General features: G+C 41.1%; 2 protein-coding genes and 1 long non-coding RNA gene across 9 annotated transcripts; 1 reads left to right on the top strand and 2 right to left on the bottom strand.

Annotated features, from left to right (window-relative positions):
* Positions 1 to 2,539: 2,539 nt before the first annotated feature.
* LOC121233727 lies at positions 2,540 to 15,192 on the bottom strand. 7 transcript variants are annotated; one of them, XR_005933774.1, is made up of 6 exons: positions 15,087 to 15,192; positions 8,947 to 10,976; positions 6,509 to 6,818; positions 5,517 to 5,813; positions 5,205 to 5,408; positions 2,540 to 4,326 (listed from the first exon to the last, which is right to left on the bottom strand). It is a non-coding gene; the product is annotated as an uncharacterized LOC121233727 (long non-coding RNA). The 7 variants fall into 7 exon arrangements; XR_005933772.1 differs by lacking the exon at positions 8,947 to 10,976 and having other exon boundaries at positions 5,275 to 5,408; XR_005933771.1 differs by lacking the exon at positions 8,947 to 10,976.
* Positions 15,193 to 15,302: 110 nt separating this feature from the next.
* SERINC1 (serine incorporator 1) lies at positions 15,303 to 33,342 on the top strand. Its single transcript, XM_030031752.2, has 10 exons — positions 15,303 to 15,403; positions 21,213 to 21,374; positions 22,700 to 22,893; positions 26,715 to 26,794; positions 26,990 to 27,127; positions 28,097 to 28,266; positions 28,391 to 28,481; positions 29,618 to 29,759; positions 29,870 to 30,100; positions 31,712 to 33,342. Exons 1-10 carry the CDS (start codon positions 15,365 to 15,367, stop codon positions 31,848 to 31,850), a joined length of 1,386 nt encoding a protein of 461 aa, XP_029887612.1. The 5' UTR covers positions 15,303 to 15,364; the 3' UTR covers positions 31,851 to 33,342.
* Positions 33,343 to 34,389: 1,047 nt separating this feature from the next.
* On the bottom strand, positions 34,390 to 51,657 carry HSF2 (heat shock transcription factor 2). Its single transcript, XM_030000779.2, has 13 exons — positions 51,406 to 51,657; positions 47,787 to 47,895; positions 47,441 to 47,568; positions 46,511 to 46,635; positions 42,746 to 42,821; positions 41,506 to 41,567; positions 41,308 to 41,392; positions 40,282 to 40,430; positions 38,727 to 38,996; positions 38,081 to 38,186; positions 36,431 to 36,484; positions 35,727 to 35,811; positions 34,390 to 35,353 (listed from the first exon to the last, which is right to left on the bottom strand). The coding sequence occupies exons 1-13, from the start codon at positions 51,571 to 51,573 to the stop codon at positions 35,064 to 35,066; spliced, it is 1,707 nt and encodes a 568-aa protein (XP_029856639.1). The 5' UTR covers positions 51,574 to 51,657; the 3' UTR covers positions 34,390 to 35,063.
* Positions 51,658 to 71,746: the final 20,089 nt, after the last annotated feature.

Below are 71,746 nucleotides of genomic sequence, written 5' to 3' on the forward strand. Positions count from 1 at the left end.
ACATGACTGTCTATTAATGTGGCATTAGTTGTCATTTTAATTTGGTATCTGAGTAATCTGGGCTAAAAAGTTCCAAATAAAGAAGACACTTAATGCAAGTAATTTGGAATAAAAAAATCAGATAATAGAATGGACTTGAATCTGCGTTCCCATTTCAGAGGTAGAGATCATTATGTCAGGGATGATGTAAGCTGCAATAAACTTGCACTGTGTCTTTCTGGGGGGTACTCATTTCATGGCTGGCTCAGAGAAGTCTCCAGGGAGAGAGCACATGGATACTGAAAAGCAGTAAAAAACTGTTCTGAAGACGGGTGAAAGGACATTTTGTCTTTAAAAAAAAAAAAAAAGCCGAGAGAAGATATTTCATGAAAGAACCTCTCAGAATGAATCAGCTTTTTGGAGTGCGTCAAGTTAGCTTTACAAAACAGACTGTTTCTATGTATTCAGCATTCAGAAACCTTCAGTGAATCAGTGAATTAATTTCTTTTGGGAAGTTTCTCAAAAGTGCCTCGCCAACATTACTGGAGAATTAATCTTTATAATTCAGCTGTCAAGCAGTGTGACTGATCACCTATAGTCTTATTCTTGCTCCCTCATTAAATGGTCTCCGCTTTAAAAAGACTTTTTCCCTTAAAAAAAATCCTCACCTAGTCACAAAGTTAATCTCAAATTTAAGCAGCCTTGGAGATCAAAGTTCTTAACTTTGTGTTTATTAGTCTCAGCCATAATTATAATTATCTGAAAATACTAGGAAAGCAAGAGTTTTGTTCCTTAGAAAGCCTGAGGGGAGAACATAACTAAAGGCATAGATGATGGATTTGAAGATACAGGCTGACCCTCTTAAATAACCTTGTACAAGACTCTCCGGGCTTCTGTAAAATGGGAATATTAATAATTCAGAAAATCATTAAGAGAATGATCACTGTGGATTTGGAGGTCCAAAACATTATACCAGGTAATGAGACTGTAGGGAAGGAGATTAAGGATGGACATATCTGAGATTTGATCAATTCTGAGGCAGGCAGTTTGAGCAAGAATCTAGCTGACAGAAAGACCGTCAGTGAAGGGTTGGGAAGAGAGATGAGCTTTTAGGAAGCAGAACTGAAATATTTCTCCCCCGATGGTAATTAAAATGTGGAATGTTCAACCAAAACTACCAAAACAGTTGCAACAAAAAATCATATTCAAATAAAAGTTGGATGTAGTCAGATGGTACCAGTTAGAAACTGTATCTTCATCCAGAACCAATGAATCGGTGTATCTCCAATTTATTCATATGTTGTTAGGATGCCACAGCAGCACCTCTGTTTGCAGACTTTCCATGATTGTGAGAACAGCTGTAATGATTCACACAAGAGTTCAATGGCTACGGAAATGGTGCATGTGGTGTTTCCATCATTCAGACCTACTATGAGGCTCCTGCCACAACCATTTAGTAAAGAGCTTGGTTATTGTAGAATGCAAAATTTTCAAATCATCACTATGTAGAAGACACACATAGCCTGAGTTTTTTTCCACTTTCATAATCCCTGAAATATATGTTTCCTCTAGTTGTTCACTAGAAAACATTATTTCCTCTTCAGAGTTCCACACATACCATGGGACAGTTCACAATATGCACAGATGGTTGGTCTTCTAAATTAATAAACCAAATGATTTGGGGGGCTGTCACTGGAAAGTTCATTTGCTATGTTGTTTAGAGTTTATGCAATGTTTACTCACTTGAATGTGCTTCTAAACTCAATACAGCTGCTCCTGTAAGTAAGTCTTCACCTGGAAGACAGACAAAGTGGTCCTTGCTGTATGGCAAGTGCTAAATATTGACTTACATTGTTTCTGTTTTGGTTTCATGCAACACAACAGAATGTGAATTTCCTCTACTACACTACAGATGTGAAATATATAAATATATAGGAATAATGTGTTTGCCATATGGGTTTTTTTAGTTTAGTTAATTTAGGTCAATTTGACTTGATCATGAGAGAATATTTGGAACCAGAAAGTGAAAAAGAACAAAACCTACAAATACTGCAAAAGCCTGGTACTGTAATGTTGAAATATGGTTTTGGCTGTAAGCTAATACTAGCACATCATTCATAGAATCATGGAACATCCCAGCTTGGAAAGGACTTCAAAAGATTTGTCTGGTCCAACCTTTCATTGGAAAGGGAATTCATCAATATCAACCAGTTACGTGATGAATCCTTTTCTAATTTTCCATGAATGTTGATTTAGTGAGTGCCATGGATTATAAATGTTAATGCTGGCAATATTAAGTACATAAAGCATACAAAAGCAGAGATTTCAACTATTGCATCTTATGCTGTTGTCTTTTCAGCTTTCATAAGATAAACAGTATGACATCCTTAGTCTATACCTTTACTTTCACTGAAAATTTTCTAATTTTGCTGAAAAATTGTAAATGATACAAAAAATGTAAGTTTTGGGGTATTTGGGGGTGGTGTTGGTGTTTGATTGTTTGTTTGGGTTTGTTTGTTTGTTTTTTTAATAGAAGCCTAAAGGCAAAGAAAGACTGGTAGAAAGAAAAAAATACTTTTAATTGAAACACTGAAACATAGGGAAAAAACATTTTCCAAACTTTTCAGTTAATGGCATATCTAGTCTTGACACGAGAACACCAGAGTGATCTATAAAATGGTTCCCAGCCTCCTAAGCTTGACTATCTGTGGCCCTCTCTTTAGAAAGATGTGCATAAACAGTTGTATAAACATGAGTTTCAGCAAGAATCAGCATTTATACTGCTTGGATTTGAAAATATCTGCTACTAAATGGAATGCTAGGGATGTTACCTGGGGTCCAGAATGGCATCTGTCACTAGCTAAGCTGATAAGGATAAAACCATAACACTGTAAATTCAATTTATAAGCATGGTATAAAAATATTCATCATGGGCTTAACGTATTTCTTTTGCACTAATGTCTATGTTTTATATACAAAGATATGCTGCATATTTATAGGCCCAAACCACGTCACACATGCTGGGACACCAGAATGTGCCTGCTTGGATATGCAAGTCCAGATTCACCCCAACTGATCGTGCTCTTGCAGGCTGCTCTCCGCTTTCAATCTCCATCGTCTGGGTTAGGATATACACGCAGGTAGGAGCTCGTCCGCCTCCTGAAACATGTCTCCAGTCCTGAGGCTTGGAGTCCTGTCACCAAGATGCCAGAGTCCAAAGCCCTCTCCCTCCAGACTCTGTGCTTAAATCAATGAGAAAAATAGCAGCGGGTTAACTATCGTCCACTCGCTGACTACGCAGGAGAGCTTGGGCAACCAGATGTTTATCTAGGGCACATCATTTAAGAAAGCGTTAAGAAAGCTTTAGAGTGGCCTTCAGTTTGGCATGTTGCAAGAGATAGATGAGGGCATTTCTGGGCCTCTAATTTACCCAGTATGAGGGACTCTGGATAGTGATTTTTAATCCACCCCCAGCACCACTTGGACCAGCACCACTTGAACCTTGTCTTTCACCATCCACATCGCCCTGAAACCGCCACTGACCTCCTTAAGACCAGTTGTATCATCTGCCTCACTTGACACACTGCTGTCACAGAGTTTACCACCCCAGAAAGAAGTCAAATTACATTTTATTCTTTTTCTTGGAGCATTGAAATTGAAATCTGCCTCTGTTGTTGAGTAGCCTGGAGCTGGCTCTTCTTACCTGGATATCAGGTGGGTAGACAAGAACAACATTTTTGTCCCCAAGCTCTGATTCACTGCTCAGAGCTGGCAGAAAATCTCATTGCCTTTTTTACGAGACCTTGCATGCCTACCTGAAATAAGTTTACTACATGGAGATAGGCAAACGCTATTCACAACTTGATCAGCTTTCACCAAATTCCTTTGCCCAGAAACAAAGCTGGTCTGGGGTCACTCCAGAAATGGTGGGAAGCTGCTGAAAACCGTAGTGCCAATCCCCACCAGGAGACAGCACAACCCAGGACTGACTGTCCTAGCTTTAGCCCTAGAGTCAAAATAAGAGTTAATCTAGTTCAGCATTGAAAGTTTCGTGTCATGGTAGTGTCAAACAGTCCGGGTGCTTGGGACAAGCTGCGGTAAGATGTAAGACGAGAGTGCAATGAGGAGCCGGCAGAAGCTGTCCTGACCGTGCTGCTGACTGCTGCAGGTTCTGGAGAGCCAGAGGAGCTGGAGTCACCACAGGCTAGAGCCCTGACAGCCCCGAGAAGGAGGGAGGTCAGGTAGTATTTCCTTTAGATGAACACTTTTCCTCTACGGTTGCCACACACTGCCTATGGCACATGTTGTCATTGAAGACAGATGTTTTCTAGGATAGAAGTTAAGCTGCTGTGAAAGTCAAGAGACAAGATAAGAAAAGTATTTTTCAGTCTGGATCTGAAAAGATATCCATATAAAATAACTTACTTATACAAAATGTAGAGAACGTATCACGCAAATTTGCCATAATAATATGCTGGGAAAGCCTGGAAAACCTAAGAAAGCAAGCCCAGAGCACGCAATATTTATGTAACAGATCATCAGTGACTTATAAAATCGATGTTTGTAATTCACTTATATGAGACAGATGAAATAGCAAAAATCCAGTTGCACTTGTTTGAAAAAAGTACAAAATCTTGTGCAGAAGAGAAATAAAATTACAGTGATTCTTCTTCCTGCCTTAGGTTACAATAAACTGATCTGCAACTGGGATCAGGAAGAAAATCAGGAAACTATTAGTAATGAATAAGATGTACTGCCACATTCGTGATAGTGCACTAGACAGACCCCTCCTAAACTCTTGCATGGTTAAATAACCCCCCTCTCTTGTTTTCAGACATGAGAATTTTTATATACAGGAAATGGATCCTAGAGAGGATATGTTGGATTCACAACAGACTATGTAAACTTTTCCTGACACCATGATCATTGTATGATAATTGACCAGTGTCCCTCCTTGTCATAAAGGCTTCAAGAAGAAAAAGAATCATTTGTCACAGTTACAGAAACAAATACAGGTAAAACGACAGTCTAAAGACAAAACTTGTTACAAACAGTTAAAAAAATGGGACAGTGAAGTGTTAGCACCTCGAAACAAAAGCCTCCTTGGTTCAAAGCCTTGTCGATTGGCCAGAATATTATCCAGTAGACCTCAGTCAAGAAATACTTTATTTGTATTGAAGTAAATACCTCAAATACAGTTACTTTTAACACCTGCTAGTACTTACATCTTTCCTGATAATGTCTTGTGGGTCAATGTTTAACCATCAAAGGTGGTCATAGGTCATGATGTAGTACCTGAGATGCCATCATCCTTGTGTGAGCTTGCGGCTCAGGTGAGTAGGAACAGGGCACACCATCGAGACCCAGGCTTCACAGAGCAGCCAGGTTATCTGCCAGTTTCACCCACACATCAGCCGGGCTTTTGTTGTCTGCAAACCAAAAAATGGTTGTGGTCTGATCCCTCAACAGCACTTAAACACCTTGGAATTAGATGTGACTTGATAGAAAGTCTCTATTAAATAAATAAGGAAAATTACCGAGATTCCTGTGTTTTTCATTATGACAAACTTCCACAATGCAGAGCAGTGAACCAGATGCATGCAACAAAACCTTGCTGTGCTTGGGTAAATTCATATGCATAAGGAGGAAATAAGTGCTGAACGTATTCCAAAGCAGTCATAGAAATACCAGTGCTTCTGAATACTTCCTCTAGCCTGTGGCTTTTCCATCATTATTATAAAGCAACTGCTCCAATACCATTACTCTAGTGCAGAATACCATGAATGATGAAGCTCAGATTTAGCAGGGAAAAAAACACTGTTCTTCAAACCAACCTGTCAAGCCAGAGAAGAAAAATGGCAGAAGGAGGCTTATGTTGTTCAATGTGTTTTTTTCTTTCATAGTACTAAATCAGTTTAACTTTAGATTCTGCAAAATAAGTTGCCCATCATCACAAATAAGCAATTGTTAAAAATTAATTCTGGCTTTAAGCATTCTCTCAAGGGTTTTTTTGAAAATGGGGACCTGAAATTAGGCATGATTCCTGGGTGGCCTGAATGGTCTGCTAGCTGGAGGTCCAGAGAAATCAGCAAGTTCAGCTGAAGTTAATGGGACTGCAGAGGACTTATTTACATATTAATTTAGGCATTCATCTCTGAAAACGTCTATTCTTTTTCTCTGTGTTTAAAAACCAGTTCCCTATGAAGTCAAAGGATTCTGAAAATAAACACTGATTTACTTCCTTGAATGCATTGATCAGTATATCCGTAGTGCCATATTAGGCCATACTTGCACACAGGCAATTTGTTCCACTCCAAAAACCAGCAGTGAACCATTCCAGCTTGCTGAGAGATCATACCGACAGCTTAACAGACTGAGAGCAATTTATCCATTTAGTACACAGACATAAATCTTCTCTCCTAACAGCTTTGTTAAAAGGGACAGGACTGTTTGCTTCTACACCTGAACCTGCCACTGACGTATACGTGGTCATGCTGGGAAAGAAGTTACAGTGAGGGAGAATGCTTACATTTACAAAAGTTGACTTGAATAGTGTTGCACTCTCTTACGTGAGCTTATACAGATGCACAGTTCATGCTGTAGTCCAAACTTTCCTCATATTCAGTACTTCGGTGCTTGTGGCTGTGCGAGTTGCTAAAGCGTAGCCATGTCAAGCACACTTGTACAAATTCCGCCTCCGATTTCTCTGCACAAGGGCAGCTCTTGGGTTCAAGGATTACAGCCAACATGTGTCCCTGCCGGTCTCCCAGGACTCTGCAGAGGAGGTCTCGTCACAACTCATCAAACTGCAGGAACTGCGTTCCTTTCTCCAAAATCTCCTAATAACAAAAGGAATGATAGATTTCTGCACTGCCCAATGGCTCAAATTTTGTAAGTTTGATATCCTCCATAAAAGAAGCTATTGATGTGAAAATGGTTGCTCTATTTTTAAATAAAATTATTAAGTTATGTAAGGAAGAGCCCCTTTATCATTAAATTGAGGAAAACATAGATCCTTTTTATTACTCAGTGCATACGACACTTAGCTAAGAGTAGTGGAAAGGCTGCACTAGGTCAGAGTAAAAGTCTTCTTGCCCAGCATTATGTCCCTGACAGAGGCCAATAGCAAATGCTTCAGGAAAGGGTGTAAGTGAAGGACAAGCAGGTGGTGATAGCTTTGCCATCCGGGTTCCAGCAATTACCATTTTAAGGCTTTTCTGAATAGAGGTTGCAACAGGACAATTAGTTTAATAGCCCTTGATGGATCTTGCTAGTAGCTATTAATCGAAAAAGGAGCCTCTTTTGTCATTTCATGACTGATTAGTTGCTTTGAAAGCTCTTAGTGAGGACCTTGTGTAAGGCTTTTTAGAAATCCAGGTACACTGCAGAAGCCAAATCACCCTTATTCATATGCTCACTAACTTTTTGAAAGAATGCTATTAGGTTTGTGAAGCATGTGTTCCCGGGAGGCTGAGTTGTGCAGGTGCCCCCGGAACCTTTGGAAAAATTGGCATCACATTTGTTGCCCTCTGTCTTCTGGGACAACTGCCAGAGCCAGTTAAATAACAGCTAGTGGTTCAGCAATTTCATATTTTAATTTGTTTAAAATAGCCGATGAACAGCATCTGGTCCCACCAATGTTATTAATTTCTTTGAAATTGGCCATAGTGCCCGAAATACCAGTCCTAACAGCAAAATGGTCCCTAGCTGTTGCTTTCATGTTGCTGCAACAGGTAAGTGTTTTTATGGAGCAAATACTAAAATCCTACAGCTTTACCTCCTCATGATTACATTTTAAGAAGATCAGAACCTCTGTATTGCCACTCCTGACTGGCAAAATTTTTGCTTAGCTGAAACTCGTAACTGAGGGAAATAAGTCCTCATTGCCTTTGAAAATGAAAGGAAGGTCATTAATAATACAGACCAGTAACAGGTGATGTATATCAGCATAGCTCCAATAACATCCCTGCAGACACAAAAAAAAAAAAAAAAATTATCTTCTCTATCAACTTTCTGTAACAGTTTTGCTTTTTGTGTGTATGTATGTATTTTAAGAGTTATTTAAAAATACTTATTTCAATGATCAACTGGCTCCAGATACTACTATCCAGAAGAGATTGAGCAGATACTGTCTAGACCACTATCATCTTCTAATCTGGGCCTTAACTATGAGGTATATAACTCTGAGGCCATTTAGAATTAAACTGTCTCATTTAGAACTTGCCTGTTAATCCTGAGATAAAAATATCTGCACTTCTTGGCCTATTTTTAGATGAGACAGTAGTTACACGTATTTGTCAAAAGAGATGCAATTAACAAAAATGTTACACCTCATTTAATTAATTATATGTGCTACCCACTATATATATATATAAATCATCATCTTTTTAGTTAATGTTAGGGCACATACACCTCTACCAAATTCAGTGGAGGGAGGTGATGCTGTGCCAGTTAAGGTTCTGGCCCAGAGGTAGATTTCACATAGAAGTTAAGAGGCATTTATAAAAATTCAGGAAAATTATTTGGCTCCAAATTAGCCATTACTAATAAAAAGAAATAAGTAAAACCCAAATGGCTGTGTATCTACAGTGTTGAAATGAAGAGTAAAGTGCCAGCAAATTCATTGGAAGTGCTGGTACAGTATAAAGATCCACAGCAGTTCATTTCAAGTAACATATTAATGCATACAGGTATGTAGGTGTACATTTTTGTGTACATGTATATGCACATCAGTGTGCAACATGCAGATATGTAATTACATACATACATAAATCTACATGATTAAAATGAGAAACAACAAATACTCTGTGTATGTCTGTACCTATGAGGATAACTTTTATATATATATAACGAGATGGCTTTCAGTCCTGAACCAGTTTTTGGTAAATTTGCTCAGAGTAAAAGCCAAGGAAACCCTGCCTACCCTCAAAAGAAAAAAAAAAAATCCAGTGAAGAGAGGCAGGTTACCATTTAACACTGAACACGCATGAAAGATGCGCAGGGGCAGCTTTCACAGCATTTTCTCTCCCTGTTCTCATTAGGCTGTTGATCAGCGTTTATTCACGGGCAGGGGACCAGGGCACCAGAGGAGTCGCAGCCGGCCAGCGTGCACCCAGGGAACCCTGAGCACAAGCATCCCGCCAAACCTGTGCCGAAAGCTGCCTTCGGCAAAGCCACTGCGACCAGGTCTCTGGTCACTGAGGCGTGAGACTGACAGCAGCCCAAGGCAGTGCCAGTTATGTGTCCTCAGGTCCTCTCAGACACCTGGGTGAGCCCTCCGATACGCAAGACCAGATGATGTTGAAGAACACAGATGGACCCAGGTCTTCTAAAATCTCACTGGCTGACAAACAATAAGGGGAAAAAAAAAATCATTCCTTGATGAATTCCACAGGTTTCTTTAGACATATCCCCAGGATGAACAATACAAACACAAAGCTTCTCACAGTTGGACTGCTAGGCAAGATGGGAATAGAATGAAAGTTGTCAGTATTGTGTTTTAAAGGCATCCATCATACGTTGATACAATGCTAGCAGCAGTCTCTAAAATGCCAATTATTTAGAAACACTGAACCATACTACACTATACAGATTGAGGGGGTTTGATTTTATTGCAGATATTTCTGTCTTTTCCTGTTAAGAACATAGAGCATTATGTAGTGATGTGGAACTGTCTTGTTAATTTACCACTAGCGAGCATTTTTTCCAAGCAAACAATAACAGTAACAGAGGTAGAAATTAATTTTCCTCTCTCACTTGCAATGACTGTGATGGGGCTTAATAGGAACGTTAATAACAATCTTGACCCAATCTGCATTTAATCTTCTGTTGCCACGAATGGAGTGACAGCAATTCGACACAATCTGATGATTTTTTGTTCTTTGCTTCATGACAGTAGCTGTATAGAAGTTTCGGATTATTCACTCTTTTCTAAAAGAAGGATTAAAACCATACATATTTACAAAAAAATGTATGTTGTTAATCAATTTCTACTCAGTAATGTATTTTTCAATATGACAAAACATAATTTTATAAACATACATAATAATGCTTTAGCATTTAAGTCCATTGCATCATTTGATTTTGATCTACAGGAACAGGTATTGTTAGAACAAAAAAAACTTGTAAGAGGAAGATAAAGAGAAACGTTTATTCTATAGTCCTATCTATTTATTTGAATCGGTATTAGATTTGCGTCGAGGTCAGTCCTTAAAAAATATGGCCTCTGAATTCCATTTAATTTCAGATATCTCTATTACGAGTCTTTGTACAGTCCATCAGAAACAAGAATTTTATTCTTTTGTACTCCACTTCTCTCTCACAATAGAGCTATAACCCTGGATATCATAATCTGTTATCACAGACATTATTTCAATATTACTTTTCATTTAGAGGATCAAGGGCAAAAAAAGGGATTTCTGTAGATTTCACTTAAATATGGCTTAAAGTGCATGAAAGGTAGAGTCGTACTGTGTACACAGATTTATTCCAGAAAATACATCCCTGTAGACTATTTTTCTGTTAACTCTCTTGAGATAAAAAACACATCTTCAAATTGCCAATTTCCATTTAAATGCCATTCTTTAAGTTGCACTGCCCTCTGGGGGAGATGATCTTCAGATACATCTCCATGTCGAGAGGAAAAAAAGCCTTCTTCGGTTACCTCCTTCAGTTTTGAAAGCTGAACATTTTGCTTCCTCCGAATTTTATGCCGATGCTTGGTATGATTTTGGCATCGTAGCACAAAGATGAGAGAGGCTCCATTGCAGCCACCTTTTATTTGCTCTTTTATTCCCTTACATGTGTTCTCTTTTTTGTATGTGTGCTTGGGAATCTTGTCTGGGAAGGCCTGGAGGTGCTGTTATATTTTTCTGAGATTTGTGGATGTAAGGTAGCCTATCCATGGTGAAAGGTCTGTGCTGCTGTACCCTAGGGCTGAACGCTTCAAAAAGCAATGCCCTTGGTCCCAGAGAAACACGCTCAGGGCTTCTGCGCAACTGGAGGTGGACAGAAAACGTCAGACTCAACACTTTTCACAAAATGTTTTAAATTCTGCTTACACAGTGCACATTCCTAACACATACACATGCACTGCCTAACTACATGGAGAACTGCTGGGCGTACGGTGCACATGCTACATGCATGGTCACCGTATGTGTACCTGGTGTTTCCTGCAAGCCATAGGGTTTATTCTGTGTACGCCAGGCAGTATAGTATTTGCATTGTGTTCCCAGCCTCCTACTTGCTTGTTCCTTCAAACAACAAATGCAATGAATGGTAACTCAATTACTGAGGGCAGGAATTCATGACAAAAAGTGCAGCCTCCCTCAGCGTGAGGCAGGCAGGCAACTTGTTCACCTCCCGTTGTGCTGGTTTTGGCTGGGATAGAGTTAATTTTCTTCACACTAGCTGGTATGGGGCTGTGTTTTGGATTTGTGCTGAAAACAGTGTTGATGACACAGGGATGTTTTTGTTACTGCTGTGCAGTGCTTACCCAGAGCCAAGGGCTGTTCTGCTCCTCACCCCACCCCAGCAGCGAGCAGGCTGGGGGGGCACAAGGGGTTGGGGGGGGGACACAGCCGGGACAGCTGACCCCAACTGACCACAGGGACATCCCAGACCATGGGACGTCATGCTCTGTAATATAGAGCTGGGGGAAGAAGAAGGAAGGAGGGACGTTCGGAGCAATGGCGTTTGTCTTCCCAAGTCACCGTTACTTGTGATGGAGCCCTGCTTTCCTGGAGATGGCTGAACACCTGCCTGCCCATGGGGAGTGGTGAGTGAATTCCTTGCTTTGCTTTGTTTGTGCGCGGCTTTTGCTTTACCTGTTAAACTGTCTTTATCTCAACCCACGGGTTTTACTTTTTTTTCCAATTCTCTCCCCCATCCCACTGTGTGTGTGAGTGAGCGAGTGGCTGTGTGGTGCTTAGTTGCTGGCTGGGGTTAAACCACAACACCATCCAGAGCAATTTTCAGGATTCTCCCTCTCATGCTGTTTACCAGTGTGTTGAACTACTAACAGAGAACGATGGATTTGGAAAAGCCTTGCCTAAATCATAAGCCTGTTTAGTGTATCTTGTTCTGTTTAGCTCGCCCTTTCTCTCAGTGGTCTGAGGACACGACCTCAAGAGACAAAATGGTCACCAGGGCTTTTCTGCTGCAGGTTAGTGTGTAGCTGTGTTTGGGATCTCCCACAATGCAGCTCTGGGCTCTCTGCAGACCTGGTGTTCAGTGAAGGAGCTGATGGAAGTTGCTTATGCAGACCATGAGACTGACAGGTGGTCTCTAGTCTGGAAAAGCCTCACTTTCCAATATGCATCTGACAAAAAGGCAGTTTTTAGCAAGAAGCTCCCTAACACAAAGGAGAAAAAACCAGAAAGTTACTTCAGCTATTTGGGTCCTGTTATTTTCTAAAACAAATTCAGAGAGTTACTCAAATAATGGACAAGTATGATTTTCATATCCATACAAACTCAAGAGGCTCACAGGGAAGAAGATCACAGTGGGGAAGCTACCTGAGACACATATCTGGGTATGAAGGATTCCACCCCCCTTCAAACTGAATAAAACTGAAGTACTGCAATAAAAATAAAGGATGGACTCAAACCTAGCAATGCTGCAAGAGGCTTTTCCAGTGCCAAGTGGACTGACAGCAAATAGTTAAAGGAAACTCCAGTACAAAGGAAAGTATTTACTATGAGGGCCAAAGGCAAACAAAGTCCTAAGCATTTCCACAGCAGTGTATGAACAGCCAAAACAGACCTCTAAATTCCCGAAGAACAATTTTGAGGAACTGCTAGTTTCTACTCAACCGAGATTTCACAATATGATTTGAAGCTGTCAGGCAAGCTGTATGACTTGAAAGTGAAATAAAACTCCAGAAGAGAAATTCCTGTAACAGACAGTTTCTCTCTTACAATTTCTTAGAAAAGACATGTGATGAAGGAGGAGGAGGACTTGGTTCAGTGAAGTGTACGTAATGCTTCAGTGTCTTTCCACAGTAGATGCTCCAGAGAGAATGTGAGCCAGCAGAGAGAATGAAAGAATCAGAGAACAACGATGTGATTTAATACTTTGAAAGAGATCAAGTTGGTCTGGACAGAAATAGTCTGCCTTGGCTGTCAGAAGTTTTTGTAAGGAAAAAGAGCGCACTGTGAAGATTGCAGGAATAGCGAAGCAGAAAAAATCAGTAACTAACGAAAACTCATCTTTGGAAAAGAGTAAGGGCTTCACAGAGGAGATGGAATGGATTCCTGTTCTGAGAGATTATGAATTCATCACATGAAGCAAGCCACTGTTAGCTGTGAGCTGATGTGAGCCTGCAGGACCTACTGTGGTGGTGCTGTGTAGAAGATGAACACAGCACACTTTACTGGCTCAAATTAGCGCATAAATAAAAGTGATCATTAAGAATTAGCGCTGTGGATCTACTGGCCGAACTAAAGGGACTCCAACATTTTTCCCCACCCCCTGCCCTCCCGTTGCCCTTCTGAGGAGATATGGGACACAGGTACCAAATCCTCGTTCACTGCCCCCCCCCAGCCTTGCGCCCCAGTGATAGGGAGCAGGAGAGAGGAGCGCTCGCTGCCTTCCTCTCCCCATGTCTTTTCTCCTTCTTGCCGCAGAAGCAAATCCACTTCCATTACCCTGCCTAACACAGGGGGAAGGTCCTGCTACACTACAGAGAGTCTTGTGGGGCCAGACGGCTCAGGCTCAGACCCGAGGCTCAGATCAGAGCTCATCCACACCTCGACCGCTGTCTCAGTGCAGGACCAAGACGTGCTTATCCGCAACAGACCAAGGAGAGCCTGGTGGCCGCTGGCGAGCAGGCTATTTAGCCAAGGAGCAGAGGGACCCTAACTAACAGTCGATCCCATCTCCCACTCTCAAGTGCTTCCACTTAAGCAACATTTTTACTTTTATAGAGACTTCCCAAAGCTTTCTTAACCTTTTGGTAAGGATGGGCATGCTGCATTTTATTTCAGTTCAGCATTCAATGTCCGCTAATTCTGTGTACTTTCCTTTCAAACTAATAGCCATAACCATTTTGTTAATTATTCCCATTCTCTTTTTTATCACTGGACAAAAATTGCAGCCTTAAACCTTCAGCCTGCAAAAGTTCCTTCTTAGGCTTTTCTTTTCATGTTTGATTTCTGAAAATAGGATTGCCTTTAAAATCAATTATAAATGATAGGTTTAGCAACATTCATAGATAAGTGCAATCTGAGCAGTAGCTCAGTATGTAGTACCACAATCACTGCGTTATGTAAGAAAATAAACCTGTGAGAGTAAAAAATGTTTCTTAACTTGTAAAATGATATAAAACTCCATATGAAATGCCCTGCCTCATACCGCTAAGTATTTTATTTAAAAATTCAATTTAATTATTTATCCTTCTTAAGTGCCTACTTTTGGGTTAAGACACATTTGACAAATGAAATGGCTGTATTTTTCAGCTGAGACAGTACCCTCGGTATTATGATGTCTCTATTATTAAAATGTATGTTTTCTGTTCCTTGATTGTCCCGCTGTTTTATAAAGATTCTTCAGCAATACTTTTTCTTTTTGGACTCTTTTCTGGACTTTTTCGGACTACGTTCATCTTCTACACAGCACCACCACCACCACAGCTAGAAGGTCCTGCAGGCTCAACCCTCTTCATTAGTAAGAAACGCTGTCCCTAACAAGATTTATAGAACCACAGAATCGTTTAGGTTGGAAAAGACCTTGAGATCATCGAGTCCAACCGTCAACCATGCCCACTAAACCACGTCGTGAAGTGCCTTGTCTACGCGCTTTTTGAATACCTCCAGGGATGGTGACACCGCCACTTCCCTGGGCAGCCTGTTCCAGTGCCTGACAACCCTTTTGGTGTAGAAATTTTTCCTCATGCGCAAACTAAACCTCCCCTGGCGCAACTTGAGGCCACTTCCTCTTGTCCTATCGCTTGTTATTTGGGAGAAGAGACTGATACCCACCCCGCTACAACCTCCTTTCAGGTAGTTGTAGAGAGCGATCAGGTCTCCCCTCAGCCTCCTCGTCTCCAGACTGAACAGCCCCAGCTCCCTCAGCCGCTCCTCACAAGACTTGTGCTCCAGGCCCCTCACCGGCTCCGTTGCCCTTCTCTGGACACGCTCCAGCACCTCCACGTCTTTCCTGCAGCGAGGGGCCCAAAACCGAACGCGGCACTCGAGGTGAAAACTCGATGCGGTGAAATTTTTTACACAGCTTCACGCAGACACACAGCCGGCCTAGGCCGCCGCCGGAAGTGACGCCGCCCGCCGCCGTCAGAGCAAGCCGGAAGCGGCGGCGGGAGCAGTAAACAACCCCGCCGAGAGCCCGCCGCCGCGCTTCCATCTTGAGGAGCCGGAGCCCGCCGCGGACCATGGGCAGCGTCCTGGGCCTCTGCTCCATGGCGAGCTGGGTAAGGTGGGGACGGCCGGCGGTTCCCTGACCCTCCTTGTCCCTCGCAGGCCGCTGACTGGGCCCGCCCCCGCCCCGGGCCTCGCCCGTCGCCTCCCCGGGCCTTTTTGTCTGGCGGGGGGGGGGTCTGTGGCGCTGCCTTCCCGCCTCCTCCAGCGCGGGGGGGGGGGCTGCAGGCCCCCTCCCCGAGTGGGCCGCCGGTCCTGCGGGGCAGGGCTCTCTCCCCGGCGGGCCGGAGGAGGAGGAGGAGGAGGAAGGCCCTGGGGCGCTCCCCCGCCGCGGTCGTGTGTGTCCCCCCCACCTCCCCTTCTCGGGCTTCTCCGGGGGTCCCCAGGGATCCGCTGGGGCGATGGGGAGCTTCGTGCTCGTTCAGGCAGGGCGGCCCGTCGCACTGCTTGGCCGCCGCTGAATCCGCGTTCTCGTGTGGGAGGTGACACTGTCTCCGCCGAAATTCCCCCCCCCCCCCCCCCGAACCTGTAAAGGAGTCAAAATCTAATTAAATGCTTTGAAGTTCGGCGTTTCTTTTTTTGGGGGGGAAAACAAACCTCGCGTGTTTCCCTGATCCTGATGATTGTATTTAACTCCTCTTTCTTACGGCTTTGTCTTGAGCAGCTCCGCCCTTTGTAGCATCTTTGTCTTATCGAGCCATCGTTTTCCCACCGCAGGGTAGCCTGTGGCAGTGCATCACCACCATGCTGAGCATCGTCAGGTGTTTTTTTTCCTTAGTGGGAAAGAGGAGTTTGAGATGGTTTGAAAACTGTTGGCACTATGCAGAGAAGTTGGTAGAGATCCTGCATGGCACTCCTTGCTGTTTTATCCTTAAGTGGCGATATGTCTTTCCAAGCTTAGTCCCCATGCAAATAGACGCAGTGAGGTGGATTGTGAATCTTGAGACAGTTGGCTTAAAAATGTCAATGGGATTGTGAAAACCTGAATTTTCCACACCAAAAATATTGTACCATACTTGGATTAGATGAAATTATGTATATTGAAGCAGTTCATACACACGACTTGGTGGTCTAACAAAACCTCATATTGATTTAAGCCCCTATTTTTTGTGCTATCAAAATATATGGATTTTGGTTCCCCTAATACAGAGTGATATTTAATTAGAGAGATGATACTTAACTTCTTAATCTCCTGTACAAATTCTAGGAAGTGATCCTGGAATTGGTAAATTTGTGTGAGCTAAGCTTCCAGGCAGATACGCTTGTAAATAAGTGACTAGAACACTGATAGTATCCTGTTAACAAAGTACTGTCAGTGTTCATTTTGCTTTAATTAACATTTTAAACACTACTTAATGGATTAGCCAGTTAGGCTTTAATTACTAGGTGAATATAGTTAACATTAACATTTTAAATTATTGTCAAATACTAAGCGACAGTATAACTATAGGTTTTAATTCAAATACTTGAGTTAATATATACTGCATTTTCAAGTGCATAAACAGCCTTTCTGATGACTGACTGGTGTTTGTAGTGCATGAAGAATCCCTGTATACTTGCTCTTGGTTTTGAGTGTTTGTTTCTGTACAGAGAAATTCAGCTAATGGTCTTTTAGACAAAATGATTTACATGAGCATGTAATCGTGATTAAGCCAGATTTACTGTGGGTAACTAACCCCCACCCCTTCCTTTAAAGTGCCCCAACAAATCAGGTTTTTTGTATTTGTTTGTTTTTTTTTTTTTTTTTCCCTGATGGCTTTAAAGTGTTGATTTTCTTTCCAGATTTAAAACCACAGGTAATCAGCACTTAAAGCCTATACAGCAGTTCTTATAGGAGAAATCTGTCTGTGCTGGTCTCTAAGGATATGTCAGTATAAACACCGTTTGTGGCTCTGAAAGAGAAACAAACTGTGAGGGTGAGGTAGCAGGGGGGCCAGATGTAGCGGAGTTTGTGCTAGCGCAGACTGTGCCATGGCCAGGAAACCTACTCCTCTTTTGTCAGGGAAGATGCTGCTGCAGGCGTTGCTTTAGCTGTGTAGCTTCTCTGCAAGGCCACATGTTGTGCCATGCAGAGCTGCTCTGGGTAAATGACCTCAGCATCTGGCCTCGTACCTTTATTTTGTCTGGATTTTTGAGTGGTGTTACTTGCTGGTTGTAGCTCTGCCCTACTCTATGCTGATCAGGCAGTGTTTCTGTTTAGTGTTTTTAAGAGCAAAGATGAGCCTGTTGGAGAGGGAGGTGGGAGGGGGGGGAAGGCCTTAAAAGCACTGTCATCTCACCAAAAGTCTTCTGATCCTGACGACCTAGATTGGTCAGGCAGTGCCATTTTCACTCTGCTGGGTCTTGCCTCTACTGCATTGTTCTCTGAAATAGCTCAGCTGCTGTTTTGCTCACTTTAATACTCTCTATCAAAGCAAAGATCTTGATTGAATCGGTTCCTTTAAGCATATGAGTAGGGATGATGTAGCTAAAACCTGACTAGGCCCAGTGGGGGGCTTAGTGTTTTTGCAAATACTTAATTTAGTATGTAATTATTTAGTCATTACCCCAGTAAGAAGATTACATTTGATACTAAAAACTTGTTCTGTGTGCATCAGGGGCAGTAACACTTGACTTTCAGTGGTTTTGTGGGGTTTTCTCTCCCATCCTCTCTCCTGCAATCCTCATCCTGTTATGTGTTCCTCCTGCAATTTCCACTGCCCTAGAGAATGAAGTGACTGGTTCAGCAGGCATGAATTAACTTGTCTGCCCAGCTGGCTGCTCCCAGAATAGGTGTGTGGGTCATCTTTTCTTATTTTGCCTCAGTGAACACTGAGCTGTTCATTTTTCTCAAAAATGTGCAGGGATCCGAGCCGGTTGGTAGGTCCAAAAGTTCCTGGATGGCAGTAGGTTTATGCAGTTGTGACTTAGTGACTATTTTCCAAGGTTCCTTAAGAAAGCAAGCTCAAAGCTCATTGCAGGGTAACTCTTTGTCTGCATCTCTGACTAAGCTGGGCTTCCCCTGGGGAGTTAATGTTAAGCTTTGATCTGTGTAGTAGTATCTTACTGTTTGCCCTGTAGTATTTTTTTTTGTAGGAGGCGAGTTCTGAATTTAGGAAGTGACACAAACTGTCCTTGTCTCCTCTGCTGGTAAACTCAATTCCATGGGCCAAATGTTCTTTGTTCTCTGTTCCTTTTGAAGTCTGTTACTTGTTAGAAGTGTTTTTGCCTGTAGTACAATAATAATATTTTATTGGAATGGTATATATTTTATTCTGTCTTGCTAAAAGAAAGAGGGACTTAGACTGTAGTGTGATTCCTTGTAGAAATGGCCGACTTGTATAAATAGTATTACCTATCAATAGGTCTCTTGTTCAGAGATGCACATGAGCACAGCTTGTAAGGATGAGCCGTTTGGGGACAAAACGTTTTAAAAGCTGGTGTTGGAGCTCAGACACTTCAATGAGGTATATTGCCTTGTTTCAGGCACATTGTTTCCCAGTGGGGGGAAGACAGTCATCTTTATTTCAGCCACTGCAAGCCTCCTCTGTCTCTAGAAACATGCATTCCTGTGTTCCCCTTGATGCACTCAGGAGGAGGCTGCTTGAATTACTTAGGTATTTAACAAACAATTTAACACTGGGATTCTCCAGAGAAGTCACTTTTGTGCCAGACAGTCCTTGCACCAAATTTGCTGCAGCAGATGAGCCTAGGCTTATATTCTACTCTGCCAAATTCAACCTTTTTTTCAACTGTATCTTTAAAAATATTAATGCAGACAGAATTAGTTCAAGAAAATAATTTTTTTGAACAGAGAATAGAAATATTCTTCACTAGAAGGGTTATTTGTATGTGTGGAGGAAATAAAGTAATGCATTAGTACTATAAAATCCTGATGCATCCTAAGCCAATATTTGCCATACATTTCCTGCTTACTAAGCGTAGATGCCCCTAATGTAGTTGCTTGCAGTCATAGAACAGCCTCGAACGATCAGCTGGTCTGACCTTTCGTGGGAAAGGGAGCCTAGATGAGATGATCAAGCACCCTGTCCGTCATGTCTTGAAAACCTCTGGTGATGGGGACTCTACCATGCCCTTGGGGAGGTTGTTGCAGTGAGTGATTGTTTTCACTGTGAAAAATTTCTTCTTATATTGAGATGAAACCTCTCAGGGAATCAACACCTTCATACTCCTTGTGCTGTAACGATACTGAGTGGAGGAGGAGGTTAAAAAGGGCAATATAATATCTTTTACTGTAGCATAGAGTGAAAATTCTTGGCTTCTCCATCGTCAGAAAGGAACACAAGTACAAAAAGAACACGAGGAAATTATTTAAAAGACCCAGTTTGTGGGTCCAGTGTGTGGGTCTGGCTGAACCTGTAAGAACAGATAATCTGAGCCTTTTCCTGAGGGCTTCTCAGGAGGCTGCCGAGCGTTGTGGCAGTCTGTCTGCTCTTCCCTGCAAGCCCTGGGGTCTTCCTGGTAGCGGCAGGCTGGTGGCATTTTAGTTTGTCATATGACTACACTTTTAACAACTCTTTTTGACACATGCCAGTCCTACTGGATGATTGACATGCACTGGTCATGTGGCCACGTAACTAGTCATGTTCTTATGTGACTGACTGGGTGTCTTTCCTGCGGCAGTTAACGCCTGTGGCTTTTGTCACATGGTGGAAGTGTCCCTGTGCGGGTGCTGGAGGAGAAGCTGGGTTTTGCTGCCATTCAGTATCTTTGTCAGAGGTTGCGTCGTCTGTTGTAGCTCAGGTAGGGCAGCGCTCGCTTGGTAGCTTTACTTTAGCTGAAAAATATGTGGCCTCCAAAACCTAGCTGTTCACCGCTCACTGGGATTTCCCACGTCTTCTAGGCAGAGTAATTTATTTGTAAATTAAAAAAAACAAACACCAAAACAACAAAACGACAACCCAAAACATTTTGATTGTACCTTTCCTGTTTTGGCTTATGTTTTCTTGTGGAACCTTGCCCTTCTTTCGCTTCCTGAATTGTCGTCACTTGGCAAGTGGCAGAAAATTGCGAAGGGGTGAAGTAAGTTTCCTGCTTCTCCCCCCCTTCCCCCCCCCCGCCCCGGTGAAATAGCACTATCTGCTCCCTTTCCTTCTTCCCACAATTCTCTGTTTAAGAATTACATACAGGTAAACTTTGTCCTGTTTTCTTCCCTTGTAGTACAACTGTACAGCGTTCCTATTCACTTTTGCTGTTGATATTTGGTAGCAATGGTAATACGTGTACTGTGTGTTTGCTTTGTTCTTGAGATTTGTAACTTTTACATTGCATAAGTTGTCTTTGCCAGCTAACAGAATTATGTGATATGTGAGTAGCTGCTAAATATGCAATAATTTGCAACCTAAGCTTTAGGCTATTTTACCTATTGTTTGTGCTGCAGTAATGTTCATGGCCCCAGTGAGGATTGTGGCCCAACTCTGCCAGATGCTGAAAGTGTACCTAGATGGCAGTTGTGCTCATATTTTTTTTTCTGTGGTATATTTGTTTAATCTCTGCAGCTGTGGAAGGGAGGATGTAGTTGTTAACTAAAAGCAATCCTTGCGTCTCATTTAGCTGAAATTAAACGAAATTCAAGAGAACAAATGAGCCTGAATCCAGTCTTTATTTCCTCTGAATGGATAAATGATTACTTTTGACATAGCACTAATTTCACTGTACAGTGGTGCGTTAGGAAATGCTGCTAAGATTGTTAGAGGGCTCTGTAACATGTTGCAGTGGCTTAGTCTACGCTAGTGATGGGATGCATAGGATGAGTCATTTTCCATCATAACTTCTGATGATCTACACAGCCTGATTAAATACTGAAATCTAGCAATGCAAAACTTTTTAAAGAATCTGCTTCATTTTCTGTCTCTCTGCCAGGTACCATGCTTATGTGGAAGTGCCCCGTGCCTGCTCTGCCGCTGCTGCCCCAGTGGAAACAACTCCACCATAACTCGCCTGATTTATGCGTTCTTTTTACTTCTTGGCGTGAGTGTTGCCTGTGTGATGTTAATACCAGGCATGGAAGAGCAGCTGAAGAAGGTCAGGTTACTTCTTTGCTAACATGTTTGGTAGAACAAATGTCACAGAAAATTGTAAATGACATCTTGAAAGCATGGGGTTTATGTGGAAATTTGTAATTGTGCTGCCACCTGTGCTTCACAGTCACCATTAATTTGACTGTAGATCAAATAAACAAAGAACTCCTGGGACAATCACTGCATAGATGAAAAGCACTATTTAGAAATAAAGTTGTGCCTCTTCTTTAAAGCTCAGAGCAGAAAATATAATGTATGTATATGGAGTTATAAATTATATATCATTGAGATACTTGTATTTGTGGCACTTGATTGATTTTGATTGTTGTTAATAAAAGAGTGAAAAATAACCACAATCTAAGGTGACTTCTAGTTTCATTGTGCTGTCCTAGTTAAAATTCCATACAGTTTATTAATTGTATGATTTTACAGTTTATTAGTTATGAAGATACGGTAGTGTCTGTAAAATTATGGAGTAATAACTTGATTTATAGAAGAGCTTATAGATTCACTGAACTCAGTTTGCATGTGCTTTGGTTCTGTTAGTCTTTGTTGTGCTATCTTTAATTTTTTTTTTGTTTTTTCCTAGTAGATAGTAACTTCTGTTAGGCATGCTTTTGATTTTCTCCCCCCCCCAAATGATTCATTCATCTGTAAATGTTTATTTCAGTGTGGTATGGTAACCACATTAGAGCTTCAGTGAGAGCCATGTTAGTCACCTAGGAAAGAAAATTACAGCCTTCTGGAGTATGATTTGACTTCAGAAAGGTGTTGCTCATGTCCTGGTAGTAACTGGAAAGGATATTCTCAGCTGTTTCATATGGAAGTTACAGATACTTGTAATTGATTGTGATGTTACTTTTTTGGGGGAGGCTGTTTCTGTTTTAAAGAGATGTAAGCAGGCTGCCTTCTCCTAGCTATGTCATGAACTTGATAGTAACTGTCAAGTCAAATGTACCAAATCCCATTATTTTTTATTTATCTCCTGATTCAGATCAGCAAGTGAAAATTGCATTTCTTTGAGAAGTTCTGAAATTCCTAACAACAACAAAAAAACCCCAACAAAACAACAACCTACCACTGTTAATAAGATTTATTTTTGGTTTTGTTTAGAATTTGCCTATGTGGGATTTTTTTCCTTGAGTGTGTTTAATATTCTGCTTGGACTGTAACTAACAATACAGCCGTTCAATATCATATATTCTAGCAATGTTAATAGTTGCATAACGTTACAATATTAATGAGTTGTATATTAATAAATAGCTAATACATATTTACTCACAGGAGGCCTTTTACAGATCATTGAAGTATCCCTTGTATTTATCACAGATTCCTGGATTTTGTGATGGAGGAATGGGAACAACTATTCCTGGTGTGCATGGCCATGTGAATTGCGACGTACTAGTTGGTTACAAAGCTGTGTACCGTGTGTGCTTTGGTATGGCAATGTTCTTCCTTCTCTTCTCCTTATTGATGATCAAAGTGAAGAGCAGCAATGACCCAAGAGCAGCGGTGCACAATGGGTAAGATACAGAAACGAGAACAGAGATGGGTGGTGTCTGCATATGAGATACAGCTACTGTGAAAATAAAGCCTGTGGCTGAGCATGCTGGTCAAATTTACTGTTCCACAAACAATTTCATAGTAGCTAGAGGAGTGTTGTTGCAGTAGAGGGCATTCAAAGTTATTAGAGTTCTTAGACATGGCAGATTAATTTTTGTAAGAGGAAAAGATACACATGGCTGTCACTTTTCAGAGCCTGAACTATGGCAGTGCATAACCTCTCCAGAGGTTTCCCAAGATTAGAGGTTCTGCTTTTGTCCAAAGACAACAAAATTCAGAGATGAATAATGGTACTAAGTTTCACTCCACTGGGATTTTTTTTTTCAACAAAGAGAAATATTAAAAAGCCTCATCTGTCCTCTAGGAATTACATTCCTCTTAACTTTGATGTTTGTAAGAGTTTGCTCTTTTCTGAACAGTTTTATTTTAAAGATTGTCACAGTTATCTATATATTGATATAGATACATAACATACCTCTTCCCCCTCTGCTATGTTTTCTTCAGTCTCCCCTCTGCATAAAGAAGAGTGAGTTATGTATTTAGTTTCTGAGCTTCCCAGTAAATTTTTCTTTGGTATTTCATTATAGTTAGGTTTATCAGATAGAAGATAATAGTGAAATTTCAGCTTGCAGGTTGGTACAACTGGTAGTTTTCATCCAGGCTCAGCCTATGTGTAATGTAGCTTCTTGAACCAAGGAGATGTAAATATTTGTAATAGGGGATGGCACTAAAAAGCATAAAACCATTTATGGTGCCTAGTCTTGCTGGTCACACTGATTGCTTAGACTACTACTTTTTCAAGATGATTGTATTTAACAGAAGCTATGAACAGCTAAGCCATAAAAATGAAGAAGTAATTTTATTTTATATTCAGTATAATAACATTAAACATGTTTGCATAAACTGAGAAAAAACTTCAAATGATTTCTGTAGGGGTGTCGTCGTTTAACCCCAGCCAGCAGCTAAGCACCACACAGCTGCCCACTCACTTCCCCTCACAACCAGTACGATGGGGGAGAGAATCGGGGAAAAAAAAAAGTAAAACTCGTGGGTTGAGATAAGAACAGTTTACTAGAACAGAAAGGAAGAAACTAATAATAATAATAGTAACAATAATAAAATGACAGTAATAAAAAAAGGATTGGAATATACAAAACAAGTGATGCACAATGCAATTGCTCACCACTCGCCAACTGATACCCAGTTGGTTCCAGAGCACTGATCTGCCGCCCCGGCCAACTCCCCCCCAGTTTATATACTGGACATGATGTCACATGGCATGGAATACCCCTTTGGCCAGTTTGGGTCAGCTGTCCTGGCTGTGTCCCCTCCCAACTCCTTGTGCCCCTCCAGCCTTCTTGCTGGCTGGGCATGAGAAGCTGAAAAATCCTTGACTTTAGATTAAATGTTTCTTAGCAACAACTGAAAACATCAGTGTATTATCAACATTATCCTCATCCTAAATCCAAAATATAACATTATACCAGCTACTAGAAAGAAAATTAACTCTATCCCAGCTGAAACCAGGACAAGGAGAAAAGAAAATAATTAAGACTGAGCAGAATATTGCTTTGTTGACTACTTTTGTTTGTTTCGGTCTAAAGAAAAAGAGGCTGGCTACAGTATTAGGATGCATTAGCAGCAGTAACTCAGTTCAGCCTTTCGCTCCGCCCTGCTTTGTTCAGGAGAGCATACTTGTTACAAGCAAGAAGAAAATGGTTCAGGTACATTCTATATCAATGCTTTGTGGGGTGACTTTTTTGTTACAATAAAAGACACCCTTTATACGATGTAGAGTCTTTTTACCTAAAACCGCTCCTTAAGTGTTTGGGATCTTCTTGATACCCTTATTTGGAGTTGTGCTCTCCAGTACAAATTTTGTTAGTATTTATGCAACCCATAGCAGTTTACTCTTTTTAGCCAATTTAGTGTCAGCACTAGTATAAAAGGAAAGATGATACTTGTTAAGTGTTAGTGGTAAAATATTTAATAATGTTACTTCCAACACTTCTGTAATAACTAGTTGCTTCAGTAGTATGCATTACAGGTAGCTTTATGAAAACCATGGCTTTTGGTTTTTGAAATTGTATGTATCCTCAGTAATACTTTGCAATGTAATCTTCCTGTCAGTGGTTTGAAATATTAAGAATATTAGGTTTTGCCATGTATGTGTACTAACTTTTTCATACTTGCATGCAAATTAAGCCCAGTAATGTGGTGTAGTGCCAGTGTTCACCTTCTTTGCTTTTGTAACAGCAGTCAGAATGGTTTCTTGCCTCAGGTTAATAATAATAGAAACAAATCACTTATATTCACAGGATTGCTGGTGGCTTGCACAGAATGCATAGCAACTGTAGGTGTTATTTCAGATCAGTATTGTTTTCGGCTGTCACGCACATTATATGGGTAGAGTGTTAAGATCCCTTAAAAAAGTCTGGAATTAGAGATGAAATTTATACAAACTTGAATCTGCTCTTATTTCTATAATTGAGAATGATATTGATTAAAAAAATACAAAATTTCACATGTGGATTCAAAAACTAGTTTTAGTGGGGTATGTATTACACTGTAAATGTTGTAAGTGAATTCAGCTTTCAAAGTGTGTTTAGCCACTTCGCTATATCCCAGTGAATTAGACCATTTTTCCTATATTCTGCACTTGTGTCATCTGACACAGTTCCTCTCCACAGAACTGGAATTCATTCCTCTGGTCACCATCACCTGAGTGTAACAGCCAGAAGGAGAGATTAAGCTTGTTCAAAGTATGGGAAAGAAATGGGAAGGGATATAAAACTTGAAAACCGTGCAAGTATTTGACATCACGGGGCTGTGGTACATGCCTTTGTGCTATATTCAGTTTTGAAGTACATGTAGATAGTACTGTGCCTATATTTGGAGCTGCCTGTCACTGTGATCAGAAAAAATAGTCTTCACGTTCTTACAGTTTTGTTGGCATAACTTCTTGATGTGAAGTTCCCTATGCAGGGTATATTTGTACACAGTCTGTATTTGAGGTGAGTTTGGGGAATCTTTCGTGGAAGATATTTCCTTGTCTGCTTTTTAGGAAACGTGTGATCTGTTTTGTTTGTCCATCAGTGTGTATCTTTTACTGGAAAAAAACCCAAGAGTGCTACTGAACTGGAACAGGAACTTAGAATTTGATTGTGTCCTTTCTGTGAAGGATAAATCCTTGGCTTTTGTTGTTATGATAAATCCTCATCAGATGTAGGCCTAAAGAGTCTGAAGTTAGGTGAGAAGAATCTAGGCTTTTGTACATCTCTCTCTTGTAGGAAAAGAATCAAGATTGGTAGGGAACTCCAGCATAATGTTTTCTGTCATTGTAGGCACCAACCAGATCTTCTACCTTTTTGGTTTTGGTACTAAAAACAGGTAGGGTTTTTTTTAAACCATTTTTTCTGATATGCAGGCAGTTCAATAATCTCACTGCTCTAGTTAAAAACCTTCTTAAAAAAACAAAAAACAAAAACCCCACAACTCAGTTATATTCCACCCTGGCTTCATTTGTAACACAAGTGAGCTATCTCCAGGAAATGCGTCAAACTCTGTGTCAGTCTAGCACAGTTTAAGCATAATTTTCTGGAGAACAAAAATTTTGGACAGATAAGGTAAGATTTTTATCCTACTTCAAAGGAATTGAGTTGAGTGAATTAAAAAAACAACTCTTAAGGATGTGCATTTTGTGTACTTTCAAGTTCTGTGAATTAGATCAGACTTCAGCAGTTGCCTGACCTTTTTTTTTTTTTTTTTTATTTCCCTTTAGATTCTGGTTCTTTAAATTTGCAACAGCACTCGCAATTAGTGTTGGAGCTTTCTTCATACCAGAGGGACCATTTACAACTGGTAAGGGAATATTGTCTTCCACTGTATCATGGTACAATCATAACTGGTTTTAAAACAAAACTTAAGTGCATGCTGTTGTCTTACAGTTTTAATTGTAGCTGTGTAACTATAGCACTTTTCTGTGTCTAGGGACATTAAGACAGGGTGGTAAACTATCTATGGTTCTGAACTGGTTTTGTTTTATTTCTCTTTTAGTGTGGTTTTATGTAGGTATGGCTGGAGCATTCTGCTTTATTCTTATTCAACTGGTCTTGCTTATTGACTTTGCTCACTCCTGGAATGAATCTTGGGTTGAAAAAATGGAGGAAGGAAACTCAAGGTGCTGGTATGCAGGTAAAGGACTGTACTACAATCAAGTTTTCAATTTCATTGTGCATTATGTTAAATAAGTTATTCACCGAGTAGTGCATTTTACCATAGTGCAGAAGGGCTGCTTGGTGCATGAGTATCATTTTCTCAGATGGTGTAGTTCAGCTCCGTTGTCTTGCTGTCCTTTTGATGTCAAGTTAAATAAGGTGAGGGGGACAGGGAGGGGACCAGCAGCCTCTGAGTAATAAGATCTAATCCCTGGGAGCAGGGCATCAGTTTATGATAGCAGAGAAGTGGCAATTGTAGGGTTTTGGGTTGGGTTTTTTTTTTTTTCATCCACAGGTTTTGTTACACCTTAGCACCGACTAAAAACTAACTAGCCTGTTACTGCTTCATATTGAGGATAAGCCTCCCAAATAATTGTTTTCTTTCTGTCTGCCGGTTGGTCTTTCTTTGAAAGTATATGGTGAGTGAAAGGCCAGGATAGTGAAGGAGAGTACAAGTCATCACACTGGAGAAATGATATGCTAATTTTAATAAAGCACTTCAGATGTGATATTTTAAGTGTTTCAAAAGACAGCACGGCCTGTCTTCGTGCAATGGCACTTCACTCTTCAATGTTTTTAATAAGATGGAATTTGGAAATGAGATTTTGTTTTTCCTTCTGTTGGAGAAGTAGTTCTTCAGTTTCTTTTTTAAGCTTTTAGTCAAAGTGTATGTAGTATAACTATTCCTTCATACTTGTTCTTCTTGGTTGCTGTGGGAGGACTGGAGAATCAAGTATGGCTTCAGGCTTCCCATTTATTGTGTTCTTTCTTTTTAACACATCAGAGTATTGAGAAGAACTTTCTTCCTTTACATTTCAGTGCCCAGAGCTGCTCTCAAATGGTCATTGTATACTGTATCCAAAACCTGATAATCATGCAATGTTACTTCAATTTTAATACTCTCCATTATTAACCAGTTTAACTCTGTTTTTGTCTCTCTTCACAGCTCTGCTGTCAGCTACAGCTGTCAATTATCTACTGTCTCTAGTAGCTATTGTCTTGTTTTATGTTTATTACACTCATCCAGAAGGTTGTTCTGAAAACAAGACATTCATCAGTGTTAACATGCTGCTGTGTATTGGTGCTTCCATAATGTCAATTCTGCCGAAGATTCAGGTATAGTTTTAATTCTATTACGTTTTAGGGTTTTCTTGTGTTATAAGTCCCAGAAACCTATAATATAATTGTGCCCAAGACTTTTACTTGCCTAACTTTGCCGTTTTATGACTACTTTGTATAGGAATCTCAGCCAAGATCTGGTTTGCTGCAGTCTTCTGTGATCACAGTTTATACAATGTATTTGACTTGGTCAGCTATGACCAATGAACCAGGTAAGTGTAGTAGCAATATATGGCTTTTTGGGTAACCAGTTCAGCAGTAAATTCTATCTTCACCCTTTTGCAAGGCAATATTAGAATGGGGTGCTATAATTCATGCAAGTTAGAGGCAGGACTCGTTAGTTTGTGTTCTCTTCCCCCACCCCAACTTTCTGTAATAATACCAAAGAAATAGTTCTTCCAAAGATAATGTGTTTTTCATTTCCTCTTATATTTATCATATGGAAGAATTTCTACCTATTATTGGCAGGATTCCAGTATTCTAAAGCTTAGATTTTGCATATTACCACAACTCTTCCAAGGTGTCTGGAAGGTTCATCTCCCTACCAAGTTTCAAGTTTCTTACCTGGTGACTGAGATGCTACTGATTATATTTTTCCAAAGTGAGGATTTAAAAAAAATGTATTAATAAATGTATTAAATGTTTTTTGTGTCTGAAAACAGCTGAGCATCTCTAAAAAAAAAAAATTTCAGAAATTCATGATTGAAATAAACTGTCAAATATTGATTTTGGTGTTTTTAATTGGGTCTCTGGCTTTTTAATCTTAATCATGGACAATCTTCTGTGCTTCTGTGTAACAGCATATGTATGAGTCATATTTAATTGCTGCAGTAATTATGGAATTATGGGGAAGTAAGATTGTCTACTACTTTCAGCTGTTTCATCTTTGTTACCAGTGGATGCCCTGGGTTGGGAACCATTGATAATATGAAAGTGACTTTGTAGCATTCTTTTCCAACTCTGGGATGACGCTGGTACCCCATCTATAGAGTATATGCTTGTCAAACTTGTTTTGTAGTGGTAGAATTTCTAAGGCTTAATATGCAGAGCATTTTTATTTTGTTGCATCTTATTATATGAGGTGGAACGGTAAAGCGGTTGATGCATATCTTATATAAGTTTAAAATCCTTTTATCTGGTCAAAGAGACAGATTTTTATGCCGCATACTGTCACTTCTCTGCTTTAGAGAGACTCGATAGGCTAAAATTAGATTCAAAGCTTTTTTACTTCATGACTGTCACAGTCACAAAGTTCCTTTCTATTACTGTGCATTCAGCGTGGAAATGTACTATTAAATATTTGTTCTGATCTTGTTTTATGTAAGTTCTAATGTAACTTCTCCCACAGATAGGCGCTGTAACCCAAGTTTGCTGAGCATCATCGGTTACAACAGCACCACCGTTCCAACCCAAGGTCAGGTAGTTCAGTGGTGGGATGCACAAGGAATTGTGGGACTGGTTTTGTTTTTGCTGTGTGTTCTCTATTCAAGGTAAGATTCCCTTAAAAAAATTTCCTATTAACTTGTATTACTTCTCATTGTCAGAGAGTAAATTGTATTTATTTGGGTAACTATGCTGTGTCCTTTCCTCTCAAATACAGCATCCGAACATCCAACAACAGCCAAGTTAACAAGCTGATGCTGACCAGTGATGAATCTACACTGATAGAGGATGGAATGCCCAGGAGTGACGGCTCCCTTGATGATGGAGATGATGTTCACCGAGCCATAGATAACGAGAGGGATGGAGTTACTTACAGTTACTCCTTCTTTCATTTCATGCTTTTCCTGGCATCACTGTATATCATGATGACACTTACCAACTGGTACAGGTACTTACATTTGATGATACATTGTGCTAATAACGAGCATACAAGATGCTATCTTTTGCTGGACAAGGAGGCATAAGTTGTGTGCCGTGAGGAATGTAGGTCTTGAATGGGACTTCTTAAGGGAAGTATGCTGTTTGATCTGTATTAAGTGAATTGTATTTGAAAATTGGAGTAGCCAACCTTGTTCACAGGTGCCTGTCATATTTTTCTCGGATAATTCTCATGATTCACTGGACTCCTGAAATACGTCCTGCTGAAGTGAGCAGGATAGAGTCTTAAATTCTGTAATTAAAGATAAGTAAACACCAGGCCCATGTCTGGTGCAGAGAGATGGAAAAAGGAGAGATAGGACATGTTGTATCAGCAGGTCGAGGGAGGGGTGATCCTTCCCTTCTGCTCAGCGCTGGTGAGACACATCTGGAGTGCTGGGTCCAGTCCTGGGCTCCCCAGTACGGGAGAGACATGGACATACTGGAGAGAGTCCAGCAAAGGGCCACAAAGATGGTGAAGGGGCTGGAGCATCTGTTACATGAGGAGAGGCTGAGAGAGTTGGGAGTGGTCAGCCTGGAGAAGAGAAGGCTCGGGGATCTTTTCAATGTATATAAATAAATACCTGAAGGGCATATAAATAAATACCTGAAGGGAGGATGTACAAAGGACGGAGCCAGGCTCCCTTCAGCGGTGCCCAGTGACAGGACCAGAGGCGATGGGCACGAACTGAAGCACGGGAGGTTCCCTCTGAGCATCGGGAAACACATTTTCATGGTAAGGGTGACTGAGCACTGGCACAGGTTGCCCAGGGAGGTTGCGGAGTCTCCATCCTTGGAGGTATTCAGAAGCCGTCTGGGCATAGTCCTGGTTAGCTGGCTCTAGGTGTCCCTCCTTGAGCAGGGGGGTTGGACCAGATGACCTTCAGAGGTCCCTTCCGACCTCAGCCAGTCTGTGACAGGGCCTGGTGGAAGGAAATGAGGTTGTCTGCTCCCTGAAAAAACCCTCACAATAAAATAGTTCTCCTGCGTGTGAATTGTTGTTAACAGCTCGAGCAGGTATTCTTCAGAATTTAAAAATACAAATTAGGGTCTCTAATAATTTGTTAAAGGACAATTTGTATCAAAATAGCAATACTAGAAAGGTGTTTCCTTCAAAAGTAATTCTTAATAGTCCTGCTGTGGATTTGATTTGTGGCCCTGCTTGGGTCAATATGGGTCAAGATTGTTAATTCTTCTAATTCGTCTAGGTGGTGTCTTTTGGCAAGGTAAAGTGCATTATTTGCATCTATAAATGCTATCCATTTCCTGCCTTTCCACAGATTTGCTTAGAGATTCCTCGTAATTATTTCTGCTTCTTGACAGCTTCTCTTACTATTTCTTTGGGCTGCTGTTGCTTTCCACCTTCCTGTGACACCAACTTACAAATGGTGTTCTTGTACAGATTGGTGTGAACTGCCTGGAAGAAGGAGGGTAGAGATGTCCTTTGAGGGGTGGAGGAGAAGTGAAAATGATCTACTGTGAAAACACTGTTGAAGAGTGGCTTACTACGACGAGTATGTCATATTGAAACAAAAATTGCAAATTTATCTTTTTTTTTTTTTTTTTTTCTTTCCTTTAACAGTCCAGATTCTTCTTACGAGACAATGACCAGCAAATGGCCATCTGTCTGGGTGAAGATATCTTCCAGCTGGATTGGCATCGTGCTCTACGTGTGGACTCTGGTTGCTCCGCTGGTTCTTACAAACCGTGACTTTGACTAAGCTGTGCTGCGCTCTAGGGAGACTGCGTTAGCTTCACCGTGTCCATGAAACAAACAGTATTCCAGATAATAGTGCAGTTGTAAATACGTGTGTGCACGCGCCTGTGTGCGTGTGCTATCCATGTAGTATATACCCTGCTTTATTCTGCATGATCACCTTGAATCATGTCTCTTGTCATTTCACTAAATGACTTTTTCTAGCTGAGCTCAGTGACAATTGCTGTAATGGTGGTTTTCATAGGAGCTTCAGGAGCATTAGATGTAGGATCAAGACCTTTTGGAAGTAGGTTTTTTCCCCTCAATTGCATTAAATAGTTGTAGGAAAGAAAGCGCAAGCGTTAATTAGGGTAACAAAACAGTATTAGATCAGGCTTTGCAAGCAAAGGAGGGGCTGCCTTTGATCCCTGTTGCCTTGGTTCCAAATTAAGTCTGGAGTAAGCGTTGTTAGACTCAAAACTCTGCATGCTGGAGTTCGCTGAAGCTCTTGCAGCACATTGGCACCAGCAGCCCGCCCTTTTCCTGCACCGAGGGCAGCAATACCTTTAGCACAGATGTTAAATGGGGAAACCTGCACCTGAAGCTGCAGAGGAGCCGATGTCCTCCTCGGTGCTGTTGGGCCTGACGTGTCCCGTGGCAGACAGGAGGACAGACACCCTGGGGAGAAACATCCAGGTACCAGATGCTCAGAAGCATGTTTTTAAGGCACCTGTTTACAACTTACATCTATGTATTATTATTTTTTTTGTTTGTTTAAAAAGCAGTTTAAATGGGATAGCTGTGCTGTAATTTATTGCCGTTTTGTGTGCCACTTTCTTTCTTGGCTAAGCTACAATCACAGAGTTTGCAAGGAGCCGAGTGGTGAAAACTGTGTAAGCCCTTTAGAGGAATTTTTTGAGTATTGTGGTTAAAAAAGAAGCAGAGGAAAAATTACAGTAACTAAAGGAGGCTTGCATTAACTGAGGCTTCCACAAAAGTGTTTCTTAATATATTTGGGGCTCTAAATTTGAAATCATTTAATGTATTAGGTATTTTGCTTGTTGTCCATGGCCAGAGATGGACTTGAGCCTAGAAAGTCTAACTCTAGGCAGGAGACAAGACATTAATCTGTTTGATTAAAATACCGTATAGTTCCTGTGCAGTTATGAAATCTTAAATGCTTTTGTGCTTGCTGCTTTGTAATTGAAGTATGTAAGCTGCATTATTTATAGCTCTCTGTTACTTGCTACAACTTGAGCCTAGAGCAGCCTGACTGGGAGTGACCCGAGAGCCTCCGGCAGATGTCGGGCTGATCTGTTACTGTGGTGTTTATCCTGTTGCTAATTATTCTCTAAGCTTTTATTTTAATTCTGCACCCAAACCCTGACATTTACTGCAGAAGCCTGACATGTCAGTCAAACTTGAGATGGTAATGGAAGGATTAGTAAAGGCTTGTAATAATTTGGAACATGTTATTACCTTACTAATAAATAAATTTGGATGAAGATGTGCCATGACTTTTGGTGTCATACATGTTTCATAGCACGCGCTGTCTGAGAAGTAGCAGTGGGCGGTGCTGCAGCCTGTGCACCCCTGCAGGGCAGGCAGGGGGTCCTGGCTCCACGGGACACCGCACGTAACCCCTGCGGGAAGTTTTCGGACAGTTCTCTTCCCTCTGCCCTTTGCGCCCAGCTCTGAAAACATGAACTGCGCTCCTCCGTCAGCAACTGCTGCTGCCACCGTGTACTGCGCCTGTGCTTAAGTTTGGGTGAAACCTGAACACCAGTTTTAACACAGCAGTTCCCGAGTCCTGTAAGAAATGACTAGTTGCTGAACTGGGAAGATAAGACAGCTGTGTCTACGGATTCAGCTCCTTGTACAAGTGACCAGACTATGCCTTTAAAAAAAAAAAAAAAAAAAAAGGCAATTTTGAATGCAGTGCCAGAGTTGTGGAAGGTGTTTTTCCTGCTGTATCTGAAGTTACTAAAATCCAGTTTGTCCCATCATTGGAACATCTTGCACACTGGAGCTTCTTGGAACTCCCCAGCTACAGCTTTGAGGGCAGAGAGGGAAGAACACTTTTTATCTTTAGTTACGGTTTACCTTACCATTTGTTTATATTGAATCAGCTCAGGGTGAGACGATTTAAAGTGTGTCAGCTGCACCTTCACCTGGTGTGGTAGTAACCCCTCTGCTACAGCTACAGCATGTTCACCTGAATAAATGGGGAAGACTCCAGTAAAAACAATAATAGAAAGGCACCTTTTGAGTAGGGGCAGAGCTCATCCAGGGGAAGGAAAGCTACAGGCATCTGCCACAGTTTTCAGTAAGAAAACAAAGGAGAAGATATTCCCTTGTGTGCTATTAAAGGAAAACACGATTTGCTGCATTAGCCACTTGTTTTGGAGGTGAATAAACCTTCAAGTTTCATTACCTCCAAACTAGTTTGCAATAAACATGCACAGAAGCAGACCTGCTTGCACAGCTACTCAGGCATGAAAAATACAGGCTGTTGGATCCACACCCACCCAGCACAGGGAATAAGGGACAACTCTTAACAAGTATCACACTTAAGTAACATTTATTTTATCAGAGTAGATGGTCCAAGTTAAAAGCACTCATGCAGTCGAGGGGCCTGGTGGCTGTAAAGAACTTTTTTCCCCAAGTTTGTGCTATGTGTGAGCACTTCCACTGAAGTGAAAGTAAGGCAGAACCAAGATTGAGCAAGGTACAGGCACTTTGTTCCCAGTTCAAGCAGGGAAAAAAAAAGCCTACATCAGGTCCTGGTCCCCCCCCACCCCAAAAAAGCCTCATGTTTGTTAAACAAAATGTTGTAAAAAATAGAAAAAACCCAAGATACAGAAAGTCAGTGCTCCCTAACCATACACTACTAGTTTACGTCATCATATGTAAGACCAGAAGTATAAGAAATCATAAATCAGAGCTTACTATTAACAAGTGTTCCATTACCTGGGGTACGTAGCGATATGTGTAATACCAAGTATCTGACAGCAGTAACTGTTACGCGAACAGTCCCACTCGGTATTGCCCACCCTGCCTAACAGCTTGTCTCACCACGCAGTTAAAACGACTGCTTGTAGGGAGTAGCATAGGAAAGGTATTTTAGATTCCACATTATCTGGTTACGTAAAACAGTGATTTACAAAAAACTCATATACCAAACAATATTCTAAATAAATAGTTCATCTTCATGACTATATACAGAGTCCCCGTTACGTTAGTTGTCCAAGAACGGCATGTCTGTGTCCATGGGTGCCGGGGCAAGTTCACATAGATAGAACAGCGTGGCTTCGCTCGCTTCCGCCTCCGTCAGCGGCTCCAGCCGCACCAGCTTGCTCTGGGTGGGCTCGGGATCCAGGCTGCTCTCCAGGAGCTCATCCACTTCCAGGGGTTTGTCAACGGAGGAAGGAGTTTCGGCCACGAAGCTCCCGCTCTCAAGGATGGAGCCTGGGTTCCCATCGAGGAACGCAAGGAGTGGAAACGCAGTGTACTGGATGAGCTGCTTATCTAGGGGGGAAAAAATTCCCACAACATCATCAGTTCACAGGCCTTTCTACATGCAGACAGAAAAAACACAATCCAACCCACAGAATTTATTTAAAGAATAGCTCATAAAAAACATTATAGCTGTTTGTTTTAAATGAGCGATTGAAGAATTGTTACATTCATGTCTAACATTGTTTGTTCAGATTCTCCTGCAAAAACATCAGTTTCTCTGCACCTGGTGCAGTGCCAAAAACCTGAAAGGCAAACGCAGTCAAGTACTTTCTTTTGGTTATTTACTTATTAGCTTGACACAAAACCAGACAAAGAGCAAATAACCAAGATGGTTTTTAGAACAAGGCTTGTTCAACTGTTTTAACAAGACACTACAACTAACCTGATTTGGGCTTAAAAACTTGTGTTTCCTGTGAAGATGCTGGATCAGCATTATTCTTGGTAGTTTCTATTCCCTTTGTCTCCATCTGGAAACAAAAGCAAAATCTTAAACACATGCTTAAAGCCTTTTCCAATGCCATCAGAACACAGCTGACCAACTATTAAAAAAAAAAAAATCAAATTTTTATTTGTGAAGGGATGCAGTGATATCAGTTACCCACACTAACAGACCTTGGCTGAGAAAAAATGAAATGGAAACACAGGCTGACTCAAGCAAGAACCAAATGCAGTGCTCATGAATGAACAGGACAAGTTCAAAGTGCTAGATCTTTGCTCTGCTGCTTATTCTTGTGTTTCTTTTCCCACCAGACAATACAGATGAAACCATTCCAACAACGTGTGCACCATGTTTGCAAGTACTAAAATCTTAGGGGACACAAAGTCAAGAGACTGGTACAATGTACAGGTATCGGCCTTAATGTAATATGAGTTTTAAAGGACATAATTAATTAGTGTGCTTTTCCCTTTTCTGTTTAAAACCTAACAAACAGGATGAATTCAGCTGCAGCCTTTCTATTCTCATGAAAGTCTGCAAAGCCAGAGCATGAAAAAAGTGCTATAACACCAGAAAAGAAAACAGTAAAGGATGAATAAGGTTTGCATCTCTCACTACTGTGTACATTGAGCAATGGATTTAAGACTTACTTTGGTATTAGTGATATGATCTGTGGGATTCATCTGCACGGAGCTTGTAAAAAGCTGAATAAGACAAAACACATCAAGTTTTAGGTATCTCGATGTTGCTATTAAGAATACCAGAACATCACATCTGCCTGTAAGAGAATTAACCCTGTACTTCCATGTTTTCACCCTCTATCAGGATTAGAGTTTATTGACAGGTAGTTACCACTTCTGCAAAGAAAACCTAGCTTTGGAGCATAAAGGTTTGGAATTCCACAAACCTCGGTCACAAAGGAAACAACTGTATTACGTCTAACTTAAGACTAACATGGTTTGCTGCAGTCTTAAAACGATTCCTTCTTACGTTGCTGCACAGAGAATTCTGGGTACAATAAGGAAGAACACACCCCGATCAAGTCTGCAAGTGACACCAAACTGGAAGGAGTCATCAGTACGTGGGAGAGCAGAGCTGCTGTTAAGAGGGATCTCAGCAAGGCGGAAGAGGCCGACAGGCACTCCGTCCGGTTCGATGGCCACACGCATTTAGGACAATAACCTCACGCACTGGCCCAGGTTAGGGAACACAGGGGCAGGGAGCAGCTCCTCAGAGAGGGACCTGGGAGTCGCGGCAGACAACACCCTACCACCAGCCAGCAGCATGGCCTTGCTGCAGGGAGGCACGCTCTGCTACAGGCAAAGCACAGCCAGGAGGTCACTGGAAGCGATCGTTTCTCTACACAGCACCTGAGGCCACCTGGGGAAAAGCATCCAGTTTTAGGCTTCCCAGCACGAGAGTGTTCAAACTAGAGGGTGTCTGGAGGGCCACAGACGTTTGGGGGCTTGGGACGTACAAGAGGCTGAGGGAGCTTGGCTAGTCCTGTCTGGAGAGGGCAGACAAGGGACGATAACTGCACTCTTCCACTGCTTCTAATGAGGTGTTGTTACGGAGAAGGCAAACGCCACAGAGGTGGACAAAGGACAAGAGGCAAGAGCTACAAGCTGCAGCAGGAAAACTGTGACTGACATAAGGGAATGCTTAACAAAGAAGAGTCAAGCACTGGAACAGGCACCCGAGAGGCTGTGGAATCCCCCATCTTTGGAGGCTTCAGAATGAGTCAACAAGGTCCCGAGCAACTTGATCCAACTTTCAAGCTGGCCCTGCTTTGACCAAGGGGCTGGACTAGATGACCTGCACAGGTCCCTTCCAACCTAGACCACTCTACTCGGCATAGATCTGAAGAGAAACTGAGAACATACACATGATCTTAAGAAATAACCTGAAATGTCAGGGAAACTTGTAAAATAAATGCCAAGAACCTTTTTAACCCCAGTTCATTGAGATGACCACAGACGACATGCTGGGCTATTAGAAAAAAACAGTATTAATCTAATTGGTGTCTGAGTTCATGTAACAACAAATATAAGCATTATTTCATTAAGAAAGCTATTCTTCAATCAACAACTTAAGCATTCGCTTGAGCAGTGGTGTAGCACTGAGAATTATACCAGTGCCCCAGAAAAACATTCACAAATATTTATAACTTTCCTTTTTTAAAGGAAAGGAAGAAAAAAAAAGTCTGTTGTGTTTTAAATCTATTTTAAACAGTAACAACCCCCACAAATATCTTCTGTAGTGTATTACCAAAAATACTTAAAATAAACAGTGAAAATTACATCGACCAGGAGATCTGGATCTATGCTGAACTGTCGTCCTGATAACATAGCTTGGAAGTCCTCTAAACTGCAGTCAATACTGTCAAGATAATCCAGAAGTTCAACCCTATAAGACAAACAGTATTTTATTACTGTATCCCTTAACAAAAGGTGGAGAAATCCACAATTAAGCTCTATGCAGATGTACTACGTGCATCTAAAAATCTTCACCAGAACGAGAATGAACTAAGTTTTTCATTAGAAACAACCTCTGGAAAAAAATGCTCCGAAACAGGTATCACATGAACGTAACACTATGACATGACATCAGCAGAGATGTGATTCTTGCATCCAGGGAACCCTAATGAGCCTCATCCACCTGCAGGAGCTACGCAGATAAATCCTGACAGCTTAAACAACGATATCCACAACATTACACTGTCAGATTATGCACCCTGACTCACTTGCTTCGCAGTGGAAAAAATCAGAGGTCCCAGCTTAAAATACTTAAAATAGAAGGCTCTTTAGAAATTGGCTAGAATAAAGGTGACCTATAAATTTAAAGTTCTCAATAGAAACTATTACTCAGTTCTTTTTACTTCAGTCAAACAATCAGTTCTAATACTTGAAAAAAAAAAAAACAAACCAAAAAGACTGGGCAACTCACTTTCCAAGAAGATTTATATTCTGTGAAATTACTCCATTCTCATTGAGTATGGAATCCATCATTGAGACCGGATCTTCTGCAGTCAAAGTGGACTGGTTATTCAGCTGTACAGCACTTGACATGAGTGGGCTTGTACTGTCACCGACAGGGCCAATGGGATCACCAACTGGGACAGCAACTGATTCTGTGATTTTATCCCCTTGAATTACAGGGGCATATTCTTCTTCGTTATCATCTTCCACAATTACAATATCAGGAGAATGGCTACAGCTTTAATAGGAGACAAATGAATTACAGCATTTCATACACTCATTTGAACTAGTACTATTCCACAGGTTTAGTTACTTTTCATTTTAGTCCAGCTACTATAAACTTTCCTACTGCTTTTTAATACAAAACACAGCAAGATACTCTAAATGTTTTATTTTCCATTGATATGGTGCTGCAATGCTCAATACAGTTAATGCAGCTCAGCTAGCAGACGCTGTTGTGCTAGACCACAATAACAACTAAAAACATAAGTGAACACTGATATTTCTTGCATTAGAACAACTATAAGCTCGCATATAAATGTAAAGTATGTACAAAGTGGACCAAAGCATAGGAGGTCATCAAACTAGACAGACAATATACGTTTTGCATTTTTCCTGTTGAACAGAATCAACTCTGGAGCATCCATAACAAACTATCTCTGTTGACAGCGTTGTAGTTATTTAACCTTGTTATGTATACCAGGAAGGCAACCTAAAAACCAAGAAAGCGTCTCAAATAATTTGATTTCATCCATATTCTGGTTTTCTTAACCCTTAGTAGTTGTTAGTTGTGCTGCCTCTCTATCACAGCCTTATCTTCATGAAGCTTTTCTATCAGAGAATGCATTCCCAGACATTCAGCTGAACAAGAACAATGGTACTAGTTCAATTATAAGCTAGAAATATCTATGTTTCATTCCTTGAGGCATAATACAGGCCCTATCAGTGCAATGCAAGTCAGGAAGAGAGTTGCATCTCAATCCCTGGACCAAGTTTCAACTGCTCAGAACTGAAAGATGAACTACTTCTATAGTACAGACAGGAAGGAACATAGTCACAAAACACTTGGGACTGAAAAAAAATCCACTGAAATTAACTGGCTTAAAGTTCAAAGACCACACCAACACTCAACAAACACCACATGCAAATTATTCTCCATAAAAATCTGTAAAAACAAGGGAAGTCATTCCTGTCCGTATTTATAACCAAAAGTAAGATGACATCACTTACTCTGTCTTTGGACAAGTAGTGTATTTAACAAGAGTGCAATAATACCGAGTACTTCTCCCTAGTTTCTATCCTCAGCATATTAAAACTCCAACAGCCATTTAACTATTTGGAACAAATCCAGAAGTCAATAAATCAGAACCTAGTGTGAATTCACAGATGAAGCTTCTATATGTGCAGGAGTACTGAATAATTCTGACCGCTTCATTAAAAAAATTATCTAAGACATCTGAATTATTGCATATTATACAACACTGAAAGCCAATTATCTACATAGACTTCTAAAGACTTCTTACTTGGAAGAATCTGAAGTGGTATCTTCATTTGCTTCTGGTGTAATGGGAAGATTTTCTTCATCACCCACATCCTCAGTGACATCATAAATAATGATGTCATCTGAAATCTGTTCCCTTTGTTTTAAGCCCTCATTTCTGTTGAGAGGTACCTGAGAATTATTTTAAAGAGTCAGGGGACAGCAGGACAAGGAGCTTCAGCATTCTGACAGTTATCATTGTATCTTACAATGCTTCAATTCTAGAGAGGTGTAAGAGCTTTCCTACACCTCAGAGATTACAAGCTGTTTGTATTGATCTACTTTTAATAGAAAAAACGTACAAATAAATGAACAAGCTGGAGAAGAGCAGCTACAGAAAAAAAAATGTTTGGCAAATACTACAGGCATAGAAATAAAAATATACTAGCACTGTCAGCAAAATCAACAAAAAAGCTGTGACAAAAGGACTACACAAGAACTAAAAATAGTAAAAGAGTGACTGCTGTTTAAATAGTACTTTGTTATAAAGCTATTAATTCTAGTACCATGTTACAGCACTCATTCTAATGATTTCCCCACCAACCATACTCAGACAGCAGAAAATAACTTTCAGTGGCATGACACATTCAAACAGCATGGCAACTTGACATGATTTTGCTGGGTTGGATGCTGCCTTGCAGAGCAACACGCTGGGTGCTTGTCCCTGTATGGGGCTAGGGGTGCCTAACTCCTACAGATAACACAACATTCATGTGCTATTTCTAACAGCACTGCTATTAAAAGCAAACTGCTTTCAGTAGGATCGCATCAAGCTGTATTTAATACACAGGTAACTGGCTTATACGTGCTTATATTGAAAAGTGAATGGTGATTATCAATCAACACACTTGTCTTCTGAAGGAAACACAACATGGCATATCACTTCTAAAAGCTAATAGCTCTACATACACAGCTGTGTTTTATTCCACATATGACAAGCTACTTGATCTGTCTGCCCCCCTCTACTCCTTCCTTCATCATAACAGAGTACACATAACAGAAAACTTACATGGTGGTTACTGTCAGCTGGTTCTTTCACAATTTGTTGAAATACATTCGATTTTGGAGGTCCATTAGTGTTCAGAAGTAGAGGCCTAAATCAGAAAGAATAAAGGAAGAAAGCCATCTCAAAACTAATTCTTTGGTTTTAGTCAACAAAACATGTCAGTATATTGACTGCCCAGCAAGTCTTCAATACCATATTTACCTCTTGCGTTTTAGGCTCACTAGTTGGTTATTCTGCACCAAGGTAACAATAAATTGTACAATCTATAAGGAAAAGAACACTATTGTTAGTCGCTCTACTCCATAATTGTTTCTCTCAGAGTACCAAGATACCTTATAGCAGAAGACTTCAATAATAAAATCTACATGTAAACAGCAGAACACTTATTTTTGCTTAGTAACTCTCATATAGAATTGTTCAGAAAATCATGGTAGAATAGAAAACACTGCTGGTAATATCTAAAAAGAATAGAGTTATTCAGTTGTCTAGGAAAGGCTTTTCACATAGCTGGCAGTAAGAGTAGACTTTTACACTATATCATACAGTACACAGAAAAACGTCCAGTAACTCAAACTATTACAAGAATTCTAATAAGCTATAACAGAAGGCACACAGGGATGTTAACTCTGTACATAACCTGTACCTGTAAATACTGGTTCTGGTGAAAGATATTTTTGACAGATTCAGAAAAAATGACATGTACATTTAACAGTATTCATCAGCTGCCTTTCCTTTTGAAATGTTGGACCTTCTTCCCTTATATTTTTAATTTAAGGAGTAAATGTATTGTATCTGCCTTGAACAAACTGAAAAAAAAAGTAAGAGTCTCTGCTACAAGGCTGCTTTCAGTGTTGCTATTTCTGATACATAAACAAATAAAATCTGTAACTCTTTGCATTTACATCAGTTTTGGTAGATCATAAATCTAGCTGTTAAACCAAGCTAAGTTAACATATTATCAGTGGGTTCCAGTCAATAATCTATCCTTCCGATAACTTCAGAAATATACAGTCAGTGGGTCAGTTAAGTGGGACAGTAGTGAATTTCCAATACAGAACTTTGTAATTCTTGCAGTGAGAAAGAGTTTCTCCTGAGATCATCCAACACAGCGTATTAGTAATCTGATTCCTGAAGTAATAAAAAATGGATGGACCATTTTTAGGGTACCTTAATGAATGATGTACAATATTCTTGAACCTCTTTCTTTGAAAATGTTTACAAGAGTTTGGCCTTATCTTCTGGTTATGTGGTAAAATACACTGAATGTTTGTTTCACAAAGATTCATTCACCATACACTACCCTGTTGTTTTTTCTATTAAAAAGACATTTCACAGTACAAAAAAAAAAGTGAGGACAAAGCAAGGTAACATGTGGCACAGTAGTCCTCATTCATAAGCACTCACTCACTCATTCACATAAGACACTTGAATGAAGCCTTACCTTCCGAATAACTTGCTGTTGTTGCAAGTGTTTTGCTCTCAGTTCTGCCACTTCCCTCCAAAGGGATTCATTCTCCCTGTTTGAAAAGGATGATTTAAAAGTCAAACTAAAACTAAGTTTTAAAATATGTACATTAATGTCCTGGTTTCAGCTGAGATAGAGTTAAATTTTCTTCTTAGTAACTGGTACAGTGGGTTTTGGATTTAGTGTGAGAACAATGTTGATAACACACTGATGTTTTAGTTGTTGCTAAGTAGCGCTTATCCTAAGTTGAGGATTTTCCAGTTTCCCATGCTCTGCCAGCAAGCAGGTGCACAAGAAGCTGGAAGGGAGCATGGCCAGGACCGCAGACCCAAACTAGCCAAAGGGATATCCCATACCATCGGATGTCACGCTCCGTATATAAACTGGGGGGAGTTGGCCGGGAGGGGCGGATCGCTGCTCAGGCATCGGTCAACGGGTAGTGAGCAATTGCATTGTGCGTCACTTGTCTTTTCTTGGGTGTTATCTTTCTTTTTTTATTTATTCCCTTTCATTACAATTATTATTATGTTATTTTATTTTACTTTAGTTATTAAACTGTTCTTATCTCAACCCATGAATTTTACTTCTTTTTTTCAATTCTCTTCCCCATCCCACTGGGAGGGGGGAGGAGCAAGTGAGCAGCTGCGTGGTACTTAGTTGCTGGCTGGGGTTAAACCACGACAATTAATCACTTTTGTTAAAGATAAGTTGGCTTCATTAAAGCTCTTTGAAATGTGTTTTTAGACTGGGGGGGTGGGGGAGAGAGAAAAAAGTCACACATTTAGCAGCCTTGGCAAATAATTACAAAACGGAGACCCAAACACAACAAATAGCCTGCAGAGAATTTCCTGCCCCCTTAAAAAAACAACAAAACAAAACAAAAACCAGAATCAAATTTGGCCATACTTATTGCACATATATTCAGCATTTAAAAATTAACTGTTTTGTTTCCTTTCCTTCCTATAACAAAGTTACCTTCTCCTCTTCCTTCTAGTAATTAAATCCTAAGGAATTAAAAAAAAAAAAAAAAAAAAAAAATCAAGCATACAACTGGTTTCTGGTAGCAGCAAAGGACCAAACAGCGTAAGAATGTAGTTTTCTCTCACCACTAAAAAACAGAGCTGTTCATCTATATCAAGCCTGTTTGTCCTCCCTCACACACCTCTTGCTAGATGCAAGCCACCTGTCAGCAACAATACATCCATCTTGAAAGCATCTTTACAGAACAAGCTCTCAAGTCACACATGCAGCTGTAGGTCAACCTAACAGTTGCCTCTATTAGCTCCAGTAAAGGGAGCTAACGTTAAGTGCTAAAAAATAGGAGCACAGCAGAGATGGCAGCTTTCATGAAACACTGCCGTTCTACAAACCCTGGTTGTTCTGGTACTCACAGAAGTTCAGTTACTGAGACAGTATAAAAACTGCTGTAAAGTGGCCCTTGCTACCATATCCATGAACCTCGTTGTTTCCAACATCACAAAGCACATTAAGAGGTAGATAACTGTTTTGGGTTTGTGTGGCGGGGTTTTGGTAGCGGGGCAGGGGCTGCAGGGCCGGCTCCTGTGAGAAGCTGCTCGAAGCTTCCCCACCTCCAAGTCGGACCCGACTCTGGCCCAGGCTGAGCCCGTCAGCGATGGCGGTAGCGCCTCTGAGAGAACAGATTTAAGAAGGGGAATCTGCAGTGAGTAGGGGGATTGGGATGTGAGAGGAACCCCTCTGTGGATACTGAGGTCAGTGAGGAAGGAGGGGATGCCCCCGCAGCTCGTGGTGAGGTGGCAGGCTGTCCCCCCCCAGCCCACGGAGGGGAGCGGGGGAGCAGATGCCCCCCAAGATGGTCGGGACTCCGTGGGAAAGCCCACGCTGGAGTAGTCTGTGCCTGAAGGACTGCAGCCCATAGGAAGGACCCACGCTGGAGCAATTTGTGAAGAACTGCAGCCCATGGGAAGGACCCATGTTGGGGAAGTTCATGAAGAGCTGTCTCCCATGGGAGGGACCCCATGGCAGAGCAGGGGACAAGCGAGGAGTCCTCCTCCTCCTGAGGAGGAAGGAGCGGCAGAGACAAGGTGTGATGAACTGACCCCAACCCCCATTCCCCATCCCCCCGTGCCGCTGGGGGAGGGTAGGTAGAGAATTTGGGAGTAAAGTTAAGCCCAGGAAGAAGGGAGGGGTGGGGAAAGGGATTCTAAGGTTTGGTTTTTACTTCTCAGTATCCTTGTTTTGATCTGATTGGTAGTAAATTTAATTGATTCCTCCCCCCCCCCCCCCCCCCCGATTAACTCTGTTTTTTGCCCATGACCATAAGTGGTGAGTGATCCCTCCCTGTGCTTGCCTCCACCCACGAGCCTTTCTTTATATTTTCACTGGTGTTTGGGTTTTTAGGAAACCTTAAGCTAAGCTTTCAGAAACAGCCGTTTATATGCAGTGTGATGAAGCTTATTACTTACTCCTCAAACTGCTTCTATGTCCCACATACAATTTAAGAGTACAGTTCCATCACAAATTTAACAACCGAGATCAGAGATTCTGAACTTTCTCAATTCTCTCACCAGCTTTATTAACATGTTTTGTAGGACTAGGTCTTCTGATTTAGCTCCAGTTTCTACCTCAATCATTTTAAACTCGTGGGACAACAATATGGATGTCAAAGACCAACCATTCTATCTTCTCATCTCTACGAACTGTCGGGTCATTAGTAACTAGACATCCTTTCAGCCAAAGTCAGCCCTGCTCCAGGCAGGGGTTTAGACCTGACAGCGTTCTGAGGTTCTTTCCAACCCAAATTCGTCTATGATTTGAAAAGAGTGAATATGAACATCTTTACTCTAGACTGGCTAGATTCTAATAAAAACTCTTCTTATTAGACAAAGTAAGTTTGCCTCTGAATGTTCTACCACTCAAGTAATTAGAACTGAAGACTAGAAATGACAGCATTTGCTTCTTAAAACTTGAACTAATCAGTGGCCTCTGCCACAGAGGTACATTCTCAACATAAGGAGTCCTGAGACAGAGTTACTGCTGAGGTGCTGTGACTTACAGTGCATGAGCTTATGCTCATATATCCTGCCTGCATCTACATACTCTACAGGATTCAGTAATTTGTGAAACACATCTCTCATTGTTGAGAATAAATCGTAATTACTAACTAGGTAATAATGCAATTCTAAAAATACTCTATTTACAATTGGATTTTAGATGCTGTACCTCTGTCACCGAGGAAACTAAGGAATTTCCAAATTAGATTTCTAAACAGATTTTCATAGGCATTAGCTCTTCTGCAATTTTTAGCAGTGGAGAAATGAAGACGACAACAACAGGAAAATAAAAAGCAATGAGCAAAGACATTAATTGTAGTAGGAAAGTATTATAAGCAATTTGCACAAACCAAACTCTGCCTCAAACTAAACGCAGTAACTACTTCAAACTTGAAGACGTAAACCAGCATACTTGATGCTAAGAGCCGAGCTGAATATTCAGCCTCAGCAGTGTCATGGAACTATTATTAAACGTGTTATTTAATTGGCCACTACGAGACAGTTCTTCAAACACCAACATTGCCTATTTACTTTTAGCCATATCAGAATATTCAATTTTTAATGCAATTCTTTTATTGAAATTTATTTTCCTAAAGTATTTCAAGTTAGGCAATAGGAAATCAAGAGACACCTAAAATTAGGTCTTTGTCCAATAACTATTATCAGAATTACTCAATTTTAGGGATCAGTTGCTGATGGAGCAGCTTACCTCTTCAAAGCAGACAATCGAGATTCAATAGTCTCTTGTTTAATTTGCACCTTTTGAGCACTACTTATTATTTTGGAGATATCTTCCTGACGTATCTTGTTTTCTTCAGGTCTTGAAGAAGAAACCTTTAAAAGATTAGAATCCAGAAACAACGCTTTCCTTTACTCATTGTTAACTATTATTTTCTTTTGGTGATCAAGTGTATTTTCTTCCAGTGCTGACAAACTATACCTTTAAGCTAATAATAAGCCAAGCATCGAATAAAAAACACACAGAAATTTCCTCTTACAGCTGTTATCACATAAGCTTCAGTTGTTAGAAACATTTATGTACATTCATATTCTTCAGGCATTCTCCTAAGTGCTCTACTTCGTCACTGCTTCACAGTAACCCAATGTTATTAAGTACATCCCTCTCACCAGTTTAACTTGCCACATTTCTATTCGATATCTGTATTCACCTGACTCACAGTAACAGCAGAGCACATTTCAGAATCACATTTAGCGGCATAACAAACACATTTATAGGTTTGCCCCCTGTTCTCTTTGGTGGAAAGTTTAATGCTTACAGTAGCTTTGTTCCGAAACAAGCTACATAAACAAGCAGACTGTTATATTACTGATGATAAAGTCAAAGCACACTCTGCACTTCTTCTAATACCCATTTGCAAAGTGTCATATTTGCATAACTCACTCATTTTTGCCACCTGTGAAACTTACTATACCAGCAAAGCAGGTTAGATAAAGGATCCTAGTCAAATCCCCCAAAATATCTTTAAACAAGTCAAGATATATATGAGAGCAGTGCAGTTTGCTTCCCCAAACTCCAAACTTACTTCCACTTGCAATCCTGGAATTAAACTTGACATGAACTTTGCTATTCATTCATACTTACTAGTACAGGTTTTCCACATACTGAGTTTTCACTAACCTTCCTTTTAATGTGTTCCAACAAGTCCTCCCGGCCCTGCTTAAAATATGGGTGCTGAAACTCTACTGGACCATCTCGCTCCAGTTTGACAATCCCAGATTCAACATGAACAACTTTACGGAAGCCATCTTTAAAAAAAAAAGAAAAAAAAAACAACCACCAAACTCTCAAAACCCACATTAAGAAATTCAAGCTATGCTGTTCCAACTATCCTGTTACCAGTTTCAAGGATGAGAAAGTATCCTAGTTGCAGAGAACACAGGGCCACTGCTCAACGGAAATTGTCTATAACCAAACATGTACAGGATCTAGAACTATGTTAGAAAGCAAAAACCCAAGAACTTACACATGTTTAACTGTCTGACAAAGCTTGCCATGTTGTTGTGCTTGAAGTACTTCGGAAGAATCTCTTTTGCGAATCTCTGTTCATCCAACACCAAGAAACTCTGGCCATTCTAAAATGAAAGAGACACATTAAGCTACTTAAAGACCATTGTAGGAAACAGGCTGGGCTTTTAGAATTAATCACCAGATAGGAATGTTTCCTTTGTGCATGCAGTATGTAACTGATCTGCTTGCCTACAATTTTCCACAACAAAAAGTGTACAGGCCCTGCGGTCACAAAGCAACAGAGTACCATCAATTTACATCGCTATCCATATCTGAAGGGCAACACCTCTACGGTTACTCAGTGCTTCCTCAAGAAATGAATTGTTTAACAACAACAATTACCACAGTTTCACTACAGGACAATACTATTGAGTTCGTATGTAGCTTCAAAGTATTGGAAAGGAAGCTAACAAAGAAAGAGACTGTGCAAGGGAAATGAACCCAACAACCAGCTGAGAGTCCCTTCTGCGTTCCAGTATAAAAGCATGATTAGTTTGATACGACTTGTAGAGCAGATGGAGCTGTCAAAGAGCTGAGGGTGTCCGCTGGGTTTTGGAGTTACCAAAAAGGTAACCACCCAAGGCAACATCCTCCTCCTGGGATGCCAACTGTGAGGGAGGACTGATCTTTTATTTCATCCACAGGCTTTGACTAAAATAGAAGGCTCAGCTCTTTGTTCTTCAGTGACTGTGCTCCATTAACTAAAGGACAAGCAATTGGCAGAATCCAAATTAGCTACTTCAAAATGGTTTAGGTTTTGTCTGTACATCCACAGTACTCTCACACTGTATTTAATGAGAAGCCTATCATCTTTGACAAACGTCAACACTGATACTGCATCTTCTTAGAAGCCCTTTAGTTCAACAAGTCGCGTTTATTTCTTACCCCCAAATGCCAGCAGTTCTATGATCCCAAGAAGCTTGAAGAACCAACCATGAGACCACGTGAAGATCCTCGCCCAAGAACCTGTTTCTGACAAACTAGCAAGGATTGTCAGAAACAGGATTTATAAATGGCTCACCATTGGAAGAGTTAGGAGCTTAAGACTGAGAGGAGGGTAGAAGATGAAAACTTCCCAGCAATGCCTACCTACCTCCCGCTGAGAATCAGTCAGGGGAAGGGAAAGGGGAAGCAAAGGAAAGGGCAGCAACAGATCATTGTAGGCAATGCATTAATGAAACTCACCAACTGAAGGTACTCAAACAAGCAGCACTACAGCGACCTGTGACACCAACAGACAGCTTTCATGCAGCGCCTCACTTTATTGTCACTTGACATTGTTCAGGCCTAGCGCAGAAAAATCTGGGAAACACATCTACTAGTTCTTGTTGCCCTGCCAGTCGTTTACAGCAAAGCTGTACAGATGATAAGGCCTGACCTGAACTCACTGGAGCATTACTACATAGCTAAATACCGTTTTCAAGTCCTAGCATTACTGACCGCAGCATACAGCAATCTCACAAGGACTTCACTTGGCACTCCTTGTACGCGTTTCCTCGGACAACATGTACCCATGGCTTCGCTGAGGTATGTACGCAGGGAGTCAAAATTTGGCTGTCTGGTTTCAGATAGTGTTTATCATTACAGTGTAAGGATATGGATTTGTATAGGAGGAAAGTGAAACATTACAGTAACTGTACTCTTCCTCCTGTTACACTCGGTACACTTTCTGTACCCCATAATATTGACATAGCATATTTTTAAAAGATGTCATCCCTTATGTACCAAGTGATCCCAATACCTTCCCCCCCACAAGAACTGCTGAATGCTGATAACATCAACGGTGATCAGTGGATCTTCCTTCCACAAACAGCCTTGCAGAATCTCAAACAATTAGCTTTTATTTTTAATTAGGAAAATAATACAAGGATACCTAATAATAGCTTTGGTGTGCTTACGAGATAAACGTAAGCGATGAATTTGGAAAGTCTCCATTAAAGGCGTAAGGTGGCAAAAATGGCGCTCCTTAAGCGAGACAACATAACATTTGAGTCTTCACATAGCTCTTCATATCTCTCTTCCACAAAAAAAGTAAAAACTAAAAAAAACTAGAAGGAAAGCTGCTGTAATCTGCCAAATCTACTTGCTCCCCGCTTCAGGAAGTTTTGGCTGAAGTTACTGGTAACTCATTATCAATAAAATCTTTAAGAAGACATTTTTATCAACGCTTGAGCATTTAAAATCGAATCATCTGAGAGCTGCCACCTCAACACCACGTGAAGAGGCCAATACAGTTTGAGAGTAGGAATTTTAAAATATATTTTTAAAACATCTAAGATACAGAGAGAAATTAAATTATTAAAACCCCCTGCATTTATCACAGGAGTTAGCGACGCTTACTGAAGCAAAAGTGCCAGTCCTTAATTACATTGTAAGAAGGTGGTTACTTCCTGCCTTCCAGTATTTTAAGATACTTATAAAGTTTGTCCTCTGATAACGCTTCCTTCATTATTCACTACAACAGCCTGCATTTGAATATAAAGGATTCAAGATGAAAGGACACCCAACTCCGGCTTTCCATTTAAAAAAAAAAAAAAAAAAAAAAATCATCAAAGTAGATGTAAACCAACACGGCCACTGCACCCCTTTAACCGGCAGTTCCCAGGACAACGACTTCGGTTACCAGAGGCACAGCACCGGGGGTAAGGGTGGGGGGGTACCGGGGGGGGGGGGGTTAATGGGGACACGGGGGGGGGGGGTTAATTGCACCCGCACCCCAGGACGACGCCACCCGAGCGCGACAGTTGTCGCCCCACGTGGCCGCCCGCCCGCCCATGAGCCCGGGCACCCCCCCCCGACCCCGGCCAGCCCCGCCATTCAAGGCCGCCCCATCCGGACCGGTGTCCCCTTTGTTTCGCCTACGGCAGACGCCAACACCCCGGCTTCCCCCATCTTCTTTTATACCCCGGAGGAGGACGCTGTCACGCAGCCCCCCCGAAGGCGAGCCCTGTTATTTACGAACTCGCCGACCCGCGGTGGAAAAAAAAAAAAAAAAATCCCACCGCAGCTCTGCGTCCCCCATACTTCGGCTTTAATAAAAACTGCGTGTCAGGGCACCGCACCCCCCCCCCCCCCCCCCAAGCTCAGGGACACCCGCCTGCCGGGGAAGCCCCCAGCCTGCTCGGTCGGGAGCTCCAGCAGGGGCCGCGACCCACCGCCGCTCGCACTGCCCACCTCCCCACAGCCGGAGACGCTGAGGGCCGGACAAACGAACCGGCCTTTCCCCAGCAGCCCTTACCCGGGCGGGTAGAGCTACGACGGCCCGGTAGCTGAGGCGGGGCGGGGGGGGGGGAGCGGCTGAGGGGGAACCTGACCGAACCGGGCGGGCCGGGCCCGGTTCTTCCGCTCTCCCCACGCGTAGCCGAGGCCCACGGCTCCCTCCTTCCCGGCCTTCCCCTAGCAGGCCCCGGCTGCCCTGAGGAAGGCGGTTTTCGTGTCTGTGTGTGTGTGTGGGGGGGGGGGGGGGAAGAGCAGCAGCTCCCGCCGCCCCGCGCACGCGGGCGGGGCGGCTCAACCGCCGCGGCTCAGCTCGCGCGCGCCCCCGGCCCCCCCCCCCTTCCACTCCCCGCTCGCACCTGGCTCCAGGTGATGAGCTGATTACTGGGGGCTTCGCCCACCAGCGCCCACAGCTTGCTGAGGAAAGCCGGGACCCCCGCGCTGGCGGAAGGCGGCGGCTGGGGCTGGGGGGGCTGCTGCTGCTGCGCCGGCGGCTGGGGCTGCTGCTGCGGTTGCTGCTGCTTCATTGTCGCTCGGGAGCCTCCGCCGTCTGGCCGGGGGAGGGGCGCAGGGAGGAGGGAGGAGGAGTGAGGAGAAGCAGGCCGGCCTTTGCCTTGTCCCGCCCCCGCAGGCGCGCATGCGCAGCGGCCCAGCCGCGGGCGCGCCTGCGCGCCGCCCGGCCCGGCCCTGCGCTTTTACAGCACGGCCGCACGTGCGCCGCCCTCACGTGTCACAACAGGCGCGGGAGAGGCCGCCCGCCCGCCCGGCAGGGGCGGTGCCTGGGGGGAGAGAGAGAGAGAGTGAGAGAGAGAGCGAGCGGTGGGTCCCGCCCATGCAAATATGGAGGGGTCAGGGCCAATGGGGGCGCGAGTGTCTCCTGCGGGCGGGGCCAGGCGGTGGGCGGGGCGCCGGTTCCCGCCGGGGCGCCGGGCGCGTGGCGGGAGGCTGAGGGAGATGGCGGAGGGTGAGGGGAGCGGTCGGTCGGCGGGGGCTGCGGGGAAGGGCTCGCCTCCCTCCTCACAGAAGTCACGCAGGGCAGAGCAGGCGACCGTAACCGCAGGTACTGGGCACCCCAGGATCAAGCCCGTTGCTCAGGGGCACGCAGAGGGCTGCAGCAGCTGCGAGCGCTCCGGCTGAGATGTCCCTCAACCTCCTCCCCCGCCGCGGCCTAGCACTACCCCCGTGACAGGACTAACACCTCCGATACGGCCCGCGCTAACGTCGGCTGTACAAAACGTTAGGGACAGCACTGCTTCCTTGGGGAGTCCCTCAGCTGAAGAAAGATAACGTGACGCCTTCCCTTTAGAAAGCGAGAGGGAGACTGCCTAGAGCTGAAGCACCACCAAACAAAAAGCCTCAGCACCGTTCCCTTCGGCGAACTGCTTGCCGAAATAGAAGTTACTTGCCAACGTAGGCAAAGCTGGAGCTGCCTCATGTCATCCTCAAGCCTCAGGGTCGTGATAAAAAAGAGTTTTCAAGTTCCTGAGTTTGATGACAGTTTCAATGAAAATGCGTACAAAATCGTTCAGGCTTTTCAAAGCCAGTTGAAAGGGTCACTTTCTGCTGCCAGTTCTCTCTCAGCAGCCTGCTCGTGCCTGACTGGGATCCCGGGAGGGCAGCAGAACAGGCCGGCAAGGGTCTCAGCAGCAACTTACAGGTGCAGAGAACGTGCCTTTTTAAAGACTACCCAATCCTATGTTCTCAGAAAGGTCTGGTAGAAAGGTTAAGAAATAGCAAGGCAGCTGGAAAACATGGGCGCACATAGCATGGTAAATCATTATAGACATGATATAAGAAAAAGAACATGTAATAAGATAAGCATATGCACAACAGAAGCATCCAAGCTAACTCTAGAAAAAAAAGTCAGGCAGTCCCAGAGACCTCTCTCCGAGGCAAGCTGTGTTTAGATTTCAGTTCCTATTGGCTACAGAGGCTCTGAAAAGAAACTGATTTAAATCAAAAGGATATCTCTAGGAAAACAGCCTAATAAATGGTAAAAAGCAATAAAAATTATTTCTTTCCATAGTCTACCCGGTATTTTGCAAAACTTAATCACAAACTTAATGGCAAATATTTTTTAATAAATTGTTCTATGGAACTAAAACTAGTATTTTCACAACAAATCCTCATCAATTGACAGTGTTACTGATGTTTTGTTGAGAGTTCTCAAAAAAGTCTCAAAGAATCAAGGTCAGCTTGATCTGCTTCAGTTTGCAGTGAGAATAAAGCACAGTGGCACAGGAAATAAATTGAGAACCTTTAGCCTGGTAGCATGCAGGAAAAAGAATTTAAATATTTCCATTTCAAGCTGTATATCACACAGCTTCTCTTTTCTCATTGCATTAGCAGGCTACAACAGCCTGTAACAAACTCGTTGACTGACATTCACTAGATCATTCCTGAGAGGAGAAGTCACGGTTACTAAGTTTATGGCTTGGCTTTTCAGGGTCAGTATTTGGAATGATAAAACTTAAAAGAATGCCTTTTAAATTTAAGCACAAGTTTACAGTAATTGTCCAAGTAATTTTTCATCCTGACGCGCATGTAGCAAGCTCCTACTGGGTTCCATTGATCTAGCTACAAATGCTAGATAAGCAGAGAGAATATGGTTGTGATTTAGTCCGGACACAGTTCCGCTCGCCATCTTACATTTCTTGTTCACAACATACATGTGAAAATAGGAGTTGATTTGCCGAATGGTTGGACAATATTTCAAATTGTGCTTGTAAATGTCGACTTATTTCAAAAGGCAAAATGCTATATCAGTATCTTTTGCTCAGACAGAAGTGGAATCATGCACTTAATTTTTTGCATTTCACTAGTAGACTGAACATCATCTTGGTGAGAAAGACCATCGTGTAACTTGATTTCCAAAGTCTCAGAGTTGAGGTAAGTCTTTTAACCTTTCTTTCTAAACCTCAGTTCAGGGAAAAAATTTTCTTCTGAAGCCTTAAGGCTTAGGAACTGGAAGTTATGAATTTAATACTTAACATGAGTTGTACATCACTAACATTTTAAGTAACCCTTCAATTAGTTTTTTTATTATCCTACAAGGTCTGAGCAAAAGGTAATTGCTTGCCCATGTTCATAAAGCTTCCTGTTAAGTTATTTTACAAGTCAGCAATTGTGGAACTCGCCAGTCTTTAACCTGGGGCTATTTGACTTCCCAGTATCTTCATGAGCAGTGCTATCAATCATTTTTTTCCACTCTGCAGTGAAATTTTCCTCCATTCAGCTTGCAGAAATCTGGTAATTATCAGTTCTGAGACAGGTCAAGCTATTTAAATCTTTCACAACACAGTCCTCACCCTGCCCTCACCAGAAAAACATAACACTGTAAAACTTTTTGGGTATTGTGAAATGTTGGGAATTCAGAAAGAATAGATGTCTTCTCATATCCCTCAACTAAGCCCTGGAGCCCCAGCAGATGCTGTTCCTCCCCAGCCTCATTCGCCCTCCCTAGGACCCACAGTCCTCCCACATGCAAGAGTTCCAACTAGGATCTAGTGTTTGGGGACTAAGAGAGCACTGCCAACAGAGAACATCTCAAGTGCAGCGCTCTTTCTTACAGGTTTCTTTACAGAGAGGCTATCTATGTAGGTAGCGGCACCTCAAATATGGGCAGAAAGCCAAGGGAATAAAGGTAGGTATCTGTTCATATCACTACCTGTTTATTTTGACATCAAATATGCTTAGAATCGCAACCACCACTGGTCTCTTCCTCTCATGCTAGAGCAGCAGGCAAGCCCCACAGCGGTCCCATGCTCTCTTAAAGGAGCTTCGGACACTGATAGTCCAGCTTTGATGTGGTTTAAGAAAAATAATCTGGGATGGGGATTCTTTGTTCTACAGCATACTTACAGAGGTCACAAAACAGCCCTCATGTAACAATACTTTTCGGATATGAACTTCATCTATCTTCCCTCACTTCCTATTTTCTTCCACCATAGTGGAATATACAGCACGGGTCAACAGCCAAGCTTTCCTTGCAGGCTGCTGCTATGGCTCTTGTAAGTTTGAAGTGCAGTCTGCGTGAATTCCTGTCACATCAGACCCCGAGTAAAGCCTAAGTCAACTCCCCAGGGGATACCAGTCTATAGATTTGCCTTAAGACAAACAGCACAATGCAAAAGAAGCAACTGAAAATGACAAGGGAGCTAAAGGTAGGGTGACAGATTTCAAGGCAATACTCTCCTCTCTTTGTGACCACTATTTGTCCTGACTGAAATGCATGACACGTGAAGGTTCTGGCAATGATAAGGTAGTAAAGAATGACACAGTCATCCTGCAACTCTCATTTGCGTTTCAGATCCAGTTATCTTTATTGATTTGTCTGTATTGATCCCTATGAAAGCAAAAGACAAATCAGTCACTGAGCTTGCACGTAGGTTGCCCCCCGAACAAGCACAGAATGCCACAAGTAAACAAACCATCCTGGAATGTCTGTAGTATCAAACACTGTGCACAGCACTTCACAGCCAAATTTGATGGAAGCCTTCTGCCTTTAAGAAAGGTGTTACGCCATTTAAATAACTGGAAGTGTTCCTAGGAGTCCCAACTCCACACATACTAGGATCTCCTTGAATTAAAAGTGGCCCTAAGAGGCCTAGCTTTAAATTAATCCTCCTTGAACCAGGGACAGCCTTTGAGATTGCTGTGTTCCATGATGAAACTGCCTAGAGGAGGCAAGGTAGATGACATTTCAGAGAGCTTCTGAAGAGATTGTTCTTCCAAAGCCAATATCCTTTCAGTTAGTTTTACGCTGTCCTTGTGCATCTGATTCAAGTCCTGTTCAGTTTTTTGGATGGCTAAGTGATTAATTTTCCTTCTCTTCTCCACGCACCCTGCAGGAAAACCAGATGGCACAGTCAGCACACCGGATATCTAATAGACAATGATACAATAAAGACTGGCAGTAAGTTTTGAAATTAAGTTATGATAACTGTTCCCCATAGCATATTTAAAATTAAGCAATGATAACTGAAACCCACTTCCATTCATGATCAATGGCTTTTTTTCTTGAAAGAAGAATGCAGACCTACATTCATATTTACTACTAACCCTTCAAGATAGCTTGCTATAGAAACAGCATGGAAGAGGTATCCATTTCTTATTTGCTTATGTATGAGGAATACTTGATTTAGGCTTTTCCCAATTAGACAAGATCTTCTATGCTCCATGAAAATGCTCAGCATATCTTAAAAGACTATTTTCTCATACTATGAGGAAAAGAGTTATAACCTTGGAAAATGTATATTTTAAACAAGCTAAGATAGCATTAAATTAAATGCAGTCAGTTTCATTAAAAAATTCCAGTCTTAAAATGCTTGAAGCCGTAACAGCCTCCGCCTTTAAAACGGAGCCCCCCCCCGCCCCCCCGAAATAAATCTGAGTCTAAACCCATTTCTTATCTGATCTTCAGGCTTTCTGCAAAGTTAATCTTTTTATGAAAGCTTTTGGAAAGATGGTAGATTTGGGATAAAAGGCAAGGAGGCTTCATGGGCAGCATGCCTAGCAGAAAACTTTATAGAAGCTTTAGAGCAGTTTGCTGTGGCCATGTGTTGGTAACTGTGGAAAAACAATTCCTGTGGTAAAAACCCTAAGTGTTTGTGTTCATTTGGTCATCCATACTTAACACTGTTTTATTCCAAAATGAAAAGTAGATACAACAAACTGTTAGCACAATTTTCTCAAGATTTTGTTTCTTCAAGGAGTTCATAACATAGAAGTTATGAACATTATGGCAATGAAGGGCTCATAAATCAAACCAAGTAAGGCATGAAAAGAAGCTTTTATCTAACCTGAAGCTAGTTTAGCAAGCATATGCTACATCCATGATTTAGTTATTCAAAGGCCTCCATTTCATGCTATTTCACATTCCAAACATGAGGATGTCCATAAAATAAGTGTTCTGCCAGCTCAATTCTGGCAATTCTTCAAAGAACATCCCTTGCATTGGTTTACTCTTATCAAAAGCACAAAGCATAGTAGAAATTCTTCACAAAGTACCAATAAGCAGCTTTAACCATATATTTGACATGTTGGAATTAACAGTGTTCTTATTAAATTTTAAAATCAAGTTTATTTTCAAGAATAAATTAGATTACATTAGTCTGCTTCTTAAGGTCATTCAGAGATATGATATGAATGGACAAAACACACCTGCTCTGTGGTTGTGGAGCCTGTTGTGTCATACCTCTTCCCACGCTAATGACCACGTAACAACTCTGTGCAGCCAGTTTAAACTGGAAAACCCTCAGACTGAAAATAGGTCAAACCAAACTGGTTAATGTCAATCTAATTTACCTGAATCTGAACAGGTGAAACTGTTACCTTCCACATCTGTGTGTAGTCCACTGTTGTTCATTCATTGCTCGTTCAGAGTCCTGTAAGTTTTTATAAAAGGGAAAGAAAATCACTTGATTTCCAAAAATGACACAAATTACTAGTTTACCTGTACTGTGAGAGATACTATGGAAAATAACGACTTGCTGTAGTTTTCATGGGATTCTGCTATTTTCTTCCCAGTTTGGTTAAAACTACTGCTGTAGCAGATACACCACAGTTCAGTGGATAGCTAGTGACTGAAATGCTATCTATGCTGCAACTGCAATTGCAGCTGTCATCACCTTTGTTTAGTTAGTAAAATGTAATCAAGCTATTTTTGAATTTGCATCAACGTTTTTTCCTTGCTAGGCTGCTTATTCTTTCCCACACAAATTGGCCATTATGCTGAAGGTGTACATTAAAAAAAAAAAAACAACAAACAAACAAAAAAACCAAAACAAAGCTGCAACTGGTAGTCTTCTGTATTTTGCAGATTAAGAACTAAATACAGACAGAGCATATGGACTTCACAGTTCTGGCAGTCTGTCTGTGGTTTGCAAGTGTTTGGTGCCTTATTCTGAAACTTTAATGTAGTCTCAGCAATGTACCACTTCTTCCTCTCCCCTACTCTAGGTAAGAGCTACGATCATATCCCAAAGTCACCTCCTTTAGGGACATTACAAATAACAAATTAATATTTTTTTCAATTCCCTACTCATCATTAAGGTCTATCACTCAGTGCTGAGGAACAGGTCTTAGGCTATGGTGTTCTGTATTAGTGACAAGTATCATGAACCAGAATCTGTACTCTAAAGCTGTATGCTTAATTCTTCTTTTACCAAGCCAGTCACACACATAGAGGACCACTAGGACATTCCACTTGCAGATTGACTAGTTATATTACTAAAGCAGCCCCATAAACATAATCATCTTTTTTCCCCCCTGAAGAAACAAAGCTTTTTCCCCCATGTTACTGTTCAGAAACTGCTGTCCTCTAGTTCTCTTCAGCTAGGTCCTGCTCCTTCAAAAACATACAGAGAGAAGACTGCAAGCAACCTCAGGGCATAAAAGGCTCTAGTTTGGTAACATTTTCCCCTCCCTACCTTCCCTACAATGCCATGTTATTCAATCCTTTCCACTCCCTCCCTGCTGTGCCACCTCCAGTACTATGCTGCAATAACTATGAGATCAAGGCAAATTGGATTAAAAAACCCCAAATAAACTAAAAACAGACACACACACACAAATTCTTTAAACACGTGGGAGAAACTAAGTTTTTAAGCTGTACCACTTCTATAATCCAGCTCAGGTAATTCAGATGCAAAAGCAGTTGCATCATCCCAGCTGAAAGAACGGTCTAGGAGTGCTAGGAAGAAAGAGCTAGGAATCTTGAGTTAGGGCATATTGTAGCTCGAGATTCTCTCCTCCCAGTGAAGGATTTATGAAAAGGGGTAAAGTACAATAAAAAACAAGACAATTCTGTTTTCAAATACTTTAAATCATCAGATGAAGCATAGGTGAAACCATATTCCAAGTGTTTGGTATTTTCCTGATCAACACAGACAAGTGCCAAAACAATATCTGTGTCAACAAGAAAACGAAAGTATTAGAAACAATACAGCCTTGGGTTATAAGAAATCTCTGTGTAAATAAACAGCAGGCAGAAGAATACAGTATTTTTTCTTATTACATGTTCTTGATTTTCACAGCTTCTACTCTGATGTCCGAGTACCCAATCTGTATTAGATGGCTGCATTCTGGAAAGAGAAGGTAAACCTGGGTGTAAGCTGTGTGTGATAACACAGTGCATAATTTCAGGCATGGAAAAAAACATACTTTTAGACCAGTTTTCTTCAAGTTTTTTCCAACAGTGAAAACAAACGTAGGAATTAAATCCAAACACACAGCAACTCTTCCACTAATTTTAGAAAACACCTTAAGTTGCGGAAAACACGAGGGATACTTTCTATAGAGCGTACCCTTGCTCAGTCCTAAAATACCACTGGTGTGCTGCCTTACTCTCACTTTCTTACATGCCTCCCCTACCATTTCCAGGAAAGTTGCATCTGTTCTGAGGCCAGAAGAAAGGTTAATTTTTAAGAGATTTATCCAATCCCATTAACTGTCTCCTTAGCAAGCCTTTACACTCAAAAGATTTTCTGCCCTTTTAGCTTGCCAGTTTCCCTAACTTTTCAAAATCTTGCTTTGTCAAGATACTCTTTGCTAGTTAGTAAACTTGAACATTTTTATTGCAGTTTGTTTTATTCTGACCCTGACTAAAGCAGATCTCAGGCTTAGTAACTTTATTATACAGACTAGTTTCCTTTCACAACTATTCAGCAGAGTACTCCAAACCCAGCTAGGTTAAAAAAAAAAAAAAAATCTCCAAAAACAGTTGAAAATTTTATGATTACCACTGTAAAAGCTGTATTTTTAAGAGGACAACTAAAATGGCATTATAAGGCTAGGACTAAATCTTGTTTCCTGTCTGCACTTCTATTGAAGCCTGTAGGAGAGATTGTGGAAGTAAAATGAAAGCATTGTTTGTGTAGTAGTTTTAACAATATACTAAAAGAAAAACCAAAACACAAATGTACTCAAACATGCAGCCAAGGTAACCATCAACAAAATACAGGAAAAACAATGTTTCTCTATGCCTATAGACCTAAAATGACAAGTCTATTGAGATTTCATTTAAAATTTACAAAACCTTACTGTTAGATCTGTGGAGTTTCTCCGGAAAAAGGAAAACCAAACCACCTATAACCTGACAGTAGCAGTTTGTAACTATGGCTAAATCAAGATGATGTAACTTGAAAAGAGAAAAACCAGTCTTCTCTTGTGCTGTGTATGCAGTTGCCAGGTCAGCACAGAGCTCTTCTTTCAAAGGCTCAAAGGCAGGTGTGAAATGTGTTCATCTGATTCGTGTCAATATAAACAATGCTAGGGCCGCATAATAAAATGTGACCCTCACTGTATATGTAATCTTTAACCATTTTGTCGGTCCTCGTATAACCACAGGCCAGGAGGAAACAGATGATATGTATATAGTTCTTTTTTTTGCCAGCCCAAAACCGGTTTTGTTGTTAACTGCGCAGTGTTAAACAAGAGATCCTAGGGGAGAACTGAGCCATTTATCATAGTATTAAGCGAGGTTACTAACGGGTGATCTTTAGTATGTATGAATAGAGGGTGTATTGAAGTGGCAGTGTGTAAGCAATATGTTATATGCATTTGTTGGGGGGGAGGTGTCTGTTGCGAACTTGCTTAGGTTTTGATGGCCACAGCTGGTGCTGTGCAGGGTGTCGCCTGTTGCACAGGTTGTCTGCTGTCATGCCCGAGCAGTGAGGAGCTTGGTAGGAGATACATTGTATAGAAGACCCCTCAGCCAATGAGGAGAGTTCGAGAAGTTTCTAGGAGAACTACTGCACCTGCACAACCAGGAGGAGGAGAGTCTCTTGGAGGGACACGATGTAACTAATGTTAGACTATAAAAGAAGCTGGGTTGTTTTTCACAGTGTGCGTCTTGGTAGAGCAGAGACTTCCGATGCACCCAGCGCTGTTTGCTTTTATTCATTTAATAAATTGTAAACTTTGATTGGAATCCTGTTTGGGACTAAATTCATTTATCACACAGGGAAGGCCACAAATCTAACATACAGGCTCTAACCATGGTTTGCACAGGATGACTTTCTGTGAAGTCTTTTATTATCCTCATTGTGAGGAGGAGTGTTTCTACTTTACATCCGTAGGACAGTGCGACCAAAACCAGCATCAGGTGTATGGCCGGAACCCCCTGCTCCCGACCCCTGGTAATGTGGTCAGCATAACTAATGGCAAGCATGGCAAGCAGCCATTCTCTGTGACCAAGCGGGTCACGTATCCATTCCCTTTCTCCTCATTATCAGGCCCTGAAGGTCCCGTGAACCAAACAGACAAACCAAACAGATCTCTTCTTCCCCTCCCTACCGGCTTCAAGGCTCCTGGGCCCCAGGCCGATTACTCCCCGCCTTGCCGGCCTTGAAGGTCCCAGGCACGCGGCCAGCCAAGTGCTGTTGATGACCCTGAGGCAAGCGTAACTGTGCACAGAGCACTGTCTGTAAAATCAAGAGGTTACAAGTCCCAGGTGGGGAACTTGGACCCGAACTGCTGCTCGACAGCGAGACCTGTGACCCCCCCGGGGACCAGGGACACCTCCACTGTTGCCTGCTTCCTCCCGGGATTGAGGGAGTGGCTTGAATTCTTTTGTACGGTTTTCGAGCCTAGATTCTGATTGTTGTGTTGATACAGCAAACCATGTATTAAGATTGGACCCAACCTGAAGAGGGTCAAGGGGATTAGAAACTGTAAGTTAAGCTGTATTATTATGACACTACTTGTAAGTTGTACTACATTGATTCTGCCTGCAGAAATCCTGTGCCATTCTAATCATAAATTCTGTGCTATACTAATCATAATATCCCGCTGAGAAAATAGAGTTTTAATTGTGACTACAGGTTAGTGCCATCATCGTTCTGGCCAGGATCCCTAAAAGAACCTCTCTGTCCCCTTCGCGTCCGGTGACAGAGGTGTGGATCCATCAGGACTGAACACATGAACTCAGTTTGCATGTACACCATATATATTTCTACTAAACAGGAGGGATGCCCAAGTCTTAATGGAGACCTTTCTGACTGGGCCAGCCACCTACTTTCTTTCAGGCTCAGGGGGACTGCAGACCAGTCACCTCCTGTATCACACATGCGCTGCAAGTTCAGCACCTTCACCCAAATACCAGACTTAGTGTTTCTGCAGAGAAAGTGAACAGTGTTCACCATACAACCAGCTTGAGAAGTTCCCATGAACACTATTTCTAATATCAGCCCACAATCAGCTCAGTTGTCCTGGAAAATACTGTTTTCACTGTCAGTGTAGAATAAAACAAAGGACCAAGAGACTTTCCTCTCCTCTCTGAAAGATGCGGCAGCACTCCAGAAAGGCTGCTGTCACCTCAGTAATGCACCAATCCACAACCTGCCCCAAGCTGCCAAATAATTTATGCTAACAGTTGAGCCTTCCAGATTTAGTGAGTGTTAGTTGTAGGACTCCAGCTTCTGACTCATCCTCACTGACAGGACAGCTGGAGAGGTTAAAGACATCTGACAAAGGCATTTTGAGTCACCCTACTACCTAAAGTATAGAATCTGTGGGATTTTAATCAGAGCCTAACCCTTTAAATACCCATTTGAGATAAGTCATGTAAGCTAGACACTACTATAATTATTCACTAGCACGAGGGTTTGAAGAAAAGGCTGCATCACAGAGGAAATTAATATAAAGGGGGGTAGACAGACATGCTTTTACAAAAGAGTTTGGTTAACCCACCAAATTTGGGATACTGACATGCTAGAAGTGGCATGTTATGCGCAGGTATTTAAGACTTACTTTCCCAAGCATTCTGCCAAAGAAGATCCAAACCTGGATACAATGCTCATTTGAGTGTTGAAGGGTTCTGAGTTAGTATCTGCCTTGCTAATGCAGATGAAGCAGCATCAGTTCTGCATGTTCCTTCTTTCTTGATGTAATCTAGGTTTGTGCCAGTGATATGGTGGTTTCTGCTCATCCCTGAGCAGCTGTTGAGAACAATATGGCCATTTACTTGTACAAAGCTGTCTATACCAACTCAAACAGCACAGAATTCTCACCTTAAACCCTTTTGTACCCTGGGGAAAAAATGAACTGTGTTAGAAAATGCTGATATTAAATACAAAAGTATTACTACATACAAGACTGTGGGTGTATGCTGCTCTACTATTTAGATACTGATCTGGAACTGGTGAAGAATACAGAGATACTGCTATGAATCAACTGTTTACTCAAGATTTTCTTTTAAAGTTATACATAGGCGTTGACAGACAACACATTTAACTACAGCATTACTGAATGAAGCATGCCACATACTGATAAGATTTTTTTTTTTAAGCAAAGAATAAAATTGTTTGTTGATGCATAAATGAGGGAAGGACCAACTCTTAAACCCAAGGATTTATTCTGCAGATGGCAGAAGTCAGAGGCTGACAGGCAGTGTGTATGCCTGGCCAGTTCTATTTACTATTTTATCTCTTTTCTAAAGAGAAAGCTTCCTAGGGCAAGCTGTCAGAGCACTGGTGAAAATGGACAGAACCATTATATCTAGCCCTACCACCTGTTTTCCCTTTTTCCACTGTGGGATCACAAGATCTGGGACTCTTGCTTAACAGCAGTTTAAGTTCAAGGCTCTGCCAGAGGAAGCATTACTTCTAAAGTACACTCAATAATCCTGAGGAGCCCACTGTGAAAAATACAACTTGTGAACTACAGGCAACTGGAAGTTTGTTAGTATTTTTAGATCAATAACCACTAAAGTAAAGCATGAAGAGGTGGCAACCTCTGCTGCTTTGCAAATACGCAGTGTTTTATACCACAACATCCCAAAACAGTAGTTTTGTTTTGGATGAGGATTATCCAATGAAAAATCACCCACCTCTCAGAAAACATAATTTACTAGTTGAATTGTGTCTAACAGGCATGTATCCTCTTTCAGGCTCCTTCATTTCACGATGACTTGGAAAAAACACTCAGATTCACCCCAAGTCTGAGATAACTTGTTTTACACTGCCTATCTTAATCACAAGTAATCTTTTGATCTTTCCTCTCCACAAAACACTAGGCATTCTACAGGAGAAAATTTCAGATTTGCTCCCAAAGATGCTCTCAACAAATGTGACAAATGCTGATTTTAGATTAAAAGCTTCCAAATAAGATTTTAGTTAAAAACCAGAGGCTACTTGATTTTGGGGTGGTAGTGGAATGTGTTCGGGCCAAATACACCACAAAATTTTATGTTTGATTTTTATTTTTAATGACTTAACACATCAGTATCTTAGCATCATCATTCAATGTACTCTAAAAACATTTATAGGCAGATGGACTGCAAGGAATGTGAACAAGGAAAGCCAGCTCATGCTGTAGGGAGGAACACATAGTTCTGGCATACTAAAAATAAAAAGAAAGCATTAACACACCATATGCTGTGCAACAGCAAATAGTGTTATTTAGAAGCGTTCCAATAAAAGCTAACGATGGCAAAAGTTCAGACCTACTAAAAAAACCCTGAAGGTGACTTCAGTCAGCCACATGCTTCACTGTTAGATAAAACTCATATTTTATGCAATGTAGTTTCTTTCATTTTACACAAACCTTAGGATAACAAATACCCAGTTAAAGTTTTCCTTGTTAAAGTTACTGACCATGCCAGACAGGAGTTGAAATGCAAGTGGTGAAGCAAATTTTGGTTTGTATATAGCCCATGACTATTTCTTCCTAAATGACTGACTTGTCTTGCACCTCAGTCGTAGTCTCTTCTACAGACTAAGTTCTGTTTTAACCTCTGTATTAGTACTACTATGCAGATGCACATTCTCTCTCAAGCTGTATGAGCAGAGCAGTAAAAAAGGGAGAAGGTCTTTACTAAAGCAAAGTATTTTCTTGTAAGTAAAATTCTTTGTTATCACAAACCCATGTAATTTCAAGTCAAGTAATGTTCATTTTCAGCATTTTTGGAAACCACAGGCAACATGGGTGCAAGAATATGGGTGCCTCTGTGTGTGCACATAGTGAATAGTCAACAAACAAGCAATTTTTTCCATAACTTTAAACTGAAGATAGCAACCAGGAATAGATTATTTCTTAGAATGAGTCATTGATCTTGCAACTGGGGAGAAGCCTAAGGAGACTTAGGAGAGCTAAGTCTTTTAAGGAATATAAACACTTCAAACTGCCACACAATAGACAAGGTCTACTGACTGTAGCATGGTACTGGGTGAAAAACTCGTAATTTAATGACACCACAGCCTTGTGCAAATCTTAATCTAATTTTCACTTTGTTTATAAAATGGTGGTAGCTTCACATACCCTGCAGCAGAGATGTGAAATCAGTTAGTTACTCTCTCAATTCTTCAGGATTGGCAGACAAGCTTCTCAATCTCAGCCTTGTTGAAGTGCTAATTCATACTGTTAGGGTCATCAGGTCCGATTACAGCAGTATGCAGATGGCAATCACTACATTTTCTTGATTTTCTGTTCTCTTGGTGTCAAAACACAACCGAGGTCTTCCTACTGACTTATTTGGTCTTTTGCTTTGTAGCAAAGTAGTTAAAGCATGGAATCAAAACAGGACACCTTTGCTCAACAGCTCTAACTCCAGCCCATCAGAAAACATGGAGGGAAATGCAATAGACTTAATCCATATTAAAAACCTTCAGTAAATTGCTATTCTGCAGTTGAGTCTGTGAGGTAACCTGACATCAGCAAAAACATATGTCAAGGATTAAAACACTCTTAAGCATATTCTAGAAAGGCACATTTAAACCAAAAGATGCATGGTTCAAGTTTGTTAGATTTTACCTGACGGGTCTCAAGTATTACTGAACTGTCTGAAAGAACTACAGTTGATTCAAAGCAGCAAACAATGACTTCACATGTCTTTGTTTTGTTCCAGAAGAAATATTTCATTAGCATCTCAGATGGAAGTTTCAGAGTCCACAATGTGTGTTCATTCTGGTATACCCAGATGCTGAATACTTCTTAAATTCCCTTTTAAAAACATAACTAGAACATTTGTTCTTAATGCAACAGAGGAGTTGCACTAAGAATTGGCATTTGCCCTCTTATCAGAAAGGGAGCTGAAACAAAAACATTCCCACCTCAGACCAACGCTGAACCCAAGCTGCCATTCTGAAGCCTTTGCTTTTGTGCATGGCAGACCTCCATTCACAGTCAACAGCAAGAACTAAAATGCACGTGTCTCAACTCCTTCGGAGCAACTGTTGGACGACAATAGCTTACATTCACTGAACACTTTCCCCTCACTACTGCCTGCTTCTGCTTTAACTCCACTTCCAACACAAACAGAAAACCCAAACAAACAGAAAACCCAAAGACTCACTTTTCAACTCATAACCTGCCAAGTGAAAAGGAATCAGCAGGCCTGTAAGGAAGAAGTCTCCACAGAGACAGAAAAAGGGTCCCTTTTCTCACCCTTGTTCCTGTCAACATAAGGGACTGCTCCCAACCCCCTTGTATGTGAATAGAGCTTTTAGAAACTCCATTTGTTCTTCTTAACTCATGAGTAGAGTAGGCCAGACAGGGAAGCAGGGTGGCACACTTTTTCCAAGCAATCTCATTCCTCTTTTCCCACATGCAAACATATGGAATGCCTACTAACCCTTCCCAACATACCCTCCTGCCCCACATAATACTCTTTCGTTCTCCTACTACTTGACCCATTTTTTAGTTCAAAAACAGCTAACACAAACCAGCTATGATTACAAGCTAGAACATGCTGAACCAACTGCCATGAACCAGAACAACTTCAGACACAGCTGAAGGCAAACAGGAAACAACGAGGAAAGATAGTAGTTTGACTTGCTTACAGCAAAGCTGTCCCCTCGTTACACAGAGACCAACAATGCTCAACTCCAAGATCAGTCTTCTTCCTTGCTTAGATAGATCTAAGAATTCTGATACTGTTTTCCCCTTAAAATAAAATGCACTGCTCTTACTCTTCAACCATCCTTTTCTATGTCCGAGATGCATCTGCTCCAACTCTTCACTGACTGAGGCCACTATCTCCAGCTTCAACTTTGTTTCTGCTTCCTGTCCCATCGCTCTGATTTTTTCAAACTCTGAAAGAAAAAAAAAAAAAAGGCAACTTAGTGGTTGCTTGTAGGCAAAAAACCCCTTTGCCCTATACCAAGCTGCCATTTTCTTTGAAATAATTAAATCCTTATTCACTGTAAAACAAAATAAAAATAAAACTATATGGTCCTATTTAATTTATTACACAAGAACTTATCCAAGTTAAGTTTAGGTTATTCAAAGAATGTGAGGAGAAGACTGCTAGAGGTACAAACAGGGAAATGAGGATACCTAGTGACTGTACTGAATAACCTCTAAGATGCCTTTGCTTCAGCATTGCTAAAGGGACAACAGAGTGGATGGATCTCCAGTAGTTTGCTCATTCTAAGTGTAGATATTACACAGTATATGAAGGCTTTGAACTTCAGCCATTGATAACATGGATTAGTTGATCACCATCAACAGGGATCAAGAATAGGCTTCCTAACACTGTATTTTCAAATTCAGAAATCTGATACATTGAATTTATCAAATTTCCTTTTCAAGAGAAAAGTTGATTTTCCATGACATTTTGATCATAATCACTACATTTAACTCAATCATTTTTGTCCTCTTAGTTGTTTAGTGTTTTTATGGGAACCTTTGTAGGCAAACTGTCAACCTCATTATCCAAACAGCTTGAGCAGCAACAGCTTAATATCTGTCATGCAAAGGAACACGATCCTCTGATGATTAGAGCTGTGAGGCCACCAAGTTAATTTTTCTACTCTTTCAGCAAGGCACACTATTTTTATACAGTCCCTCAAAACCCTCTCACCTCTGAAGGCTCCAAACTCCATTTGAATCAATACTTTAATTGTACCATGAGTTTTGAGTAAATAAAGCTTTTCAAACTAATCCAGAAAACAAATTTTGCACTTTAAAATGCATTAGGGAACCAAATAATCCCAGGTAACAATCCCAAGAATATAAAAAAAAAGATGTTTTCATTTAAGTACATTCTATCCTTGCTTGCTAAATTACAGCCCTATACAACTAGTATATAAAAAATTAAACTCAAGTTACACAACATTCTTTCTCAATGTTTCACATAAAGCATTAAGTAGCATAGCAATACTTAGTGTAGTGTATCTTTTGGGAAGTGAGTATTTTCCAAATAAGTCTAATAAAAAAAGCTAACTCCTCAATTTCCACATATTGAGATTGCTGTGCTAACAGTATAGTGTGAGTACTAAAATATTTTTCTACCACTTTGAGGTTCTTTGTCTCAAGACTGAACAAATGCCATTGCAATGCTGCATGATATTAACTTGAATGCTTAAAAATAAACATATTCTCAAGAACAGCAATTTAGAATGACCATATGTAAGTAGTAAGAATTACTGTCACCTAAGGCATAATTTCAGAATGCCATGAAGAATATGCTTTTTTAAATCAGATATTTGACCCTGAAAAATACACATCAGACTACATCAGAACTGATCCAGTTAAACTTTTTTTTTTTTTTTTTTTTTTTTAATTTAAAAAACCCCAAAACATTAAGACCACCCAAAAACTGCACTGGTACTATGCAGAATGGGGCAAGACCACTCTTACAGTGAGGTCCCAAAACTTACTCCATACTTTTCAGCTGTATATATTACTTCATTCATATAAAATTATTTACATCTCACATTGGTAATAAGAAAAACAAACACACTGTAAAAACTCCATTATCTGCATTAGTATTGTTTTAAGACCACAAAAAGTGATGATGATTATTACGAAGCTAAAAAACTAGCGAGAGTTAGAGCTCAGGGGAAAATGAAAAATCTCTAAGGGAATTCTTTCTCTACACCCTTAGAAAGTGCTGAGTAGTACTGACTCTATACTAATTAACTACTATGCTCATTGTTACATCTATCCATAAGCTATGAATTCAAGTGTAGACTGAACATAGCTCCAGCCATGACAGAGCAAATATGTGCTGAACACCACCAGTTACTCTAGAGAAGAGCTGTAAGTTCTTAGGGTTCGTGGTAGAACAGTTATTGGCTAAGAACACAGGGGGGGAAAGAAAAAAAAAAAAGAAATGAGAAATTTTATGGGAGTTTGAGACTGGCTGTTTTCAACCACTGTCTCAAGTGTGTGGATCATTAATTACTTTTAAGAGACCTGCAAAAGATAACTGGTAAAAACAAACCTAAATCTGCTAATTTTGCAAATGCGCTATGTGTATATTCTCATCCATCACGAATTTTCCAGGAGTTCCATTCAGAAAGAGGCTAGAAACAGATTCAGACATAGATTTCAAAAACTACAAAGTTTACTATGTTAAAAAAGTTCCGAAAAAGGTTTCCCTCATTTACAAGCATTTGTATGGAAGTATAAAATTTAAATCATTCAAATAGCTATGGAGCAAATTCATGATTTGTAATCAAAAGGCCTTTTCTTCAAGTAATCGCTTATCATGTTATGTGTGTATTTTGCAAAGGGAAGAAAACCCCACTACTCTCACATTCAGATTACTTCAATATCAAGAAAGAAAGCGTTTCTTGGACTGGATCTGACAAAAAGAAACTAAAATTCTGAGAGAAACCTACAGGAGATACCATTTTAATGACACAGATCAATGCAGGAAAACACCTGGTCAGCTGTTCTCAGAACGTTAAGCTTTACCATCTGTTTCACTTACTGCTTTTGTGGCAGGCCTCGAGTTTGACTGTACGACTGTAATGCAACATTTGGGGAGGGGGGAGAGCATGAACTGGAGAACAGATCACTTGGACTCAATAGTTAATAGAAAACAATCCTTCTGACATCAGCCTAACTCTAGATGTTCATTTATAATCAAGACAAGCAACACATCAGAGTTATTGTTTATAACTGTAAGACAAAAACCTCAGAACTACGATGTGGCCATAATTCTATTAAATTCATCTTTCCTAAGATTAAGGATAAAAAAAATAACTTGAAGAGGTTGTGAAGTGAAGGAAGAGTCAGAGTACTGATACCCAGTGAAGGTAAGGATAATCTACAGGTAACTGACCAAAACTCATTTAATGTATCATATGATATTAATGAGCCATAATAAAAACCTATAGTATTTGGAGAAGGCTACAGCTAGAAGGATAGCAAATAATTCCCCGTTATTCTATTAATTGCTAAAGTATCGTAATTTCAATAACACTGAAAGCACGCTGAAATCCGGCTTCTTCAGATAAAGATTAGAAGACTTGGGGAGTGGCTGTACGTTTTGCTAGAAAAGTAAACGCACACAGTTTATGAAAATTTATACATGTTGGGGCACTATGGCTATGTTTTCTGCTCTTAAAAAAAAGAAGCAATTTTCTCAGTAACTAATTGGACCACACTAAAAAAAAAAAAAAAAAAAAATCAACGTACATTCTGGAAAGCCATTAGCCATTACATCGCCAGCACAAAACTTTTTATAGCTAATGGAACAGATGTAATACAGGGATTGTTAGCAGTATAAAAACCATCATGGCAAACACCCCTGGCAAAGGAGCCTTGCTGGCTCTATCCTCTTGATCACTTAGCTGCCTAGACAGATATGTCATATTGATACTATTTATATATACACACACACACTCATAAATGAGAGGAGGAAAGACATTTAATATTCCACCTGAAAGACCTCAGAGTAACCAGGTATAAGTAAGGAATTCTGAAGAGTAGTGATATAAACCACTGCTAGATATTCTTATTTATTTAAACCAAAATAGGTCTTAGAAGTCCATACAGCTGGCAATTACAGGTGGACACCAGTACACTCCTCAGTGTCAGAGGTACATAAGCAAGCTGGACATAATCATGCAATTTTAACCTATCTAAAGTTTTATGTTTTAGCATCATTCAGTGGCTGTCGATGCCTCATTTGCTTCTGTTTAAGATCAATAACTTCCTTCCAAAGGGTCGTGTCGTTCCCCCCCCCCGCCCCCCCCCCCCCCGGAAAATTCAAGGTAAATATTTCAATAGATCTTAAAAAAGCCCAACATTGACAGAAAAAGGGTGAGGGGAAACTGGGATTTTGTAAGTAACACTAAACTCCTCAAAACAATCATCAAATCCTTCCTTCATCATGAAGTAAAACCTATTTACATGAAAACAGAGAAGATCTATGGAGATAAAACAGGGCAAGTGAAGAGATCATTAGTGACACATCCTAACACCTTAGTAGTTAAACTGCTTTTAAGTTCAGTTATTATATCAAGCAGGAAATACATCCTGCATAAAGTAGGCATCAGAAACAAGTTTCTAGTATCCTTCACTTAGTAACTGAAAGGCAACAATAAATGTCATCCCATGAAGCACTGTGTTGCTCATGAACACAAATAAGTTTTAAAGCAAACTCATATGACATAGTGATAAATTACACATGCTTATACCTAAAGAATGGATGATCTGGGATTTCCCAGACTTATAAACCTGGGTCTCATTTATTAAAAACGTGCTCTAAAGTGATGTTGAAAGATACCAGAGGAACTGCAAAGTGAACTTTTCCATTTCAGTTCAGACAAGTTAAATTTTGTTTCACAATTTACTTAAAGAAAAGACCACATTGATTAAAGAGGACTTCATCACATCTTGAATATAAAAACCCTAGACCTGAAAAGAAAAGTGCGTATGGCAAACAAGAGAGGGGGGAACTGGAAACAGTAGACAGAAGAGCATGTTGGTCAGCCTCGGTAACGGTTGCCGTGTTGTTGCATCCCT

This window comes from Aquila chrysaetos, chromosome 2, assembly GCF_900496995.4.
Source record: "Aquila chrysaetos chrysaetos chromosome 2, bAquChr1.4, whole genome shotgun sequence".
NCBI lineage: Eukaryota > Metazoa > Chordata > Aves > Accipitriformes > Accipitridae > Aquila > Aquila chrysaetos.

What these genes read in the sequence shown, in the direction of transcription:
- SERINC1 (XM_030031752.2), top strand. Translation starts at nt 15,365, where the DNA reads ATGGGCAGCGTCCTGGGCCTCTGCTCCATGGCGAGCTGG. An exon ending in CAATTCTGCCGAAGATTCAG is followed by an intron (nt 28,267 to 28,390) that starts GTATAGTTTTAA and finishes TACTTTGTATAG; the next exon opens with GAATCTCAGCCAAGATCTGG. An exon ending in ACACTTACCAACTGGTACAG is followed by an intron (nt 30,101 to 31,711) that starts GTACTTACATTT and finishes TTCCTTTAACAG; the next exon opens with TCCAGATTCTTCTTACGAGA.
- HSF2 (XM_030000779.2), bottom strand. Translation starts at nt 51,573, where the DNA reads ATGAAGCAGCAGCAACCGCAGCAGCAGCCCCAGCCGCCGGCGCAGCAG. An exon ending in ATCCAGATCTCCTGGTCGAT is followed by an intron (nt 36,485 to 38,080) that starts GTAATTTTCACT and finishes TGTCTTATTCAG; the next exon opens with CTTTTTACAAGCTCCGTGCA. An exon ending in ATCATATCACTAATACCAAA is followed by an intron (nt 35,812 to 36,430) that starts GTAAGTCTTAAA and finishes TTTTGTTTCCAG; the next exon opens with ATGGAGACAAAGGGAATAGA.